General features: G+C 40.7%; 1 protein-coding gene across 1 annotated transcript; it reads left to right on the top strand.

Annotated features, from left to right (window-relative positions):
- Positions 1–24,170: 24,170 nt before the first annotated feature.
- On the top strand, positions 24,171–42,408 carry LOC148014961 (uncharacterized). The gene is made up of 7 exons (XM_087666030.1): positions 24,171–24,600; positions 25,908–26,035; positions 26,132–26,317; positions 26,396–26,476; positions 26,573–26,644; positions 26,770–26,895; positions 40,777–42,408. Exons 1-7 carry the CDS (start codon positions 24,384–24,386, stop codon positions 42,025–42,027), a joined length of 2,061 nt encoding a protein of 686 aa, XP_087522156.1. The 5' UTR covers positions 24,171–24,383; the 3' UTR covers positions 42,028–42,408.
- The last annotated feature ends 29,681 nt before the right edge of the window (positions 42,409–72,089 follow it).

Here is a 72,089-nt window from a genome sequence, read left to right as displayed (position 1 = left end):
TATTTGAGCTATATTTGATGTACTTGGGATTTGGTTTATTTCTTTGAGCTTTTATGCTTACTCACTTACAAGTATTGAAGCTTCATTTGATGCTTATGCTCCCGTAAGTATTTGTGATGCGCTTGGGCTTCTTGGGTACTTTGATGTATATATCTTGAGCTTTGCTTTATCACTTTGCATTTTGGATTTGCTTCCAGTGGGAGAGACACTCGTACATACTTGATAGAGTTTCGTTCTTTTGAGACAGTGAGACTTTTGGTTCATGTGTACGCTCTGTTGTATACTCTTGGATGCTCTTACCTCCACTTCTGAGTTGATTTGATTCTGTATGCTTTGGATATTGGTACTTACCTCTGTCAATACTTTGTTAGTAATGTATATGATTATGGGATGTATGGCTTCCTGACAAATTGAGTTTGTGATATTCTTTAGTATTGATGGTCTATGCTTAGTTACTACTAGTTACATTCTTTATATCCCGATTACTACTCAAATATATCTAGTAGTGGAAGCTTGCTTTCTTGGCTATTTTACCATAGTTTTACTAATAAATATAATTGCCTTTGTTTTAGTGTTACTTTAATTATAATTTTTAGCATTGTCTTAGAGAGCATACATTATACTTTGGCAATCTATTGCTAGTACTTGCTGGACAACTTTATATTGTAGTCTTTTCTCCTATTTTACCTTTGTTTTAGCTGAGTTTTGGGGGCTGATTTACATTTATTTACAATAGTCCATTCTCTTGGATTTTACATTGGTACACTATCATTATGGCACATTCTTTGAATGATAGTACTATTTTTAATATTGAAAAGCTTAATGGCACAAACTTCACCTATTGGAAGATGTAGATATGGCAAGTACTAGCTTAAAAGAAGTAAGTTGGGCCTTTTGAAACCAAGAGTACAAAGCCCAAAGGCATTGATCATGATACTTGGGATGAATTGGATGAGCTATGTAAATCCACTATTATATTGTCATTGTCAAAACATATTTATTTCAATGTTGTAGCACTTGAGGATAATGCTTGAGAATTATGGAAAATGATATGCAATCTTTATGATAAGAAAAGTCCTACATCACATATGTATTTTTTGAAATAGCTCATGGATCTTTGCATGAAGGAATGGACTAGTATGTCTACACATTTGAATGAGTTTCACTCAATTTTCAGCTTGTTAACTTTGTAGGGCATTAAGTTTAAGGATAATCTTCCTCCTTTATTCTTTCTTGTGACACTTCCTGAGTCATAAGACACTTTTTGTGTACTGCCACACATGCTAATATACCTAAGGATCGTTTAAAACTCTAAGATATTGAGGGTGCCTTTCTCATAGAGGAGATAAATAAAAAGAATCTAGATGCAACATGTACTTCTCATGCATTGATTGTTAGGGGCAAACATGATGGTAAGAGTAGTAATGACCACTGTGGTAAAGACTCACAAAGGTCTCAGTCTTGTGAGCGAGGTTTCATAGTAAGTCCCATGGTCGTAAGGCCTCTCTTACATGTCATTATTGGGGAAGCAAGGTCATATTAGGCTATAGTGTCATAAGATGTGCGATGATAAGCATAAGGAGAAAGGCAAGGGCAAAGTGCAAGATAAGTCTAATGATCATGACATTGTTCTTGGTAAATCTAGCATGAAAATTGAGCAGATGAATGCCTTGGATCTTGAGTCTGATAATGATTATATATTGGCAACTTCTTCTCTTAATGCTAGTCAATTGACTAATGCCTCCTCTACTTTTTCTCATACTGGTTGCTTGATTCGAGGGCTTCTTTTCATGTTACCCTGCATAAGGATTGGTTTCATTCTTATCGCAACATGACAAGTTCTGTGACACTAGAAAATGACTTGGCATTGGATATTATTCTGCACATAAGTAATGCTTGCTTTAGGCATTGTCAACTCGTATTGTGTTTCTTTATTTATAAAAAAATAAGTGTGTGTATAATGAAAGGTGTGAAGGATTGAGCAAGAGAGCACAAAGGTGAGAGCTATGGCAGATGGAGCAAGAGCAAGAAAGAGATAGACTCCAAATGTGGGAACTCCAATAGTCACGATGTGTGACTAGCCTTCCCTTTATTCAAATGTCACTATAAGAATAAAGAATGAAGTGACAATGATGGATGCCCACTGGCAGCAGTGTGCAGGTGTGGGTACGGTTAGTGTAGTAATACACGAGTGGCTAGGTGGAGGCGTCTTTACCCCCAACAACCTCCCACTTAAAGGTGAATCTACCTCAGTGAGGAGTGAGAAGAAAAAAGAAAAAAGATAGTACAACATGTACATAGATACAAGATGATGAGAAAAGACGTCATCTCATCCAACTCCCATCAACTTCCTAACGATGGCAAAGCACTCTGTAGAGAGGCTTTTCGTGAGCAAGTCTGCAAGATTTTGGTCAGTTCAGATCTTGACAAGGCCAACGGACTTGTCCTCAATGACCCCATGAATGAAGTGATACCTCACCTCAATGTGTTTTGTCTTTGCATGGAAGACTAGATTCTTGGCTTACTGGATAGTACTCATAGAATCTGAATGCAGTGTAGGGATAACATCTGTAATACCAAGGTTAACAACCAAATAACCCAACCAAATGGCCTCCTTTTGCAAGCCTTAGTGGTTGCAACATACTTGGCCTCTGTAGTGGAAAGGACCGTGCATTTTTGCACCCTGGACATCCATGAAACAACACCTCTAGCAAAAGTGAACACATAGCCAGAGGTGGAGTTCCTGCTATCTGCATGTCCTACATAGTCAGAGTTAGTGTATCCCACAACTCTTGTATCCTAACCGCCATAACATATGCACATAACAGAAATGCCCTTTAGGTATCTCATGATACCCTTCACGGCATCCCAATACCTCTTGCTAGGTGTAGCCATATAATGTGCCACAACACCAACTACAAAAGCAATATCTAGACAATTGGCTATCATGGCACACATAAGACTACCCACTGTGGATGCATAGGGAATCTTGGCTATCTCGGCCCTCCGCTCATCTATCTGCCGACAATCGGCCTGTGATACCTTCACATAAGAAGGCAATGGACAGCTAATAGGATTTACATATTGCATATGGAAGCGCTCAAGGACTTTATTAATGTACTCTCTCTATGATAGATAGAGTAGTCCTTGGTGCCTATCACACGTAATGCACATACCAAGAATATGAGAGGAATATCCCAAATATTTCATCTCAAAGTTCTTCTTGAGCTGAGCCTTAAGAGCATCTAGCTCATCATGAGCTTTCCCTGCCAAACGCATGTCATCCACATAGAGTACCAAAATCAATAAAGATCCATCATGGGCTTTCTTCATGTACAAGCACGGATCCATAGCACTACGGCTATAGCCTTGTGATTGCATAAATGCACCAAACTTATGATACCATTCTCTAAGTGCTTGCTTCAAGCCATATAGATTTTTCCTCAATCTGCACACTAGGTGTTCCTTGCCAGGCTCTACAAAGCCCTTAGGCTACTCCATGTAAATCTCATCATGCAAGTCCCATATAAGAAAGTCATCTTGACATCCAATTGATACAAGTCCAAGTCAAGCTGTGTAGCCAAAGCCAAGACTAAGTGTAGGGTGGTCATCTTAACCATAAGAGAGAAGACCTCATCAAAGTTAACACCATGCTCTTGCTTAAAACCCTTTGCTACCAATTTGGTATTTTATGACGACATGGGGTGTCTTGTACACCCACTTGTAAGGCAAAGCCCTCTTGCCACTAAGCAAGGAAACCAAATCCCAGGTATGATTCTTATGCAGCGAGTCAATCTCAGACTACATAACCCTCTCCCAGGAGTGATTGTCACCCCTACACATAGCCTCATCATAGGTGAGAGGCTCTCCTCCATTTATAACCAAGATATAATTTATGGAGGGCTCATAGCAGTCTCAGAGGTCATCTATCTCTAGTAGAATGCCTCAAAGCAAACTGTGCTGCCTGTCCAATATCCTATCTAACATCCTAGCCATGAGGATTAGCTGGTGTAGGCTGTCTAGCTAGCTGTGTGGGAGCAGGGGGCTCCTCTTGAAAGATAACCATGCGTATCTCAATAACTTTCTCATGTTGCATATGCATTTTTTCCTCATGGAGCACAACATCATGGCTACGGATCACTTTTCACACCTACGAATTCCAAAGACTATCCCATCTCACGTGCATCTCCATAGCCAAGAAAAATGCATTTCACACTTTTAGGATCCAACTTATTGTGTTTATCCTTGGCCACATGGCAAAAGGCCTCACATCCAAAGACACACAAATGAGCATATGAGGGAGGCTTTCATGTCCATACCTCCTCTACATCTTGGAAGTTAATACTATTGCAAGGTGACTTGTTAATGAGATGCATGGTAGTAGAGATTTCCTTAGCCCAAAAATGTTGTGATAAGCATGCTTGGCTAAGCATATTGCAGACCCTCTCCTGGATAGTCCTATTCATACACTCAACCATACCATTCTAGGGAGGGGTGTAAGGGGCAGTCATGACAAAGTACTTCACACCCCCTAATGACTGACAGGGCATGGGTCCACATACATCTGAATGCACAAGAGCCAAAGGCTCACCCATGCATGGAATACAAAACTTTTTATGCAAATTCCTAGTCAGCCTTCCATATAAACAATGATCACATGACTCAAAATGTGAGTAGTCAAAAGGCAAAAGATACTACAAAGCAGTAAGCATTTTCATTCCCTTAAGTGACATATGTCTGAGATGAGCATGCCAGAGAGATACATGTGGGATAAAACCCATTGACAAAACATAGTCAATAGTACCAGATACAACCAAGGGGTAGTGGCTGCCAGACTTGGCACCTCTTGCAAGAACAAGCCTGCCACGAGCTATCTTCCATACAAAATCACCAAAGCATATATGATAGCTTGCATCATCAAGTTGCCCAGAAGACATAAGGCTTTTAGTTAGTGCAAGTACATGACGTACATTATGCAGAATAAAAGTGCTACTAGAGGGAAACGATCAAAAATTCACATTGGACTAAGCCCTACTTGTTTTGACACTGCTTGTCACACAAGCCTTTTTAAATAGAAACATCCACAAGCCCTCTTTCCACAATTAAGGTTTCTAATACATGCTAGCTCTTAGTCATCCCTTCTTTTGTTATCTAACTATGTTGAATTAAAATCAAGAATCCACATCTAGATGTTATGAATTGTTTGAGCACAATCCAACCAATTTGTTTAGACAATCTAAAAGGTGAGAAGGATCGAAGCTTGCTTGGAAGTGAGCTATGGTGGAGAGCAAGAGCAAGAAGAGAGAGAGACACAAATGGGAACTCCAACAGTCACAATGTGTGACCGGGCCTTCCTTTATTCAAACTGTCAGTAAAAGAATAAAGAATAAAGTGACGATGACGGTAGAGTGACATCACCAATTCCAACAATAGCAAGAGACCGATCATCACCTAAGCGCACAGAACTAGATACACTACAACAGATATAAAACCACTCACGATAGAGAGTCACGTGAAAAGATGCACCTGAATCCAAGAGCCAACATTGTGCATGCATGGACTAAGCCTCGGTCAGCTACTAAGAGGCATCACATGAAGAGGCTACTAATATGTAGTCACCATCATACTCCTCAAGCAGCATGACATTTATCTCCTCAATCTTTATGTTGGACTTTGCAAATATAATAATGCGATCATTAGATTTCACCTACACTTTCTCTTTCCCCTATTCTTTGCACTTGTCATCGCACATCTTATGGCACTGCGGCTGTATGTGTCCTGCTTTCTCACAATAATGGCATGTAAGATCAGACTTACGTCCACAGGACTTGCTGCATCCACGTGACTTAGACCAAGACTTTTGAGAGTCCTTCCTATGATGATCATTATCTTTCTTGCCACTTTTTCCACCTCTAACGAATAAAGCATGTGAACTGCGGGAAGCATCATTGTTTTTCCTGTTAAAATTTTCAATCAAAAGAGCACTCCCTATATCTTGCACTTTCAACCCATCAAGTTTGTTGGTATAGATCACAGTGTGAAATACATCCCAATACTCAAGTAAAGTGCCAAGCAGAAACAAAGAATGCATATTATCCTAAAACTCAATACCCTATTGAAGCAGATTCTTCATTGCTAAGGAAAGGTGACAAAGGCAAATGCATAAAACATGGATAGTTTCTTGAATTGTACCTCATGCTTATAGGTGCATAGTTGTTTGAAGATAGGGATCATACAATACTAATGGCACCTCTTGATGGGATGGTTGAATCTTAAATTAAGATGGGACTATGCCATGCTATGATTAGGTAAGAATTGAGACAAGAGATGTATGAAAGATGTAATGATTTTTGGAACCATAAGTTGTGATTGTATGGAAGCATTATTTTTTAAGATAGGGATCATGCAATGGTATCAGCTTGGAGATGCGGACCTTATATATACATGGATGTGATATTATCAAAGATAAGGATCATGCAATGGTATTAACTTGAAATGCTTGTAGATGCAAGTGGATTGCTTTGGAATTATTGTTTGTTAGAAATGCTTGTAGTTGGATGGCTATTTGTGGATGTGATTGAAGAGAACTATCATGGCCATTGTGGATGTAATGAGGGGTTATCATGGAATTTGTGACTAGAATTGCACTCTCCCCCTAAGTCTTTCTAGGGATGACTTCATCACCTAGCCAAATATTACTACTTAGAATATGAGATTGCTATCTAGACAGTGAGGTCAAATGTACAATAAAGGTTCCCTCCTATGGTGGTGTGGGGCCAGATGGGGACTTTGGTCGTGTTAATGTTAATCCCATGCCCACATAAGATGAGAGAAGAAATCCTTGGTAGGCATAGCATATGGACACTAAAGTGACCATGATTCTCAATAAGGGTTAGGGTGAGGAACCTAGGAAGGGGTCAAATATTTGTGCTCGAATTGAGATTAGGACTTGGGAAGGGATCAAAATATCCAATTATGGGATATCAATGCTCAAATTGAGGTTGGCTAAACTTATCATTTTAAAATCACTTCAAATGTTTGTAAAGATGAACGCTATTTGTTTTGTGCCGTAAGGGACATTTAATGAACCTCATGTAATAGAATAATTAATGAATATATATATTTATGTGTCTTCATAGCATGGTAGGATTTTAATTAAATAACTAAAATTGCTAGCTGCATGGGTGGAAAGTGTTGAGAAATTCACAATCACATCCACCATAGCCTCTGTGTAAAGGAACAAACAAGGCAAAGAAACACATTGCAAATAAAGCCTTAGACTAGGTCATGTATGCATGGTTTATTAAAACCACAGTTGGTGAATACCATGGTCACTTTCCACCTTTCTCCACCTACCAATACCACCTACTGTAAGCCTATAAAAGGCACTCATCCCCACACTCATTCCATCAGCCATTCTCATCAGTTGTACTTGCATTATGCTTAAATAATATCAGTTGTTCTTCTTTGTCAATGCTTATGCCTCATTATGATTATTTATTTGCACATCAGTGATCCTCCTTAGCATGCATCCTCAATATTTTAACAGAAAGCAAGTGGATAACCATCATGATGATACTATCCTATAGATGGATGAACCTAAGTAGTTGTGTTTTTTCTTAATGAAAATTATAGGAAGGGTTGACTATTTTTAAGGTTGAGTCATAGATCTTGGCTAGCATCATTTCAAGGGGGGTCAAAGTGAGATTATGTCAAGCCAAAGGGGTCGATTCTCAACTTCCCCTCCTCCCTCACTCTCCTTGAACCAAGTGCAGTGCCAATCCACTCTTGATCTTGATATGTTATGAAGTGACCTTTCTAAATTCATGGCTAGATTTTTGATAGAGACTAGGAAGAAATAGGTCCCTCAAGTTGACCTTAGTGGGTCAAGGTTGTGATATTCCACTATAAGATAAATTCATGAGTCCCCTAACTAGCTAAGTATGTGAATCCTAAGGGGTCTAAAATGTGTTTCGTAGAAAATGTATTGTTACAGACATGGTACGGACCATACAACCCAAAAATAAGCAAAGAGAGACTAAGGAAGCCCAAGTCAAAAAGTCAATAGAGAAGCTCATTCTGCCCAGGTGAGAAAAGTGAAAGAGAAAGCAAGCTTAGAAAAACATAGGAGAGCACCAAAGATTCTTGCAAGGTGCACTGAAGTTTCTAGCAAGGTGCACTGAATATTCTAGCAAGGTGCAAATAATATTCTAGCCAGGAAAGCACAATACGCAATGCAATACATTTTATAAAAGAGCGCCACACTCCCTCCTATGCAAATTGTAAACATAGAAGTGTAAGAGCAAAAAGAACCATGAAAAGAAGGAAGACATGAGAAAAGAAGACTTTGGCTAAGATGGCCGATCATTTAAAAAAAGGGGATGGGTGCCCAAAGGGATGAGGGCATATATAAAAGTCAAAAAGTGAATGGAAAAGCTCGAGCACTCATTGTTTGATGGAGAAAGGAAATTTAAAAGCAAGGATGTAAAAGAAAATAGCTCAAGGGATAACCTCTTATACACCAAGGGTACTTATGCAGCAAAAGGACGTGGTCAAGGATTCACCACCAACAGTAATAAGGACCAAATTTGTCATTACTGTGGCAAGACTGGCCGTCTATGGGCCCATGCCCTATCAGTCTATGGGTGGTGCAAAGTATTTTGTGACGTTCATTAACGATTTTTCGCATAAAGTCTAGGCTTACCCCATTGAGCTTAAGTCAGATGTTTTGTCTGTGTTTCAGAGATGGCTTGCATTGGTTGAGAACTAGACTGGGCATAGGTTGAAATGCCTTAGGATTAATAATGAGGGAGAATATGTGTCACGTGCCTTTGAGTAGCTATGTGACGAGAGGGGTATTAAGCGTCAGTTGGCTGTTGCTCCCTATAACCCACCCCAGAATGGTCCCTCCTGACACAACTCCTTCCAGAGCAAAGGATTCTACACCCAAACCATCTTCAACTATGTCTAATGATGATGACGATGAGATGGCCACACAGATGGTAGATTCCTCTATCTTCATAGATGTCCATGAGCCCACGACTAGGGGCTGGCTTAAGCAGATTGACTTGCTTTCTTTTGTTGAATTGCCATGGGATTCTTGGGGCAATAATGTACATGCCTAATAGCAACTTTTGATTATTAGAGAGAGTGGAAAATTTGGTGGAAAATTGGAACTCATGGGTCCTAATGATAGACCTAAGCATTGGAGATGTACTGATGAAGTAATGCAGCAAGAGTTTGGCAATGTTACTAGTGATAGAAATCAATATGTTTTGAGGCATGTTGACCCTCAAAGGAGATTCTTCATTAGGTGGTTTATGCAAAGGTTCCTTGTCTTCATTAAGACAGATGTTATTACTAAGGATACATTTGGCATTCTTTGGTATGCCAATAATGTTGCAATTCCTAGTTGGCATGGTACTTTGTATGATAAGCTCATGCAAGAGGTGCATGTACCCACAATTTGGAAGCAGCCAACAGAAGAGTAGAATTGGACCAATGTTGGTAGCTTTGTATGCTCAATTGCAGGTGATGTGCCCAACTTTGCATGCATCTCTTTGGGAATCACCAAAAGTGCACAAGGTTAGTGCCTTCAAAAAGTAGAAATTGGTAGACGCCATTCTTGTAGATCTTTATGACAAGGATTTGTCTCATTCTCATGCTTCAATTGATGCTAAAAATGGTCAAGATAAAGTGCTTGTAGATCCATTGTTTATGGGTTTTTCTTCTCGTGATGTGTCAAATGTTAATGCTTTAAGTGGTGCTATGTCTTTGGATATTTTAGAATGGCTGAATGATGATGCAAAAAATGATAATGTTCATGAGGATGTAGTTATTATAGGGGTGAAAAAGAAGGTTAGATTCTCTAAATTCAAAATGGAGAATATGTCTATGTCTAAGCATATGTCTAAGCAATCTGGTTCTATGCAGCAGGGTTGTAGTATGCCTTGTGATGGGAAACTTTTTCCAGTTGGTTATGTGCCTCAAAATCTTGAGGAAGCTTGCTCACTTATGACACGTTTTACATCTGTTCATGGTTGATATGCATGCCAGTGGTGTTGTTAAATTGGATGTAGTTTAGTCCTTGCAGGAACAGTTATCACATATGAAATCTAAGAGGGATGCGAAAGGTGAGAAGGATTGAAGCTTTCTTGGAAGAGCTATGGCGGGAGAGCAAGAGCAAGAAAGAGTGAGAGAGACCAAATGGGAACTCCAACAGTCACAATGTGTGATTGGGCCTTTCTTTATTCAAACTATCACTAAAAGAATAAAGAATTAAGTGACGGTGTGACAGGCGCTCACCACATGCAATGTGCAGTGGCAGGCAGTGGCGAGAACTGTCAGTGTAGTAATACACGGGCGGCTAGACGGAGGCACCTTTACCCCCAACAACCTCCCACTTAAAGGAGTGAGGAGTGAAAAAGAAAAAGAAAATATAGTACAATGTACACATGTACAACAGAATGAGGAAAAACATCATCTCATCCAACCCCCATTAATCTCCCGAGGAAGGCAAAGCGCTCAGTAGTAAGGCTTTTCGTGAGTAGAACGGCAGGATTTTCATTAGTGGAGATCTTGACAAGGTCAAAAACTTGTCCTCCACGACCCCACGTATGAATTGATACCTCACCTCAATGTGTTTTGTCTTTGCATGGAAGACCAGATTCTTGGCTAGCTGAATAGCACTCATAGAATCCAAATGCAACGTAGGTATAGAATCAATCCCAAGGTCATGAACCAAATGGCCCAACCATATGGCCTCCTTGCAAGCCTCAATGGTTGCAACATACTTGGCCTCAATGGTAGAGAGAGCCGTACACTTTTGAACCCTGGACATCCAAGAGATAGAGCACCTCTAGCATAGGTGAATACATAGCCAGAAGTGGACTTCCTACTATCTGCATATCCTACATAATCTGAGTCTATGTACCCCACAACTCCTGTATCATGGCTGCCATAGCAAATATGCATATCTGTTGTGCCTTTTAGGTATATCATGATACACTTCACGGCATCTCAATGTTTCTTGCCAGGTGTAGGCATATAGTGTGCCACAACACAAACTGCAAAGGCAATATCTAGTCGAGTGGCTATCATGGCATACATCAAATTGCCCACAGCTGATGCATAATGGATCTTGGCCATCTCGGTCCTCTGTTCATCTATTTGCGGACAATCGGCATGTGAAACCTTCAAATAAGAAGGTAATGGACAGCCAATAGGCTTCACGTCCTGCATATAAAAATGCTCAAGGACTTCATGAATGCACTCACTCTGTGAGAGGTAAATAATGCCTATCGTGCTTAATGCGCATACCAAGAATGTGACACACCTATCCCAAATCCTTCATCTCAAAGCTCTTCTTCATTTGAGACTTAAGAGCATCCAACTCATCATGAGCTTTCCCTGCTATTAGCATATAATCCACATAAAGTACCAAAGTAAACAATGAGCCATCACAGGCTTTCTTAGTGTAAAGACATGGATCCATAGCACTCCTACTGTAGCCCTGTGACTACATAAAGGCATCAAACTTATGATACCACTCCCTAGGTGCCTGCTTCAAGCCATAAAGACTTTTCTTCAACTTGCACACTAGGTGCTCCCTGCCAGGTCTTGCAAAGCCCTTAGGTTGCTCCATGTAAATCTCATCATGCAAATCCCCATGCAAGAATGAAATCTTGACATCCATCTGATACATGTCCAAGTCAAGCTGCGCGACTAAGGCTAAAACCAAGCATAGGGTAGTCATCTTGACCACATGAGAAAATACTTCATCAAATTCAACTCCATGCTCCTGCTTAAAACCCTTAGCAACAAGTATTGCCTTATAAGCCAGCTTAGGGTGCCTAGGGGTACTTTTCAGCTTGTACACCCATTTGCATGGCAAAGCCTTCTTGCCGTTAGGCAATGCAACCAAATCCCAAGTCATATTCTTATGCAGGGAGTTCATCTCAGACTGCATAGCCCTCTCCCAGGAGTGATTGTCACCCCTCCATGTGTATCTCTATCACCTTCTCAGGCTGCCTATGCATCTTGTCTTCATGGAAGACTACATCATGGCTGCATATGACTTTCCACGCCTATGGATCTCAGAGGTGGTAACCCATCTCACCTGCATCTCCATAGCCAATGAAAATGCATTTGATACTCTTAGGATCCAACTTAGTCCGCTTCTCCTTGGGCACATGGCAGAATGCCTCACATCCAAAGACACGTAAATGTGTGTAAGATGGAGGGTCCATACCTCCTCTCCAACTTGGAAATCCAAACCACTAGAAGATGATCTATTGATGACATCCAAAGATACGTAGATGCGTGTAAGACGGAGGGTCCATACCTCCTCCCCAACTTGGAAACCCAAACCACTAGAATGCCTCACATCCAAAGACACGTAGATGCATGTAAGACGACAGAGGATCCATATCTCCTCTCCAACTTGGAAATCCAAACCACTAGAAGGTGATCTATTGATGACATGCACATCTATACTGGCTGCCTTAGCCCAAATACTTTGTGGTAGGCCTGCATGGCTAAGCATACTACGTACGCGCTCGTGGATGGTCATATTCATCTACTCAACCAAACCATTCTGAGGTGGGGTATAGGGGACGGTCAAGTGACGCCTAATACCCCTCTCGTCACATAGCTGCTCAAAGGCACGTGACATGTATTCTCCCCATTATCAATCCTAAGGCATTTCAACCTATGCCCAGTCTGGTTCTCAACCAATGCATACCATCTTTGAAACACAACCAAGACATCTGACTTGAGCTTAATGGGGTAAGCCCAGACTTTACGCAAAAAATTATCAATGAACATCACAAAATACTTTGCACCACCACAGGGCATGGGCCTACAGACATCCGAATGTACCAATGCCAAGGGTTCACCCATGCGTGTCCTACTAGATTTCTTATGCATATTCCTAATCTATCTGCCATAAAGACAATGCTCACATGAATCAAAACATGAATAATCAAGAGGAGGTAAGCACTGCAAACCAGAAAGCATTTTCATTCCCTTCAAAGTCATATGGCCTAAGTGGGCATGCCAAAGAGATACATGTGGGATGGAACCCACTGACAAAACATGGGCAACACAAGACCCATCAACTACAAGAGGATAGATGCTGCTAGCCTTGGCACCTCAATCAAGCACAAGTCTGCCACGTGTGATCTTCCAGGCAGAATCCCCAAATGAAACATGAAACCCAACATCATCAAGCTGCCATGTAGACATAAGATTGTGTGTGAGCACATGTACATGATGTACATTCTGTAATAGAAAAGTACTACCAGAAGAGAACTGCAGATGTACATCCCCAATGTCAACAATAGCAAGTGATCTGTTATCACCCAAGCGAATTGAACCAGAGGCAATGCAGTAGGAATGGAACTATTCACAACATGGTGTAACATGAAATGAAGCACCATAATCCAAAAGACAGTACTATGCATATGTAGAGTGAACCTTGGTCAACGGCGTAGCATCACAAGAACTAGCTGCAAGTATGTACTCCCCATTGGAGTCATCAGTCTGCATGGCATTTATCTCCTCAATTTTCACACTGGATTTCATAGGCATAATGCTGCGATCAGAGGACTTTTCTTGTACTTTGTCTTTCCCCTTCTCTTTGCACTACTCAATGCGCAACTCATGACAATGTGGGCATGTATGACCCTTCTTGCCGCAATGATGACATGTCACATTAGCATTTTTTCCACGAAACTTGATGTGCAACTTACCATGCGACTTAGACCTAGACTTCTACGGGTCTCTGCCATGGCCATTCCCACAGTCATTCTTTCCATTACCATCTCTGCCTCTAACAGTCAAAGTATGTGACATACGAGAGGCATCCAAGTTCTTACAGTTGATCTCTTCCTGTAGAAGAGCACTCTCTACATCAAGCAAGTTCAAAATAGTAGCAAGAGCACATAAGGTAGTGCGGAATACATCCCATGACTCACTTAGAGTCCCAAGCAAAAACAATGGAGTAACCCCATCATTGAAGGTAATGGCTTGCGAAAAGTTCTTGAGAATAGCATGGAACTGGCTCAAATAAGTAGACATTGTCATATTCTCCTTCATATGCAGGTCCATAAGCTGCTTTAACCAATACATCTAACTTGCTAGACTTTTCTTGTCATAGAGATTCTTAATTTTATCCCAAAGCTGCCAAGCACTCTGTGCTTCCTCAACCACATTGTAATGCACCTATTAAGTGAGAGACAAGATGAGGGTAGACTTGCATAACTCATCAAGCTCATCCCATTCATCATCAGTCATAGTTTCAAGCTGCTCATCATGCACCCTTAGTGGCTTTATCTGCGATTTCTGCACCAATACCTACTAAACTTGGCTCTTCCAGTAGGCATAATTCGTATCATCAAGCTTACCGATGTTGAAGATAGCACTATTAGTAGAAGAAGATGCCATATTGCAGTCCAAAACGGTGCAAACAGTTCAAAATTGCTTGTTGTTTTCTACTATAAATAGCCAAAATACCACCAAAGCCAAGACAAATTCACCACAATTTGATAGCTAATGATGTTGCCCACCAAGTACCATCAAAAGTACATAAAATCTGGATGATTCAACATGAAAATTCCACGTCAGTCTATGCATAACTGCTTGTTGTAATAAATTACAACCAAGTACAATGAGAGTAAACTATAGGAAAAATGAATGCACCAAGTCAACCATTGATTGTCAAAGCATAACCAACATCAAGCGGGCATAAATCAGCATGTGACAATCATACGGACATCGAGCAAACACCCAAGCATGTAAAAAGAATCCATCAGTAAGCTGGCACACCCCTTGTGTGATAAGGAAAAGTGTACACAACATTGGCAAGACCTAACACAAAGAGATGTATGCTCAGGGAGTGCAAAGCCCAAATCAGCCCAAGTACATTAGTGAGGACCACTGCATATCAACCATGCAACATCCAAGTGAAGATCCTAGTCTCAAGTATTTGAATGCTCAAGTAACATAAACCGCCTGCTCAATGTCTGTCAAACGTATCAAGATGCTCCCACTGGCACAAAAGCCATAAATATCAAGCAAAGAAGCTCAACAAGGGCATGTGATAGCACCAGTGCCAAAAGATCCAAGATCAAGCATCGATAAGACCTCATGAGCATATAGGCCGTGTAGCATCCCTGGATAGCATCCATAGACATCAAGTACATCCAAACTATAACTCTAGCAAGTTGAGAAATAGCCAAAGTAAGCTCTTGGCAAGCCAAAGCAAGGCTCAATAGCATCCAACTCCAAACAATATAATGGGCATGTAGTAGTGGCATAGGCCAAGCATGTCAAGACCGGTTAGCAGACATAAGCAAAGTACATGCCATAAGTACATCAGAGATGAAGATCCCAATGATGTCCAAAACTGAGCAAACAGTGGCTCAATTCAAGCTCAAAACCATAGACAAATCATAGGCATACTTTCCCGTATGTATAGGCACCAACCGGACATAATTGGGCATCAAATGACTATGTAGCATGAGCATAAAGTGTAATGATAGAGGGTTGCCATGTTTTGGGCTGCCTGTGGTCTATGTCAAACAGTCAATGACTGAGTAAATTCGGTCCCAAAAGCATCTCACATCATAGGCATACATTCCCCTACCATTCAGGGCGCATTCAACCAAGCAACCAATGTCAATGCCAACCAAGCATAAACATAAAGTGTTGATGTAACATTGTTTGTGGCTGCTTGTGGATTGTGGAGAATAGTCTTGGACTGAGGTAAATTAGTTCATAAATCAATGCTAATGATAACCACCAATGTCGAGCATCAAGGGGGTGTTCCCAAGTACTAAATGAAGTGTTTTCAAGCTACCAATGAGTGCCAAGGAAGGGCTGAAGTTTAAAAAAAAAAACGAATTTTTTGTAGGTCTTCAAGTTAGCCCAAATTGATCTGGGGCTTGTGGAAGGTTGGGCAAGGTCAAGACAAGGTTGGGGAAGTAGTCAAGAACCTCCAGGAGCTCCCTCTTGAAGAGCAAAGTCACCAGTAGAGAGTAGGCATCACAAGAAGCAAGAGGACATGGCTGCCCTGCTTCACAAAACCTATGGGTTGAAGTAAAATAAAAAAAAGAGAGCTCCAATACCTCTGAAGGAATGCCCTTAGGGTGCCCAAATGGACCAGGTAGGTGCTCGGGAAGTTGGGAAGTGATGGGAGCTTGGGAGAGTCGGATATGGCTACAGAGAAGGAGACCCATTGAGTGTAGGTAATCAATAGGAAGCTGAAGACGCTATGAACCAAGCTCGAGTAGGCATGAATCCATGCTCTGATACCAGTTGAAAGGTGAGAAGGATCGAAGCTTGCTTGTAAGAGCTATGGTGGGAGAGCAAGAGCAAGAAAGAGAGAGAGAGAGAGAGAGAGAGAGAGAGAGAGAGAGAGAGAGAGAGAGAGAGAGAGAGAGAGAGAGAGAGAGAGAGAGAGAGAGAGAGAGAGAGAGAGAGAGAGAGAGAGAGAGAGAGAGAGAGAGAGACCAAATGGGAACTCGAACAATCACAATGTGTGACCGGGCCTTCCTTTATTCAAACTGTCTCTAAAAGAATAAAGAATAAAGCGACGGTGATGGGCGCCCGCCACCTGCAGTGCGCAGTGGTAGGCAGTGGTGGGTACTATCAGTGTAGTAATATATGGGTGGCTAGGCAGAGGCACCTTTACCCCCAACAGGATGTTATGCTCATTGAGATGGAAAAGATTAAGGAATTGCATGCTAATGAGGTGGATGCTTTGCGGACACAAATTGATGATTATGGTGATATGTTGGCTAAATGTAAAATATCTTTATCTGCTTTCAAGGAATGGACAACACACATGCAAGAAAAATTTCAGGGTGAACTTGATTTGGTTGCTTAAGAGAATGCCAAACTTAAAGCTGACAAGATTCTTTTGGATGCTTGATGCAACCTTTACTTAAGGTTGAAAAGTAGCTTTTGAGTGACATGGAAGTTGACTTGGATAGTTCTATGTTTACATAGTAGGATTTGGTTGCTATGAGGGCTACTTTGACTAGTGTGATGCATGATCAGTGGGTCGCTATTGATAGTAGGATGTCACAGGTTATTTCTAGACTCTATGCAGTATTACAACAATCATTTGTGTCTGAGAATGTGGAAGCATTGACTTAAGAGAAGGATATGTTGAAAGAAAAGCTTCATGGGATACATGTTGAGTGTCATAGACTTGTGGAAATGGTTGCTAGTTTGCAAAGTGTTAAGTAGATTGATCATGCTGAAAATTGGTCTTTTGATGTTGATATTATCAAGGCTAATATTAACTATGTATTGCATGATAATTATAACTAGGTGCAGATCAGGGAGCTTATAATGGATAAGATTCATGACATGGATGTTTTACCTCTTGTATCACATTAGCAACATGCACAAGAGTAGTCTGTTTCACTAACTCTCATGATGCTCATGAGCTGCATAGTTCATGAGATACTCTCTTGTTCCACTGTCAAATTTTGTTTCTTTTTTCCATCATATTTACTATATATGCCTTCATGTTTTGTGACTGTCTTTTGAGTGGATTATGCAATTATATTAGAGGGCTATAAGTATCCTGCAAGAGAGGCTCTACTTATCGTTTCTCTTTGTGGCTTACTTCATGGTGCAAGATTTTCTCACTAGATATGATAGTTTTTGGATAAGGCATTTGACAGCGTGAATCATGCAGGGGTTCAAGTTATGGCTATGCTAGCCATCCACCGAGCTATGCCAGTGTTAGCCATGATGGTTTCACACTTTATGTATTATGCCCTTAGCATGGTTTTACCCAAGTCCTGTTAGTTCTATATGCAAAGCAACCCTTAGATGCCTCATGAAATGCAATTTACAGGTAATTGTAAAAACGTGACCTAATGAGTCACACTATGTCATTCTCATTTTTGGGCTCATCTTTGATGTTCACAACCTGTGTATAATGGATTCTCATTATTATACAACAGATCTGACAGTTGGCGCCATCATTTATTGTGCTTCTGTCCAATTCTTAGCATGTTCTCTATGTTCTACTTCTCATTCTTTGATTATGAGTGATGAAGTCCGTGTTCTTATATCTCTATGTGATTATCTTTGAGTTTCTATAAGTTTCTAATATAAGATTAGGTATTTTCCTCATGAGGCATAGGTATTTTTCCCATCAGGCATTGTCTATCCTATTATGCGTTCTGCATAGATAGGGTAGCAACAGAGTAGCTCACAACAGGAGAAGCAGAAAGAGCTGAGGTAGGAGAAGAGCATTAGAGAGAGGTGAAAGAAATGAGATATAGACTGCTAATGGGGATCGAGAAGCACAGAAGGCCAAAAAGAGAGATCAAGTACTTAGAGGAGGAGAAGGAAAAAGCAACTCAAAAGTGGAGAGACCAAGAACCAATCATAGCGACAAAGACAAAGTGAGAGCCTAGAGGAGATGAAATAGAAGGCCAAAGCATGGGTGACCCAGAGCGAAGGAAGGGTAAAAGACCTAGCAAGCCATCTAGCCCGTGCAGAAGGTGACAAAGTATTAGCAGAGAGCACGGCAGAGGCTGCAACCACAAGATTGGAAGCCCAACAATGTGCCTTCCTCAATACCATCTTGGACATCTCATAATCAAACAAGGAGAAGGCCATTGAAACTCTAAAGAGGAAGTTGGAGATTGCCCACAGAGCCATAAGGCACGGACTGTGTACCCAATCACAAGGAGCAGAAACCAGCCTGAGCCAGCAAGGGAAACAAGAGCATCTGCTAAGAACAAGGCTGACAGTCCAAGAGGTGGAGCTGCTAGACTTTGAGGAGAAACAAGTTCCACGACCACCATCTCCAAGACCTTAAGCCCAGCAAGAGGTGACTTGAAGATGCAACGGTTGAAGGAAAAAAGGAGGCAAAGGAAAGAAGGAAGAGGCTACTAGGGCAACCATGATGATTCACTAATGTAGTCATCCATTTTTGTCAACAACTCCTCTGAGTATATGAATGGACTTAAAATACTATATGCAAAGTAGAAACCTCCTTAGTAAATGGCTTAAGCCCCCAGCCTCCCCCTCACATGATCCGGAATCCAAAGATTAGCTCTTCGCACACTTTTTTTTAATTAAAAAGTAGAGAGAGAACAAGGAAACATGAAAAAGAAAAAGAGAAGGAAAAGAGAAGAAAGAAAGACAAGTGCAAGAAGGAAAAAGAATATCTCATTGATGAGTGCTACAATCAGTGCACCTAGGGGTCCTCAAGTTAGGCACATCTAGTGGCCTTGGTTGGCCCCTAACCCCCTAACCCATTTTGTTCCTCACTTCACGCTTAGGGCACATTAAGGGCGGGACACACCTAAGGAGGTCACACTCGCCTATGGTTAGACCTGTTTCCCTAAGCTACACTTACCACACTTTCCCCATACACAAACTGGGTCCTCAAGTGTGGGACAATACCCCAGGCTTGCCTACAGTTTATGACCCAACTCCCAATTCCACTAGCACAAAGACAATGCACCATACGACAAGGTAGACACACCCCCTAGGCAGTGCACTTTTCTTTTCCTTTTTAGGTGAATGCATATGCAACCACCAATCAACAATGAAGGCCCATGTTACCCACTCAAAGTACCCTCGGCCTCCACAACCTCAACCATTTCGACATGCTTCTCTCCCATGTCCAAGCCCCACAAAAGCCCCATCACAAACCCACAAGGTCAAACCTTTAGCCAACCGAGTCCTTACCAACAAAGTGCCATGAGACTAGCACTCGGTGACTAGGAGGGGGGTAATGTTAGAGACATGTTACGGACCATATGACCCAAAAAGAAGTAGAGAAAGACCAAGGAAACCCAAGTCAACAAGTGAATAGAGAAGCTCATTATGCCCAAGTAAGAAAAGAGAAAGAGAAGGCAAGCTCAAAAAAATGTAGGAGAGCACCAAAGATTCTAGCAAGGTGCACCAAAGATTCTAGCAAGGTGCACCAAATATTCTAGCAAGGTGCACATAATATTCTAGCCAGGAAAGCGCAGGGCGCAATCTAATTCATTTTACAAAAGAGTGCCAGGCTCCTCCTATGCAAATTGTAAACATAGAAGTGCAAGAGCAAAAGAACCATGAAAAGAAGGAAGACATGAGGAAAGAAGATTTTGGCTAAGATGACCAGTCATGTAAAAAAGGGGATGGGTTCCCAAAGGGATGAGGGCATGTATAAAAGTCAAAAAGTGAATGGAAAAGCTTATTCTTGGTGTGTGGCTAAAGTGGCTCTCTTCTTCTCTTCTCTCTACTTGTGCTTGTGCTTGTGTTTGAGAGAGGGAGTGAGTGAGTGAGGGTGAGGGATCGTGGTGGAGAAGCTCTCCGTCTTCTCCTCTCTTCTTTTCTTCTCTTCTCTTCTCTTGTCTCGCACATGTGACTATGGAGGATGGAGCGTGTTCAATGTTGTGACCAGGCCATCATACTTTGGGAAAAGAATTGGATGCATCTTCTAGCCAGCTCCTCGCTCGTCTTTGCTATCCTAACCATTTTCATTGGTCATGAAAATTCTCATGTAATGAAAACCTCTATAGCTTCTACATTAGAAAGCTCCTTTATTGAAAGTTGATTCTCCAAGATTTGAATCGTGGTTTGGTTTTGTGTCTTGTGTTGACATCTCAATAAATCCCAAGCTTGGGTAGCCTTGGGAATGAGAGCGAAGGATAGAATTAAATGCACTAGTAAACGTGTTTCTTTGTTTGCAAGCACAAAATTCGTAAAGCGAGAGGTGGAAAAAGGGCAGTGGATGGATAAGATTATCGAGGGGTATGATATTAAATATCCTTCTTTAACAGATAGGGTATTAAATATCCTCTTGCATGGTTCTCCCTTAACTCACCACTCACATGATTCACGTTTACTCGCAATCCACATGGTCCATCTGACCCAGTAGCCACTAGCACATGAGGATATTCCCAAAAAATTTCCCAAATCCCCATAACTCATCACTTGCTATCTACCATTAACTCTTTTCCACTTGACCCAATGTTCATATCCACATAGCCCATCTAATAACCATATGGTCTTTAAGATTAGACACCTTCCAATGTCTAACTGCCTCTTTAGGGCCACAAAGATTCCCCATAAGGTGAAAACTTGACCCTTGTAGTAGGATGAAAGAGGTTGCCGACAAATTCTCCCTCCTTTCACTATAAGTACAACAAGATAGCAAATCTTGAGAGATACTTGGCATCCCACTATTGATAAGAGTAAAATTAGTGAGACGTATGCTTTTCATCATCCTCATCAGTACCATCATTGCCATTAACACTATTTTTGTATTGTAACAACATTATTTGTGCCATACAACATAGGCAACAGTGTATCTCTTCACTACCCATCAACCCACCAAATCATTCTATTTTCAATCTCTTTTTACCATCTTGAATAATGCCAATCACTTGATGTGGAGTGCATAGGGCCATATGGCATCAACTCACATAGTGCCTTGATGGAGGCATCTCACTACACCACTAAGAGAGCATGGAGGTGAGAGTAGATGTGCTTAGGGTCCAACTCCTTCCTTCCAACTCCTTCCTTACCTAATCGAGTGGGAATTAAATGATATATACCTTAAAGTTCTCATTTCTTTGTGCATCAAACAATGTGCTAATAATAACAATGGCCTATTTAAGAAAAGCTAATGGTTGGATATCACCTTCTTATGATATATGGGCCAATTAAGTGGTAGTTCTTGAGCTTTCAATTGAGTATTGTTAAGTTTCAAAGTCCATATGTGGGACTAACATTCAAGAATAGTGGGAACATTTGCTATACCTACGAGGCAAGTGCAAGTTACCATTGTCTCTAGAATATGCCACTAAACCAAAGGCATAATACTTTTTAGATGCTAGAACTATATATTAGGAGAAGAGGACTAACGTTCGAGAATAGTGGGAGCATTTGCAATACCTACTTGCCAAGTGCAAGTTACCATTGCCTTTAGAATATGCCGTTGAACCAAAGGCATGAATACATTCTAGATGCTAGAACTCCTAACTTGACCCATCCTTACATTAATTATTCTAATCAAATATAGTCCATTGACTTTTATTCTAAGCAAATTGAGACAAATCTCAAATGGAGTAGATCAAGATTGAGCTTACCTTAGATCCTTTATATGATGAGATCATTACCTTCTTTGAATCTCAACGATATTGTTGACTTGACATTTATGCAAAACAATGCAAAATGAGCTAAATCGTGAAATCTCAAACAACTAAGGTGATCATGGACATGACAATGCCAAGAAAATGCGAAAATCCAAACATCAAGGTTTGGTTAAAATTTCAATTTTTGAAAATATCATGCTCCACCTTGTGAAATAAATATTAATGGCTTTGGTCAATTAAAATGTCCTCTTTTTGCCACCTTTGATTAAAAGCATTCTTAGATATTCAAATAAAATCAAGCAAGCTCATAAATAATCAATACACAATATCAATCAAAAGTTAGGTCACTAAGATATCAAGACAATAATTATTGTAAGTGGAAGAAAGTGGTTATAATATCCACTTTGCTATACTAACATAGATGACTATTTGCTTTAAGAAATCCCAATCACATAATTAAAGCACTCTCAATGGCAAATTTTTCTACTGTCCATGGGCAAAAGTTTGCTAATTTTGGTAGTAGACGCATGAATGAGGACATATATTCTCAAAAAATTTAATTGATAACAAGTCATGAGCTTTGTTGAGACATTTTGATAGGGCGATAAAGCATGGTTAGAGAGAGGCTCAAACATTCAAATGTGCCATAAGAGCTTAAACAAGAAGTTGTTTGTTTTTATAAGTGGGTGGTTATGGAGCTCATTTTTCCTATTCACTTGCCTGTTGAAGTCAATATTATTGGGAAGAATGAGACAACTCACTAAGTTGGCACAACAATGGGGGGTGGGTATGGAGCACTTGCTACACAAAAAGATTGAGCTAGAAACAAATTGGGTTTTGGGGGGGGTGGATGTGGATGTGGAGAGTCTATTAGACAAAGATTGAAGTGAGGGAGTTAATAGTTGAGCATTGGAGATGATGTGATCAAACTCACAAGTGAAGCTCTGTTAATGCAAACACATTTGATGTTAGTTTTGTCCAAGGAGACTTGTTGTTGCACATTGCATTGGAAGAAAAAAAATACAATTGATCTCTCTCACAATCACAATTAAGCTCATAACTCAGAGATCGCAAAATGTGCCTAGGGAACTAGGCTTTCTTGCATATCAGAATTGCATGAAAATTGAACATCTTTGATCTCCTCCAAATGTGGCCATCAAGGCTTGGCCCTATTTTCAAGCTTTATAGATGTCTCAACAAGAGATATTAGAACATACTATTTTTATTAATTCATGGGGACAAATATAATTGTTTGTTGCCTCATGGTCCAAGGCTCATACATGTATATTTAACTTATCAATTGTGACAAGAGTAGGCTTGCTTTCTCTTTTCTTTTAGTGGTTTCTTTAAATAAAAGGGCTACTATAGGGGGGGCTTGTATATTCCCATGAAATGTGACTTCCTTTGATCTCATAAAATCTGCCCCAGATTTGGAACCAAGTCATGATAGGCTTCTTGCTCAACCAAAAGGAGTGGGAGAAAAAAATTCACATGTAGGTATGCATGAAATCAAAAGTTTGTACAGCTAAGTAAGGAAATAGTTTGTAGATAATTGCTAAGTAACCTCGTTTGTTTGATGATCCTGAAGATCAAATCTATATTGTAGATTGTTGACTTGAAGTTATGGGGGTGTCCCCTTATTGGATCCACTATTAGCGGTATGCTATTTCTTTCCCATTATTGGCTTTGGAACAAGAGAGACATAATGCCCCAAGGATGATTAAGGCTAATAGGGTTTAGTGACTAGTCATCAAGGCCAATAGGAAGTCACAGAGACTAGTCATTAAGCCTTTATAGTTAGTTCTAACATTGTATGTCCAAAGGGAGTTTGAGAACCAACAAGGGAATGGGTGGCACATGCTAAGAGAGCTAACCCAAGCAAAGGACATGTTAAGAGAGCTAACACAAGTGAAATACCTTCATGAGGTTCAGCTTTGGTCATTAAGGCTAATAGAGGTTAGTGACTTGTCATCAAGGGCAATAGAGTCATCATTGACTAGTTATTAAATCTTTACCATTAGTTGTGACGTTGTGTTACGAAGGGAGTGTGGGAGCCAGCAGGATGGCAACATGCTAAGAGAGCTAACGCAAGGGACATGCTAAGAGAGCGGTAACACAAGTACAAGAGCTTCTTCATCAGTTTTAGGGTTATGCAGGAAGGAGGGATCATCGTGTCCCATTCGTAGAGCCTGCGCAGGAAGCTTTGCTTGTTGCTCCTGAGGACGGAGGAAGAGGAGGAGGACAAAACGCGCCGTAGCCATGGTCGACTCCCAGAACAAGCGGAAGTTCGATGACAGGGGCTCCGCCGTCTCGTACAACAGGGTGCCCCCCCCTCTCAGCGACTTCGAGCTCGCCAAGCAGCGGGCCGAGCAGATTGCTGCTCGCCTCGTTGCACAGGATGCCAAAAAGTCGCGCTTCGACGATCGCGGCACCTCTGAGCCGAGCAACGTCGATGCAAAAGATTCTTCTCACAATGGTTAGTCATTAATCCCGGCATCAGACTAATTTGCATCTAGGTCAAGTGGATGGCTGTCTTCTTAACGCATGTGCAAGATCAACCTAGCTCGAAAATGCTGCTGTGAAAAACGGAGTTGCAACTTTCTCAGCAGATGCTCTTATCCTTGGACATTGCTTTTCCTCGCTCACATTTTTAGTCTGACCACATGGACATTGCTTTTACTCGAACACATTTTATGGACTCATGCACAGAAGCTTTGCTGTTGGCCTTGAAAGCGGTGTATGAAATGTTAGAACTCTTTGGGAAGAATCATAGAAATTTTGTCCTACAGTTGAGTATAGAAATGTTTGATCTTATGAATTGCCTTCTTTTCTTCAAGCTCATCTATGGTACATGTTTACAATTATATAAATCTGGCAATGGGAGATAGCAGGTCATGATCCTTAAAAGATGTCCATGAGGCTGTCACAACACCACCTTTTTATCAGTGCGGATATGCAGAATTGCCCTTTTGTGTTTCTCAATTTTCAGTCTTACTTGTATATTGCCTATGATAGCTTTCGCATCACTCAGTTCAAATGCTGAATTCATCAGCCTTTGTGGTCTTAGCGTTTGTTGTCATTCTTTTGAACTGTTTTCTCTATCAGATTCTGACATAACTGTGTACTTTAAAATATTTGTGTGAAAGTAAAGTTTGAACTTTTAACTAAGTTTCGACCTTGGTTTCTCCCTCAAAAGAAAAGAAGAGAGCTTCTGATTGGAAATATTTTAAGTGAGCTTCTGATTTCGAATGTTTTTAGTGATCTGCTGGCCTGGTCGAATGCAAAAACTCAGATGTCCTGAGTATGCTAGCAGCTGCTTACAATCAGCACGTTTCTCATGCCATGGGTGAGCTACACATCTATTAAACAATCTGCAAAGCTGGCATATTGTGGACAGCAAGGCCAGAGTTGGACTTGATTTAAAGTTAGCTAGCCACAAAAACCAGCAGAAGGAATTACTAGAAGTTGGTGGCATGTGTAGAAACTTCTTGTGCTTGAGATACACCTTGGCTTTTTGATTGTTTATTACAACAACATTAAAGATTCAGCATCTGTTTATGAAACATATATGCCTTGAGATTTTGTTTTGCTTTCACGTATACAAAACAAACAGAGATTTTGTGTAGTAGGATTTCTAGGTCTGTTGTCCAACTCTCTAGGCTTTGCATGGAAAGATAATTGAATGACCTTCTGACTGCTTTGTTCTTTTGCTTCTGTACAAATTCTTACCTTTGCTACTTTTTGTGCACTGTTTGATTTATACTGTTTAATTGATCTGTGCAGAGCAAAGCCCTCGCCAATTATTCCAAAATATTGTTCAAGCTCAACCTCGCAATGAAGCTTCCAGTGGAAGCTATCACAGTATGTATGGAACTCCTGAGTCTCGAAAAGTGGAAATTCCTAATGCTAAGGTAATTGGCTGCAAGTTGTTTTTACCTTTATCTGTGGATGTTGCAGATCCTCTCTAGGTAAGATGTGATTTTTAAGTCTCAAAAGTTTTAGTGCAGGTTGGCCTTGTTATTGGTAAAGGTGGTGAAACAATCAAGTACATTCAGCAGCAATCTGGTGCAAGGATACAGATCACAAGAGACATGGACCATAACCCTAGTGTTCCTTTTCGAACAGTAGAGTTGATGGGAACTCCGGAGCAGATAAATCGTGCAGACCAATTGATTCAGGATGTTATAACTGAGGTTTGTTTTTCATCGGGGTTGTTTAAGCCCAGAAAATTGTTGAGCCAGTTTGAATGTTAAGCTCATTCATGGATGCAGGCGGATGCAATAGCAGCAAATTCTAGTTACGGTGCTCAAAATTCTGGCGAACAGATTCATATGAATGTTCCAACAAACAAGGTGAGGGCCTCCCTTGTATAGGCTGATGAATCTTGCAGTAAAAGTATGCAGAGGCTGCAACGTCCCTGGGGACTTGTGCTCTTTCCATTTTGACAGGTTGGATTGATTATTGGTCGAGGAGGTGAAACCATAAAAAGCTTGCAGAGTAAAACCGGAGCAAGGATTCAGGTGCTTTTATCATTAAATCCTCCTCTTATTGTGAATCAAACTGAAGGCATGAATCAGGTGTGAACATTTTCATGCTTCTACATCCCTTGCCTATTCTTCTCTCTAATTGGTATTCTCGGCTGCAGCTTGTACAAACCCAAGGCCCTTCTGATTTCAATTCTGGTGGACCTGCTGAAAGAGCCATAACTTTGGCTGGTACCAAACAGCAGATTGATGCTGCGAGTGAGCTCATCAAGGAGCTCATAAGTGAGGTATGACTGGAACAGTTGATATACAAAAGGTTGGTTATAGTTGCATTGTAGGATATTTAGTTAAAAGGTTGTAATATCTTGGACTTCAATTTTAGGCTCTAAGTGGGATGTGAGAGGATGCAAGCAAGTGCATGGAGGCATGTAGGCCTTGCCTAGAAGTTAGTACCCTTGGCATGTGCAAAACAGCTACAACTTGGAACGTAGCATGGAATATATGTAGTAGATGTTGGTCTAAACAATTTTATCATAGGGATCTCTAGCTCTAGGCCTAACACTTCTATTGCTCATACAGTTGCATGGAAATATATTTTTGAAATGGAAAACATAAGAAACAAATTAATAAATGTTTTATCTCACACTCCAAGTGGTTTTTTATTAAAAAAAAATCAACTAGGATTGGCTCTTTAGTCTTGGTTAGGATTCAACAAGCATGCACTTTTTATGTATTGGATGTTTGAACTTTCAAGATGGTCTCCAATTGACAACTCTAAAGTTGCCTTTTGAATGTTGTGTCGTGATCTTATGAATAGTCATGATCTTTAGAATTGGTAGATATAATACTTGCATACTTTAAGCTTTTCTACACATCAATCATACAACATGCGCACATGAGAATGGAAGTATGAAATAAGTATGTTTCAATCTTGTGTAAAATTTTATGTGTGGTATTTTGTACATGACCTTAAAATTCAAGGGGATATCACAAATACGACTCTTCAAATGTAGAAAAACATGAGTTCGTTAAAAAAACATGTAAAACAAATTAAAATGACAATTTGACAATAGCTTAGACTTGTTGGGATTGTGAATCTCATAGATTGCTTATTAATGATAGAGTAGCAATCATGTTGTTAGCCTGCTCTTCTTCAGTCTCAGTCTGTCATCTCCTGGTTGTGAGCTCCTGTCAGAGTCTGACAGGAGACAGAGGAGCTATGTCAGTGCATTTTTGTGGCTGCTCTAGTCAGCATGGAGCCCTGGGTTTGTTCCAGCCCAAACTGGGCTGTTTTTGTCCTGACTGCCCATTTTTCTGGGCAGTCGGCCAGATCTGGCCAAAGTTGGCCAGATCTGGCTGGTCAGCCAAATCTGGCCAGGTCGGCCAGTTTGCTGGCCTGGGGGCTATTTATATCAGCCCCCCCAGTCAGTCCAGTATTGTTCTCTGCAGGTACAACACTGCTCCCTCCGTCTCCGTCTCCGGCATTGGTGCTGCCACTGCTTCGAGTCTGTCCTGGTTCCCTCACTGACGCTCCGGGCTGCGTGCAGGGACTGTTCTGTCCATTCCAGTGTATTCAGCATTCATCTCAGTCAGTGCAGACTTTCTTCCTTCATTCTCTGCTTTCTCTCTCCTCTCCTCTGTGTTCGTGTTCTTCCGTTGCGCACTCACATGGTATCATCGCCTGATTGAGAGCACGGAAGACGACCCTCAGGAGTGAGATACCCTGCTGCTGCTGCCAACAGATCACCCACAGCCAGGCGACTTCATTAGGAGGCTGTTCAGCCTGCGTTTGCTGTCCACGCTGATTGCAGAGGTTGCCACGTCATCCAGCGATGCAACAACCCTGCGTTTGCCACCAGGCGGCCTCTCCTGCTGCTGGGCGACCTCCCTACAGGCTGCGTTTTGCTGCTCTGGATGTCGCTTCCACCCCAGGTGGCACTTTTCCTGCTGGCGACCTCTGTCCGGGCTGTTTCCTGGTGCTGGTGGTCTCTTTTCTGGTGTTCGACATCAGATCTCTTTGCGTTTTGCAGATCCAGGTGTTTGTAGGCACTCTCTGCCTGCGTCTTGGTGGTTGGTGACCACATTGCTGGTCCTATTTCGACAGCGGCACAACTTTCTTTGGTATTTTGCAGATTGGAAGATGTCTTACCAGTTTTCAGGCTTTGAAGACTCAGAGGATGAGCTTCTCTCTCATCATTCCTCTGAGCGGAGGCGGGATTATCGTGAAGTTCGACATCGGGAAGAACCTCCTCGCACTTGTCCTTCTTCAGTCCATGCATCTTAGAGGGTTCCACCTACTGCGAAGGTTTCTTCAGTGAAGACTGCATCAGATGTGTGGATGCCTTTCTTGATTCCCTCTATAAAGGTGCCGATTCTCCCTTCCTTTCCGAAGGAAGATAAGTTGGATGGTTTCAACTCCTCCCTATGGTCATGCAAGGTGGCTTGCATTCTTGATACCTTTGATATTTGGGAGCTTGTTTCTTCGCCCATCGACCAACCCCCCGTGGATTCGTCCGATGGCACCTCTATGGACCGTGCAGCCTTATGGGATAGGCTCAACTCTCGAGCCCGTTCCTTTCTTTTTATGAGTCTACATGATTCTGTTCTTGTACATGTTCACAGGTTAAAGACCGCGGCGGAAGTATGGACAAAGCTTGCGTCTTTGTATCAGCACAAGACATTTGCCCATAAGATTTCCTTGGAGAAGAAGTTGCGGATGCTCAGTCTTGATGGTTCTTCTTCCATGAAGGAGCACATCACGAAGATGGAGGATATGCAAGGCGAGCTAGCCTCTCTTGGTTGTCTGATATCGTCTGAGGATATGGCGATGATTCTGTTGACTCAGCTGCCATCACCCCGTTATGATGTCTTCTACACCAGTCTCATCACTTCGAGGACCCGTGAGACACTCCTATGGGAGGAGCTTTCCCCGCTTGTCTTGGAGCATGACGAGCAACTCAAAGAGGTGGGAGCCAGTGGCTCCACCAAGGCATTTACGTTTGGCACAGGTGGCGGCAAGAAGAAGAAACAAAAGAAGGAGAAGGCCAAGGACAAGAAGGATGCGAAGGAGAAGAAGCCCAAGTGTCCCCATTGTGGGAAGGGCACTCATCCCGAGAAGTGTTGGCAGAAGTATCCCCATTTGAAGCCTAAGGAGAAGGACTCGAAGGCGGCCCCAGCCACAATAGAAACTGCGTTCGTGCATGTCTTTGATGAGGAAGACACTGCCCTAGCTTCTACCACACAGGAGAAGCCTTGGCTCGTCGACAGTGGAGCATCTTCACATATGACCTTCCGTCAGGATTGGCTTCAGGATCTTCGTTCCAGAGGGGGTACAGTCACCATCGGTGACAATTCTATAGCTCCTGTTCGAGGCGTGGGGACTTTACCTATGTTTTCTGACAGGCGGTCTTCCTCCGCCAAAGTTCTCTATGTCCCTGATTTGGGTTTTAACCTACTATCTGTGCATGGTCTTACTCAGTTAGGTACCCGAGTCATTTTTACTCAGGATGCAGTCACAGTGGAGGATGCTTCTACAGGTGATGCTCTTTGGACAGGTACACAGGAGGGTGGGCTTTATACGCTCACAGCCTTGGCTGCGCGGACTTCCCATGAGCTTGGGCTGCTTTGGCATGCTCGGTATGGTCATTTGAACCTCGATTCTCTTCGCCGGGCTTCTAGGAGAAAGATGGTGGAGGGACTTCCTGATTTCCCTCCTCTTCACACTTTGTGCCCTAGCTGCTTGAGGGGCAAGCAGCACCGGCAGCCTCACCCGCAGGTTGCTTCTAGGCGGGCTACTTCTCCGCTTGAGTTGGTTCATACCAACCTTTGCGGACCTATGGGCACGGCCAAGTATTTGATGCTAATTGTGGACGACTTTAGTTGTTATGTGTGGCCTTATTTCTTGGAGTACAAGAGCAAGGCGTACTCCCGTTTCTGTGAGTGGCAGGTGTTTGTGGAGACCCAAACCACTTCCAAGGTTCGTGGTGTTCGAGCTGATCACAGTGGAGAGTTCACTTCTCATCTTTTCTCTCAGTTTTGCAGGGATCATGGTATTTGGGTGGAGTATTTCCATCCGAACACACCATCAGAGAATGGTGTGGTGGAGCGTGCGAATCGGACCATGCTTGAGATGGCCCGATCTATGCTGGAGCATAGAAGTCTTTCTCATTTCCTTTGGGGTGAGGCGGTGGCTACAACGGTGCATATTCGCAACCGCTCTCCGACTTCGGCATTACAGGACATGACTCCGTATGAGGCTTTCTTTGGGAAGAAGCCTTCCGTGTCCCATTTTCGCATCTTTGGGTGCGATGCTTTTGTCCATGTGGACAAGAAGAAGAGAAAGACGAAGTTCGACTCTAAGTCGAGAAAGCTTATCTTCGTTGGTTATAGCACGACCACGAAGGGATATCGGCTCTATGACCCGACGACGCGGACGGTTGCGGTGAGCAGGGATGTGATCTTTGATGAGGCTTCGGCCTTTGAGGATCCGATTGATGGTTCTATTACAGATGCTTCTTCATCCTCGACGGACCCTCCCCCACCTTTTCTCCCTTCACTTCCTTCCAGGATGCCTCTTAGCATCCCCTCTATTCCTCCTCTTTCGGCTTTCCTTTCCCCTTTGGTGGATGTGCCTTCGTCTACTACGAGCTTTTCTACCGCCACTTCGGGGTCTTCACGGGATATACAGCCTTCTTCAGATGCGGAGGATCTACCTTCACTCGGGGAGGGGGAGTCCCTCTCCGATTTAGGTGCTTTACAGGTTTCGGAGACCCCCCGGTCTCCCTCACAGCCGTAGGAGTCTCTCAGGATTCCTTTATGGTATTGCCGGCTCATGCAGGATTCAGGTGTTACTCACTTTCCTGCTTCTTCTACAGGTCCCCGTCGATCAGCACGTTTACAGGCCAAGTGGGACAGTTCACTATGTGTGAACTATGCTCTTATGTCACAGATTCTTCAGGATTCTGAGCCTTCCACTGTGGAGGAGGCTCTTGCATAGGATATTTGGAGACCGGCTATGCAGGCCGAGCTCGATGCCATCGAGCGAAACCATACGTGGGAGCTTGTACCGCGTCCCGCGAAACGGAAGGTGATTGGTGTGAAATGGGTCTTTAAGACCAAATATCTTGCAGATGGCTCCTTGGACAAGCATAAGGCTAGGCTTGTTGCCAAGGGTTTTGCTCAGCGTGCAGAGTTGGACTACTTTGAGACTTTTGCTCCTACAGCTAGGATGTCTACCATCCGAGTTCTTTTGGCTCTTGCTGCTCACCACCGTTGGCCTGTCTATCAGATGGACGTCAAGTTTGCTTTTTTGAATGGTGTTCTTGAGGAGGAGATTTATGTTTCACAGCCTCCTGGTTTTCTTGTGCAGGGGAAGGAGGATCATGTCTACAGGCTGCGGAAGGCTCTTTATGGCCTAAAGCAAGCTCCTCGTGCTTGGTACCAGCGGATTGACCGCTTCTTTCTACAGAGTGGCTTTGCGCGCTCCGCTTATGATCCCAACCTCTACTTACGGGTTGTGGATTCTCTTTCGGTGTTCCTTATCTTGTATGTGGATGATCTTATCATTACAGGGAGCGACACTCAGCAGGTGGAGCATACTCGGTCCATTCTTCAGCAGGAGTTTGACATGACGGATCTAGGGATCCTTCACTTCTTTCTAGGTCTGGAGATCTACCGGATGGCACAGGGCATTTTTATCTCGCAGCACAGGTACATCTCCGAGCTTCTTTCGGAGTTTGATATGGCTGAGTGTCGGCCTATCTCCTGCCCCATGGACCCTGAGTCCAAGCTTTTGACAGCTGGAGTTCCTCTTATCGATCCCACCCATTACAGGTGCCTTGTCGGCTCTCTTATCTGGCTGCTTCACACTCGGCAGGATATCTCTTTTGTGGTGGCTTTATTGTCTTCTTTTATGCAGACTCCTACCCAGGATCGCTAGCAGGTGGCCTTGCGGGTTCTTTGCTATTTGGAGGGGACTCGATCCTTCGGGATCATGTATGGAGATGGGATTACCCTTTCTGGATGGAGTGATTCTGATTGGGCAGGTGATGTGGATTCGAGACGATCCACTGCCGGTTATGCTCACCCTTGGATCTGGTGCTATCTCTTGGAGCAGCAAAAAGCAGCCTACTGTGGCACTTTCTTCTACAGAGGCTGAGTATCGGGCCCTATGTTCGACCGCTATGGAGGCAGTTTGGCTCCGTCGCTTACTCGCGGAGATTGGCTTTTCCCAGATCGGACCTACGGAGCTGCACGTGGATAACCAGAGTGCTCTTGCTTTGGCTAAGAACCCGGTGTTCCATGCTCGTACGAAGCACATTGAGGTTCAATATCACTATGTTCGTGAGTGGATCGTGGATTCGGAGCTGGTGGTGGTCTATTGTCCTACGGCGGCCAATGCAGCTGATCTCTTTACGAAGCCCTTGCCTCAGGCTTCTTTGCTGCATCACATGCGGTTCTTGGGTCTTTAGACTCTCCCAGGAGTTGAGAGGGGGTGTTAGCCTGCTCTTCTTCAGTCTCAGTCTGTCATCTCCTGGTTGTGAGCTCCTGTCAGAGTTTGACAGGAGACAGAGGAGCTCTGTCAGTTCATTTTTGTGGCTGCTCTAGTCAGCATGCAGCCCTGGGTTTGTTCCAGCCCAAACTGGGCTGTTTTTGTCCTGACTGCCCATTTTTCTGGGCAGTCGGCCAGATCTGGCCAAAGTCGGCCAAATCTGGCTGGTCGGCCAAATCTGGCCAGGTCGGCCAGTTTGGCTGGTCGGCCAGTTTGCTGGCCTGGGGGCTATTTATATCAGCCCCCCCAGTCAGTCCAGTATTGTTCTCTGCAGGTACAGCACTGCTCCCTCCGTCTCCGTCTGCAACAGTCAGCTCCAACATGCAGCTCTATACGTTAGTGTGGGTGCCAGACGGTGGTAGGGAGATAAGAAAATGAGAAGGATTGATTGACCATAAAGGATCAATGATGGATAATGGATAATGAAAGTGGAAGGGTAGGTTGCCTATATATAGGCGAAAAATAGGAAAATCCTAAATGTGGTTAAACCCCCAAAAGACAGCCAAAAGTGCACAAAAAGAAATGCACTAATGTGCCCTCCATCTTAAGTGTCTAAATCACATAAAATGATAGACAAAGACAATGTCAAAGCTTCTTATGTCCTTGTCTGACTCAAATTGCAGCTTACAGGTAGGAGATGACTACACAAGACACACATGATTGCACACCCTCTCTTAGATCCTGGATGTGGTGGAAGACCAAAGTAGATATGGATCCAAGGGTGGTAGGAAGAGTGACAATGCCGATGCAGTTCGTTGATGAAGAAAGCTAGCCAAAGAGCAAGACCCTTCTTCATATAAAAAGCCAATCAAATCGAAGGCCACCAAAGGGCAAAGGAAATGGGGAGGCTTAAATAGATTACTCTTGAAAACTCTTGTTGAAGATGGGTGAGCCAAGCCTTGAACCCAACTATGAGACGATAGCAAGGAAGTTGGAACTATCGAAGGCATCATAAGTTGCATAGAAACACCAAGGACCAAGGTCCAAGCGATAGGGAATGGTGGCTCGATGACAAATAAAAGGGGTAGCCATATAAGGAAAAGGACCAAAGCAGATTGGAAACCTTAAAGAAACTCCTCACGATCATGGGAAGCCCCCTTTGAAATACAAAGGGCCATGAAAGCCATATTTGCATCACCAATACACCCCCCTCTCCCTCTCTCTCTGAAAGGTATGGGAGGTATGAGGAAATTATTAGAGATGGTGGGGGATGGGATGGAACATGTGGAAAAGATGGTACACAATCAGGAATAGGTGCGGCTATAGAAAGATGTGTTAGGAGATTAGTCAGTTCATGGTTGAGTTTGGACTTGTGGTTCAGCAGGCTGAGCACATAGATTATTTAGGCATTTTATTTGTTAGTATTTATGGGGATTTGGCATTATTTGCAGCTGGCCAGCATTTAATGCTGGCTGACCAGTCATATTTTTGGCATTTATTTGCTCTATTTATTGTCAGGCTTCCTCCTTATTCATTCATTCATCACTGGACAGTCCTTGAAGAGAGGGAGTAGGTGCCAGTGTCTCCACAGCCGGTGACTCACATTGTGTCTGTATTGTCTCATGTCTTGGTATATGGATTCCATTTTCTAAGTGTACATTTGAGTTCTCATTTGTATTGTGTTATCTCTTTCTTTTCTTTTGTCTTGTGTTCAGCAGTTTATTTCAGCATGTTGTTTATGCTTCCATTGCTGCACCACTTCTGACATGGTATCAATTTTCAGGATTTGTGTTTCTACTATGTTTTATTGCTGATTTCAGGATTGTTTTCCCTCTTGCTGATCAGGCAACTGCTGCTTCCATCAGGCGACCAGTTTTACCTGCGTTTTTTTGCTGATGTCAGCATCCATATAGCCTGTGCATATGTTTCAGCTTGTGTTTTCATCATCAGGCTGTTGGCGAGAGTTCCCTACACTTGTTTATGTAGTGTGCAGCATGCTTTTTATTGTTTTTAGCACTATTTTGGGCCGGGCGACTGGCAAAACAGGCCGTTTTTGCTGTTTTTGGCAGATTTGAACTGATTTTTTGACTTTGTGCAGTAGCTTTTGGCTTCTTTTGTTCAGATTTTGGACTATACTATATGTGAACTCTTGTTTTTTGCAGTCTGTGCTTGTGGTTTGGTTGTGTTCCCTCTCTAAATCCTTTCTTTTCTCTACTTCTTTTCTAAATCCCCTATAGATGGATCCTTTGTGCACCTTCACCGATGATATGCTATATGGAGATTCCAGTGATGCTTTTGCAGCTTCAGAGAGGGTTTTGAAGACAAAGAAGTTGAAGGCCCAATGTTACGACTGTGGCAAGAAAGGTCATTTACAGAAAGATTGCACTGAGTTACCGATCCTCCGGCCAAGGCAAAGTCCAAGGTGCAACAGGGATCCTCTTCTTCGGATCGTGGGAAGGGCTTAGTAGCCCCTTCCTCAGTTGGTTTCTAGTGGTGGTGATGAGGTCATTCCTCACGACTCTCCAGTGTCAGAGAGGGAGTGTGAGAGGGTGGTGAGATGGGGCAGCTGTGCCTTATCTATATGTCTATACAGATGCACAGGATCTAGAGAGGAACATCCTTGACGCATTGACCAAAGTTTGGCAGATACAAATTCTGGAGCTAGGATTGACATCTAGGTTCATGATGGGCTGGTTACTTGGCAGAGAGTGGGTGGCTTTCATCTGGAGCTCACATAAGGGGACAGTTTGGCGGTCTGGCGAAAGAGGGGGAATCCATGGTCATTTATGCACTGTGGCATTGGTGATAGGATGGTCACATGTGTCACTTCAACGGCATTGTTGACAGACATTGAGAGCTGCTATGATCTTCTCTATCTTTAGGAGTTGGTACGATCGACATCGACATCAGGTTCTCTCAGAGACACCTTGGTGGTGGCTTGCGCACCCACTACTTGGGTATCCATGGTTCTACTTTGGTGGACATTGTTGTATGTCCTATGATGCAATATTATCATTGTATATTGTATTGTATCAGATCACCCATGATCTGAGAGAGGGTGTTAGCAGATTAGTCAGTTCATGACTGAGTCTGGACTTGTGGTTCAACAGGTTGGGCACATAGATTATTTAGGTATTTTATTTGTTAGTATTTATGGGGATTTGACATTATTTGCAGCTAGTCGGTCAACATTTAATGTTGGCCGACTAGTCATATTTTTGGCATTTATTTGTCCTATTTATTCATTCATTTATCACTGTCACAACTCTACAGAAACAGAATTTGTATCCTTTTTCATTAATTTGTCTATATAATGATTTATTAAAATTGTTTCCTTTGCACTAATTAGATATAAAGAAAAGTGCATTGGAGCTGGCCACTGATGAGTGGTCACAGGTTATGGTGGACCCACGTGGTGGGTTAGAGAAAAGATAGTTCACACTTCCATCTATATGGCTCGATTGGGCGTATGTGACCAGAACTCACGCATATCAGGGTTAGACTCGTACACAGAAAGGATTGATGCCTTGAAGTGTGAGCTAGACCCGCCAAAACAGACAGTTACAATAAACAAGATGGCATGATCATGAAATGCTTGTACAATGTGCATGTGTGGGCTGAAAGCTTGAAATGCACAATTCTTTGCATAGGAAAGTCACATGAAGATTTTGATACCGTTTTTGTGATGTACACGGAAAAAGCTTTCATATGACACCCATATTGGGGGGTCCCTAAATTTTAGGATGTCCCTAAATTTTAGGAGCCTCGAATTAGCCTAAAAATGCTAGTCCTAAAAAATAGAGATGTCATTCTAAATATAGTAAATTCTGTACTCTGACTGCGCTTACTAAATTTGGTTGTTTCTATTCTTGACAGTATTCAGCCCAAAAAGGAAGGCCATAGAGAAGAGACAAGTGTCAAGACACTTGTTACACAAGTTTCCAAGAGTCCCACGACTTGTCATATCTCATGACATGTGGCTGGACACTTGTCTTGTACTACTCCACTTTCCCCTTTTGTACTAGCTCTTCCCTCTCCTATAAATAAGAGCTCGTTTTTCTTCATTCAGCATCATTTTTCTTTGCTGTAAACTCATGTACAGCACCCACAGATAGCCAGAAACTGGCCCCATCCATCCCCATCATCATCCCCCACTTTTCCATTATCAAATTCCTCCATATTCCCTCTTCCATCACTGCTGTTTTACAGAACAGCAAGCCTGTAAATTCATTACAGCACCTTCTTCTCGAGCTCTTTCTTCCATTTTAGCAACAAGAAGTAAGCCCTATCCATGTACTACTGATCAACTATGGAGAAAGGCTGATTTCCCCTCTTCTCTCATACTGTAAAGAAATCAGTTCTTATCATTGCATAATAGATAATGCATGTGTGTTTGTACATCTTTGCATGATCTTGTGAGAGTGAGAATTACTTCTCCTCACTCTCAGGTTGATTGTAACTGAGCTCATCCCTAAGAGACTTGGTTTGAGCAAAAATACATTCCTTCGGGGGGGGGGGGGAGGGTTTGCCCATCTTCAACCCTCAATCTTGTCTCCATTACTTTTACATTTTCATGGCTGTAATTTTGTGAGTAATTTTCATTTTCAGCTTTAAGTGTTCATTCTCTTTTATGTTAAATCTCGAAAACAAGCGAATATTATAATTGTTAAGTATACTACGTTGTTCGGGGCGTTTACAATCATTGGACAGTCCTTGGAGAGAGAGAGCAGGTGCCAGTGTCTCCACTGTCGGTGACTCGCATTGTATCTGTATTGTCTCATGTCTTGGTATATGGATTCCATTTTTCAAGTGTACATCTGAGTTCTCATTTGTATTGTGTTATCTCTTTCTTTTCTTTTGTCTTGTGTTTAGTAGTTTATTTCAGCATGTTGTTTATGCTTCCATTGCTGCACTACTTCTGACAAGATGTTGCAGAGAGCCTTACAGACTTTACATACTATAGGCCCACCGTCCGTAGGGGGGTATAGACTTTACATACATTAATTTTGTTGAGTTACAAGAGAAGAAATCCCTTCTTAAACAATTTAAGAAAGAAAAAAAGAATGATAACAAAAACAAATTGTTTGTTGTAACGTAGACCAAATGGAAAACGATGAAGACTGTGATGTTCAAGATTGCGAGACATATCTTAATCAGCTTGTTGCATGTCCTTGCTCTCAATGTAAGCTGGCAATTAGATGAAAACGTCGATTGTTTATAGAACACGTACGACACTTTGACAAGTTTCAATCAATGATCATTGATTAGGTGATCTCATATTTTGAGCAAACGATCAGGGGCATGGAGCATAGGTAGTCTCAGCTCCGACCAACTTATCACAAAAGTGGCTCTTGTAGAAGAATCTCCAACAAAGACGGCAGACTCGATGACGACGATGTGAGATCCAAGTGTAAAAAGGCCATGAGTTGAGAGGAGAGGGAAGCCTAAGTTAGGATGTCACGAGGACGTGAAATTTTTTTGTTTCGTTTAGCATTTGATTAAAAGTTAGATCAAATGTGCTAATATGACTTGCACATGTGAGATGCAAGTCACTTATTTCACATTGTGGAACCTAGGACCTTGAGATATTAGTTGGTGCCAAAGGCAAAAAGTTGTAATAAGTTGTGCTTGATAGGTACTAGGTAGTACTCGTCGTTAGATTTTGGCCTAGACCAATTTATTGGTCACTAATGTTAGTGGTTACATTAGAGACTAGGCATTAATTGATTAATTAATGCCAGTCTAAGGGTCAATAATTGCTCAGGATACTTAGAATACAAATTGGCCTAACCAATTCAATTATTGGCTAGTGAAATTAATATTTTGAGCACTAGAATAATTATTAAATTATTTTTTAAAATTAATATTTTAACAATTAATTTAATAATTTGGATAATGCTGCAAAATGGAATTAGAAGGTTGCCACTTGGCGAAGCTTGCCCATGCAAGTGGGTAGTTGGTTGGTGGTGGAAGTCTAGATTTAGAGCATGGCTATGGAGGTTGAAAGAGGAAGAGTGAGCTCATGAGGTAACAAACATCAAGATCAAGTGTCACACAAGTGAATTAGGTTCCAAGATGGAAGCTTGGTCTCATAACCACAATCTTCTATAGTGGAGTGACAATGACACACAAACACTTTGCTAGAAGTACAAAAGTACTATGACATTGCATTCAAAATGATGAGAGCAAGTACAATGCTTTATAGGAATAGACTAGGCTACACTTTCCACTACTTTGTGCATATGGGAAGCGAGTCATGGAGTCATCCAAGCTTTCCAAGTTGAAGATGAGGGTGTGTTCAAAAGAGACAACATTAGAGTTATAGGTAATGGGAAAATCATATTGCCCGTGGAGGGTGGCATCAAAATCCACTCCTACCCTACGAGGGTACGTCATAAACGTGGGGTTGTTCCTCTTGTAGGGTAGGGTGTTGCAAAAAGCCATCCAAGCGAGCATGTTGATGTCGCACACCCGCCTCCTCCATAGGGGCTGGCAGTTATAACCTTGCACAGAATATGGCACTTCAAACACTTTATTTTGCCAGAATTCGGCTTATTCAGTTCCCCAAAGAGTGGGGTTCTGGCCTAGGACTTGAATTCTAGTAACTGAAATCGAGGAATTTCAAGGAGATTCAAGAGGCCAACGAGCCAATATCAGATTTGGGGCTGAATTTGGCTTTCAAGGAGCAAGGTGAAACTCAATCCTGATTCCCCAAGCAAACCAAGGGGCAAACTGGTTTGGAGGCTTGCTGGCTAGTTTTGACACCAAGAGGCACTTGGCCTTGGGTGAAAAATCAAGGGACAAATGGTCCGAATTGCTTGTTGATTGTTATTACAGCAAGGGGCTTTTGGAACAGCAAAGGAGATTTTGGAGACTCAACTTGTACTCATTCCATTAGCAATTGAAGTTAAAGAAATACTCAAAAGGGCGTTATTTTTGGGGTCAATAGGGTGCCCAATGTCCAAGATTATTAAGAAGGAAGCTTTTCATAAGTATATTAGATCAGGAGAATCCACCAAGGGTGTCTGGATATCAGAGCCTTGTGAATATCACCTTTTCCAGCAGTCATTCTGCAGTGCTCAGGACACTATTTGGGATTGATGATACATACCTACAATGTCAGAAACTCAGATGCTTGTTCCCTCTGTGTTTTAGTTCTTGAAGTAAAACCTAGAACAGTTCTAGGATGCACTATTGCAGAGTCAGTAGTGCTTGGGAATGTTATGCAGATATCCTTTGTCCTCTTTTTGAACTTGCAAGTAGCAGCACTGTTGATTGTGTTGGTATGTCCTGTTGTGTTACTTGCTTGTTTTGTACCATGGATGCAAACATTTTGTATTCCTTTCTAACTTTGCAAACATTTGTTACAGTTTGTTCACATACTAGCGCGTATGATGAGTAAAAGTCTTCGGTCTTTCTCGGTTAATTTGGAGTCACCTTAGAATGCTTTGGTAGTCTTATGTTCTTTGCTGGCAGTTTACTACTTTGTGACCATGTTTATTCCTTTCTAACTTTGCAAACATTTGTTACAGTTTGTTCACATACTAGCGCGTATGATGAGTAAAAGTCTTTGGTCTTTCTCGGTTAATTTTGGAGTCACCTTAGAATGCTTTGGTAGTCTTATGTTCTTTGCTGGCAGTTTACTACTTTGTGACCATGTTTCTCTGTAATGTTACAGAATAGAACAAGGACTCCGCCCACGCAAGGTAGCTTCAATCAAGGATATCGCCCTCCTGGACCGCCTCAATGGGGCCCTCCTGGTGGGCCTCCATCACAGCTGCAGGGCTATGGTTATCAGACACAATCTTATGGATATCAGCAGCAAGGACCATATTACTCTGGGCCACCTCAACAGTATGGGACTTATCCTCAGCAACCTGCCAGTGGCTGGCACCCCCCGCCACCTCCTCCACCTCAGCAATATCAGCCATATGGTTACTACACTGAGCACGAACAGACAGGATATAACCAACCTGAACCTGAAAGTTATGAGCAGCAAGCATTATATGCAGAGCAACCTCCTGGAACTTCACAGGAAGGTTATGGGCAGCAAGTACATAGGCACGAAAATTCAGGACATCATGCTGAGGCTTATGGAGAAACAGGCTCTGAGTATGAAAATTATGGGCCTCCTGGCATAGCTCCTCCATATGTGACCTCCGCGTACATGCAACAAGGGCCCTCTTATCAAGGTTATCAGGGATATGGACCACCTGGAGTGACACACCCTGCTTATGGCCAGCAGGGTCCAGGTCAACCGGACTATGGGCAACACGCCATAAATGATCAAACATATGCACAGCCTGGACAGGAAACATCGAATACTGAGCAGCAGGACCCCAAAGTACAAGGGCAAGAGCAGCGTAGCTCAGAGCATAATGTTTACGATCAGGACGAATCTGGTGGACACAAGTATCAGACTCAAGATTCAACTCGTCCAGAGCATGGACAACAGAGAGGTCCAGAGGTTCATGGTCAGCAAGTTATGAGCCACCAAGCATACAATGATCCAGGATTGGATGCACATGCTTATGGAAATGATAGCTCAGTGCAGGAAAACTTCAATGATTACAGTAGTAATCATGCAAGCTATTTGCAGCAGGGTGTGGGGCAGGTTGGGCCTGGACAAAGCAGTGGCCAACAAGAAGGGCAGATCTATGGGATGCAATATACTGGTGAACAAGGAACTGCACAATACCAACAGCAAAGTTATCAGGGAAATTTACATTCAGAAGTCAGTGAGCAGCGGGGAAATCAGAGTACCTCTGGACAGCCTAGCAACCATCATAGCATTGATGAACAGTATGCTGATGGGAATGGCTATTCATATAATGGCTATTATGGCTCAACCCAGCATCAAGTGCAGTCTGCAGATGCAATTGAGAAAGGAAGTGATGGGCAGGAAATAACTCGAAATACAGCTTCTTGAGAGTCTTGATGAATCTGAGGTATTTGCTAAAGACAATTTCCTGAGAGGGAGGTTAGGCGTTGTCACAGCTACAGGGGTGTTATTTTTGGCCATGAACTTATCAAGGAGTGCACTGTAAATATGTGCCTTCAGAGGAAGTGGATCTATTCCTATGAACCGCTGTAACGTAAAGAGGTGCTCCATCAACCTTTCCAACCTTCTTTCTTCTGTTCGAAGGTAGTGGATCTTTAAAATCATGTGGGTCCCATATCTACCCTGTAAGTTCTCTTGTGGGACTGATATATGCCCATTTGGTTTGTTTCTTTTGAGACTTTTACGTGCATTTTACATATCTATTGTGTGGTATCCTAGTAAAGCTGTGCTCCAAGCATTTATGGCTTCTTTGCTATAGCATTACTGTTTTAGTACTTGCTAGATTTGATTTAAAACAACCCAAAGTTCTGATTAACTTATTCCGCTAGTGTTTTGGTAAAGGGGAACTCAGCTGTTACTTCAAGCTTGTTATCTCATGGTTTAGAAAGCATTCAAGGGTTTTGGGGTTTGTGCATGATTGCTTCCTAAATATGTTTTCCTTGCCATTTTTAAATATTTTACAGTACTATGCCTGTTCGTTGGCTTGAATACTCATCAAAGCTTGACTAGACGAGTTTTTGCAATTGTTGATTTTCTTCCTTTCTATGCATTGGAATGTTGTAAGCCTCTTTAACACTTGACAGTTATCATCTAAGTTCTTCTGCACATAGTCGTATCCCCATATTCTGCAAAGTACAGTTGTCACTTTTTAGTCGTTGTGGAGGGTTTTAATCTTTGAGATGCTTGAAAGGTTGATAGACAAATTGGACTTTGAGCTGACTGTGGGCAGCAACAATAAAGAACCCTAGCTAGGCGAGATATGACTGCTCAGAAGTTGATGAAAGACCATTAGTCTGATGGTACATGATGTACTATTAGTGAAGTATACATCAATATTTGATGGAGAAAACCTTGAATGCCAGTCTTTACAACATGGTGGTAGATCTTAAAAGGTTGGGATTGTGTTGCTACCAGAATTCATTGACTTGGAATTACAGCTAGTCAGGGAAAAGTTCGGAAGAAGAAATTCAAGATACCCACTTCGCTGCCATAGTATCATCTTGCAGCAGGCAGTCCCACATTAACAGGGCCTGATATCATACCCTTAAGATCTGCTTCTCTGGGGACTCGGAGTGCAGTGTTAGATAACACGGAATAATAGAGGCTTCTTTGTGGGTTTCAGCTGGAGTGGTCAAGTTTGGACACATCATATAATGCCAGACATTGGGTGAGCAATGAATGGTGATCACAGCTATTAGAGCGCTTGAATATGAAATGCTCCACACTTTGGGTTTTCTTCCAAGAGTAGGAGCTATGTTTGTGTGCAAGTGCTTTGACAGCTTTTCAAGTTCTCATATGATCAAGTTCAATGTAGGTACTATACTATATAATACACTCACAAAACTGATCAAAACACTACTATTGTATATGCTTGCATATTGGTAAGTCTGTACAAAAGCACTAGTGCAGAACAGCTATGCTAACCAACAAAATGATCTATGTCAAAATATATCTAAAATGAAATATCTATGAACAATAATCCAACCACCACCACTCTAACATGAAATGATGGAAGTAATCCTATCCTCTAGTGAAATAATCATACTTTGACTTGTTGGATGTTTACCCTAACTAAGATGGGACTTCCTATGGACTCAACAGTAACGCATGTAATCTAAGTAAATCATGTGTGCTAAAAGTAGCTTCTTATTTGTATAGCTCTTGAGGCCATGTATTTATGTGCAGCTTAGTGTCATTCATTGATACTTACCTAATCTTTAAAAGTAACCCTTATGGGGGTATCAACTCACTGAACATGTCCAATATTATCTCCCTTTATAATTAATTGACTCGATGAGAGAAGAATCCTAGTTACTTTGCCTTGGTTAAGCTTTTGTTGTGTCATTCTTCAAATGTATATAGCATATATTTTAGTGCATAATATTGCTCACCTAGTTTAGGCTTGCTCCTTTTCTCTTGTGGCTTTTAGAAGTGATTATGATGGTTAAATCTTAAATAATCTATGTTGATGGTATTTTTGTCGATGCTAGATGACTACTTGTCTACTTGGTGTCAATATAATCATGTATAAAAAGCTTATTCAAGGGTGTTTGTAAATAATGCTTGCCAAGTATATTGTTTACTTGTTTTTGGAGTTGAGCAATTTAAGACAAAAGTATTGTAGTGCTTGTCGAGTATATTACTCACTTGTTTTTTGGAGTTGAGCAATTTAAGATGATAAAAAGTAACAATATTGGAGGTTGAATATGATAATTGTTTAAAACTTTGTAGCCACTAGCACTTACTAGTGGCTCTCCATATATCCTTGCTCCACGTATCTTTACTATTTTTCTCCCTCTTCTCCCTTATTTTGTTGTATTTGAAGGAATGGTTTTGCTCAAATTGAGTCTCTTGGAAAAGAGCTTAGTTATAATCAACTTGAGAGTGAAAAGTACTTACTCTTAAGAGCATGTAAAAGATATATACGTACATAGCATCAAATAATTGGTTTTTTTACAAGATGAGAGTAGAAAGAGAAAAAATGAGTCTTTTTTTGTCATTGAACACCACTATGTTGATATGATTTTTGTTTTAGGAAATGAAAGAAGAGCTTGTAATGAATTTACAAGTTTACTATAATATAAAAAATAGTGGAAGAAAAAGAAATATAGAGGTATTTTCAATGATGGAAGATTGGAGGAGAAAGATGAAGATGAATAGGGCTAATATGCTATTTGTAGTTGATGCACATGAGTTTATAGTTGAGAAAATTGATATAAAATTAGAAAAATGAGCTTTTTTCAAATGGAAAAAAAGAGTGAAAAAAAAAGGTTATATCATAAGACATGTTTTGTTATATATCATAAGGTGTGAAGCTTATGTGACAATTGTTTTGAGACTTTATTTTTTATGATCTTTCTTTTTGGATAAAAAATTATAAAGAATAGAAATTGTTAGTAGTTATGATGATCATGCTTTGTCATATCTTACTTGTGAGTCTCATTTTGAGTTTAACAAGAACTTTAGAAGCTCTAATCTATTTGTCACTTGTTTTGACAAAGGAGAGCTCATTTTAGAATAGTAAATTTATTGCCTTTTAGTGCATTTTTTCCTTCATTTCGAATTTTTTCTTGTGTATTTCTTGGTAATTTTTGCATATTTCAATTGGTCTCACATATTGGAGATCATCCACTATTTATGGGATCTTTTTGAGCACTTTCGATATTTTATCAGCATTAGATATTTGATCAAATCAATATTAAATGCTAATTAGTCATATTTTTGGCACTAGATTGTAGTCGGTAAGTTTTTTATGGTTGTGTCTATATATTTCGCACTCGTTTCACTTGAAAGATGCATTCTTCCATATCTTTCTTCCTCCTTTGCAAATGCACACTTTGACTTTGTTATCTTTCTTTGGATTTTGTAATGTTAACATCAGTATGATCTAGTGCTCTTACTGATGCTGTGGGCTACGTGTAAGAATTGATCAATCTTCCTTTTGTATAGTTTGTTATCTCTTGCATGTGAGTCTTGCTTTGAGTTAGATGAGAACTTTATAAGTTTTGATCTATTTGTCACTTGTTTTGACGAAGAAGGTAGCTCATTTTAGAGCAGTTAATTTATCGCCTTTCATTGCATTTTCTTCTCAAGTTGGGATTTTTTTGGTGTATTTCTCAGGGAGTTTTTGCATGTATCAATCTATCTCATGTGTTGGACATTGTCTACTATTTTTTTGATTTTTTTGGAGCACTTTGGGCGTTTTATGACCATTAAATATTGATTGAATCATCGTTAAATGTTGAGCCATATTTTTGGCACCAAATTGCAATTGATGAGTTTTTAAAGGTTGTCTATATATTTGGCACTCCTCCACAACTTGGCTCTATATATTTGGCACTCTGACTTGGCAAATTCATTATCCCACATCTTCCTTTTTCCTTGGTAGGTGTACGCTCCAACTTTGTTATCTTCCTCTGTATTTAATATTGCTACCATCATCATCATGATCTAGTGCTCTCACTAACGTTGTGGGCTGCATGCAAGAACTGATTAGTTCTCCTTCTGTATTCACCATTTGTTCTTTGTGCAGTGTAGATTTCTTTATTATTTTCTTATAGTCTCTTTGTTTCTTTGTCTCTATGTTTGTGTTTTCTTCTTTTGCACACTTTTACATGGTATCACTACCAAACGAGAGGACACAGAGTTGTGTGGAGTTGCAACACTTACTCTATTGTTGAGGTGACCACTCTAGAGTGTAGGCAACCATCCCAGATTGCTCTAGAAGCCTCCCAAATCTATGTTTTGTTGCCATGCAACTATTTCTACAGGCAGCTTATTTCATGTCTTCCTTTTTTTTGTGTTTTGCTATCAGCTCTTTTCTGCCTCAGCAAATGCAAACTTTGGTGGAGTAATCAATTGACCAGATTAGCAGGTGTCAGGTTTCTATATCATCGTTTTCAGCAAACACAACCTTTTATGTGTAGGGGATAGTTATTTTCCTCCAGGACGGACCCTCTACATCGAATCCTTCATGATCTTGCAGGTGCTTTCCATTGTTCGAGGGCTTGTCTAGTCCAATTGCAGTTTCTATGGGTGATTCTTTTGTAGGATATCAAACATGTCTTATAACTAGTTTTGTGGCTTTAATGATACAGATGAGGAGCCTTCTCAATTCTACTTCGATTGGTGATGAGATTATCGCACAGACTATCATGTGGATCATGAAGAACACAGTTCACCTAGCCTATTTGTTCGGGAACTCTCTCCTCCCCATTCTCTCCATGTTTTCCAGGATGGCTATACTATTGACCTCCATATGCTATCCATGGCACCCATTATATAGGCGCTCGTACTTTCTTCTTTACCCAAATAAGACTGGCTTGATGGTTCAAACTACTCGCTTTGGTCGTGTAAGATGGAGTATATCCTTTATACATTCGATCTTTGGGAGTGTGGATTTATTCTCTGTCTAGTGGAGGATCCCATCGTTGGATCATCGATGGATTGTGTGGCCTTATGGGATCGGCTCAACTCTACAACTCGATCTTTCAACTTTATGAGCTTATAGGATTTTGTTCTAGTGCATGTGCATAGGTTGTGAAAGTAGCAGAAGTGTGGACAAATCTAGCTTCTTTGTACCATTAGACAATATTTGCCCACAGAATAACTATTGAGAAGAAATTACAGATGCTCATTGTTGATGATTCTCCTTCCATGAAGGATTATATCAACAGTTTGGAAGATATGAGGGATGAGCTTGCATCCCTTGGTGGGATGATATTTTTAGAGCATATGGCTATAATTCTTTTGGTTGATTTGTCATCTCCTCGGTTTGATGTCTTGTATAATAGCCTTTTTATATTGAGGAACTGTGAGAAGCTTCTATGGGAGGAGCTTCCAATGCTTGTTTTGGAGCACGAGCATGCCAAAGAGGTTGCTAGTGGATTCACCTCCACCAAAGATTTTGTTGCAGGTTTGAGAGAGGGGGAAAGAAGATGAAAGGGAAGTGAAAGGCTATAATGATAGGAGAGTTATTCAGGCTTTGACTTTGACTCAGAGAAGCCTAAATGCCCATATTGTGGGAAGGGGACACATCCAGAGGGGAAATGTTGAATAAAATACCCTCACTTTTGTTCGGGAGTGAAGGATGGAGCTAAAATCTCTAAGCCCTCTACCTCTACTCCAATGATTATCCATAAGCTAGTGTTCATATTGTTGAGTTGGAGGAGCCTTCTTTAGTGGTCACCTCGTCTTCTAAGAGGCCTTGGTTGGTTGATAGTGGAGCTTCTAGTCACATGACTCCATGAGGTGATTTGGACTATTGGTGACATTGTATTAGTGCCTATTTGTGGTGTTGGCACTTTGCCTTTGTTTCTCGACTACGTGTCGAGCTCCCTTTCCCAGGCCCTTCATGTTCCAAACTTGGGCTTTGCATTCCTCTCAATTTATGGCCTTACTAGGCTTGGTACCTGGGCTGTCTTCATTGAGCAAGCTTTTTGTATTGAGGATTCTTCTACATGGGGCTCTTATCATGAAAGGTTGGTAGGAGAGCGGGCTTTATAAGCTTCAATCCCCTTCTCTTATGCAAGGTCCTTTGAGGTACTTGTTTATTGCTACCCCTGTTCTCGCTTGTGCACCATCTATTCCACATGTTCCTTCCTACCCTTCACCCCCTCATGTGGCGGTTTTCTTGTATTCCCCCATTCCTTTTAGAGGGGGATGATCTTGGTGATACAACTATGGATTTATTAGTCCCTAATGTTTTAGAGGGGGTTTCCTGGGATTGTTAGGACCTTCTTTATCGGTAGTCTTCATCAAAGGATTTCATTGCCATTGATATTCCTCTTGCCACCCCAGAATCCTTGGCCTTCCTCCACATCCAACATTTGAGAGGGGGTGTTAACAGTCATGATTGTCATACCTTGCCATCTCATGTATGTGAGTCTCAGTCTGAGTTAGATGAGGACCTAAAATATAGAGATGATATTCTAAAAATAGTAAGTTTCGTATTTTGGTGTTGCTTACTAAATTAGTTGTTTCTATGAGAGCGCAATGGAAGGAAACACAAACACAGACAAAGAAACAAAGAGAGACTACAAGAAAAGAAGAAATAAATATGTATTAAACAAAGAACAAATGCTAAATACAGAGGGTTGCAAGAGAAAATGCATTGAAAGAAAGAAAGAAATCTACATTGAACAAAGAACAAGTGCTGAATACAGAAGGAGATCTAATCAGGGCTGCAGGAGAAAATCTCACCCACCCGCTTCCCACAAATGGTTTTCTTTAGTTTTCTAATTACCTATCACATTAAGTTATGGCATATAAAAGCAGCTTTGTTAAATAACTCGTAATCATAGGTTTCTTTGCGTAATTTTACGACACAACACAAAGACAAAGAAAACAATTAGGCCAATTTAAGGCTCTTAAAATTTAGGGATTTACCCGTGGGTATCATGTGAAAGCTCTTTTTTTGAGTAGATCCACAAAAAACTATTGAAATCTTAATATGACTTTTTTGTAGGCATTTAAAGTTTTTAAACTACATATACACATTATATAATTGTTTCATGACCATGCAATTATGCTGATTGTAACTGCTTATTTTGGCAGATCTAGCCCACACTTTGAGGTATTAATCCTTTCTATGTGCAAATTTGATCTTATATGCTTGAGTTTTGGTTGTATGCATCCAATCAGATAGGTGGAAGTGTGTACAATCTTTTCTCAAATCCACTACGTGGGTCCACCATGACCTATGACCTCTTATCAGTGGTGGTGGCCAGCTCTAAAGCACTATTCTAGATATCTAGTAATTATAAAGGAAATACGTTTAATAAATAATTAAACATATAAATTAATCAAAAGAATACAAATTCGTTTTTTCTTGTGTTGTGATAGCCTTTTGGTTTTTATTCAATTGTTCTCAAACTAAAAATCTTTTTATACAATTAAGAAATACTTAAATATTCTTCATTAAATTTTCATCTATCCATTATGTATCTATTGTGGACAAATCTTTAAATTTTAGCAATAAATTGTGTTTCTTTACTTCTACATGTGTAAGGCTTTAGGAAAATCACATGAAAAAGATTATGTATTATTCAATGAGCATGAAGCTCGAGTTGATAAGAAACTTGATATTTTTTGTCTATTACTTTGAAGGGTCCAAAGTATCTACTAGAGAGCTTTGGAAAAGATGAATTTTAATGAGAACCTTGTTTTAGTTTGCTTTCATCAAATTTTAGCAAGATATATTTGTCATTTCTAAAAGCCAAATATTTTCTTGATTTATTTACTCGCTTCTTTTATCCCTCTTGGATAACTTTGATAGTGACTAAAACTAGATCCATTATTCTTATTTTTAGTTTGAATGCTTAGAGAAGGAATCACTTTACTACTCATTATCTCATTTGTGTTATTTTTATCATTGTGATTTATGTTCTCTAACTTAAGCTTTCAACATATTCAAAAGAGCGAGATTTATCATCTCCATTTGGCCTTTAGTTTCAAAATGAAAAGATGATGAGAATTTTAAAGTGGCTTCCATGTCCTCAAATACAAAAAATAACTTGTGAATTTGAAAACTTTGCCTGAGACGATTTCAAAAAGCATATGATGTAATTTGAAGATATATTGAGCGAAAAGTTTTGTAGCTTGTGAGGATTTCAATGTTTTATGACATGGAATAAAATATGATTGCTTGATGAATCTATTAGTTATGATCCAAATCATATAATGACCTTGAGGTATTCTTGGAATACCAAAGATGCAATTCATTGTGATATATTTCCATGGAACATTATGTACTGAAAGTGGATGTAGAAATCCTAAAGATCTTTTATTGTCATACTTTGATTATTGACATGCTAGACAAACTTCAATAAAGTTATGTGTATCTCTTTGTAGTGTTGGCTAGTAAGAGAAACATTCAATTTGTACGTAAAATGGCTACCCTTTCTTTATGCATCTTCAAGAATGCAATTGCCTTTGATAGACTAATCTAGACTAGAACCTTCTTATTGTAAATTTGACCAAACTATTATAAAATCATCATATGGATCTAAGTCTTTCTCATTGCTTAAAAATTTTAGGATGAGTTACTTTAATAGTTGTAATACGAGGCACTTTAGAAAGTGCATTAGCAACTACATTATGTTTCTCAGGGGTCTAGATAGCTTAACATATACAAAAAATCTTTTCATCTTGCATGTTTCTCCTATAAATGTTTTGAGTCTTAAAGTACTTCAAGCTTTTATGTGATTAGTTTTTATAAGGAATTCATTGCCTAAAAATAATGGTTCGGATATCTTTAAATGAATTACAACTACGAGCTCCTTTTCATAAATGTCATATCTTTTCTCTACATCATTAGATGATAGATTTCAATGGCTATGGCAGGGATTTCTTGATGCAGCACTGCAACAATACAATCATCGCAAAGCATCCACTTCCACCAGAGATAGTTTTGCCAAATTTGGAATGATCGGAATGGGTCCAAAAAGTGAACCATTACACATATTAAATTTGGTCTTCTTTTCAAGTTGAGATATTGACTTGGTCTTCTTCTTTTGCCTTCATCCATGTAGGAAACTTGAGTTTGAAGATATCAGATGATGAAGTGGTTGATAGAGATGACTATGGAGATAAGGATAAAGAATGCTGATGCCTTTGTTGATGACGATGTTTTCCATGCGAAGAGTATGACTCTTTGTCACTTGATGAGGGTCCATTAAAAATGGCATCAGATGACAGAGAAGAGAGTGAGCTTTGACACGATTTATTTCTCTTAGTGGCAACTTTCATTTGTTCCATTATACTTTCCGGGATCCTTCCCTTATAGCAATCTGGCACAAGAATGATGACACAGCTCAAGCCATCATAAAGCTACAGTTAGATGACAGTTATATCCACCATGTGGATGCCTGTGACATGCCCCATGAAACTTGGGATAGATTGGACACATTGTTTAATGTCTAGTCAAAGTCCTTAAAGTATCGTCTATTAATTGAATTTTTCAGACTGGACATGAAATCTAATACATCCCTGGCATCTCATCTAAACTACATGGAAAGTCATCTAACCCAGCTTGTAGGAATAAATCTAAAAATGGATGAAGATACATGTATTGGTGTCTTGTTAAAAAGTTTTCATCTAGTTATAATAATGTTTTAACCATTTTAATCAATATGCCAAACTCTAAATTGGTTGACATTAAGGCCTCCTTGTTATTAGAAGAGAAAGAGAAGATTAAAGGAATAGAAAAAACTGCAAAAGATGGACAACTATTATATGACAGGAGAAAAGGCAAATAGGACCAACGAAATTGTGACTTCTACAAAAGGATTAGACATACTAGGAAGTTCTGTCATGCCAGAAAGAGGTTTGAGAAGGCCTATCTTGCAATTGTGAAAGAAGAAGAAGATCATTAAGAGTAGAAAGACAAGCCTCACCAGTCCTATTCCCAATTTTCTTAAAATTTTTTTTGAAGCCTTATATAACCTTGCTCTAATTCTACTTTTCATAAGCCATGAAAAGCTCCTCATGTAACCTATGCATAATAACCTCTACACACTTAGTGAGGCCTTGTAACAGCCCCTGGATGTTAGCCATGTTTTTGGGTACCCACGCTTAGCCTTTTCTGCGACAACCTATAGGTGATTACCATGTTTATGGCATACCCACACTTAACAGCAAGGTTGTACCCATGATAACCTCTGTACACTTAGTGCCTTTTCATGGTTGTGATTGAGGAGGGGTATCGACAGTTTGGCAATCACATCCATTTTTATGCCTCTTTGTATGGAGCTATAAGGCAAGAGACATATAAAAAATCTTGAATCCCATAAGCACAATTGGTGCACAATCGGATGCTGTATGTGCGCGTAGTGAGCGCCGGAATGTCCCCAAGAACAACTCTACTTTTGCACAAAAAACAAGAGAGAAAGCTTGCACGACATGAAGCAAGAGACTAATTGGGTACAATCTCCCCCCATGCCTTGTGTGAGCGCTCCACAAAGCATATATTTGATATATTATTCATCTCCAAGCTCAAAAAATAGCCCAATTTACAATTAGCACGCTTTAGCTTTTGTGTTTGCTTTTGTCCCACTAAAGAATTAAAGCTATTGGGTGCCCAAGGAGTCGGGTGGTACCCAAATACAATGTCTAATACAAATATTTAAATCGTGCACCCATGCACATACAAAAATAATAAATAAATATCAAGTGCTTCAATAAATAAGCACGTCAAAATAAATATTGGCACAACGCCTAAGATGCACGCCCATCAAAAATGATAATAATTTGAATACACGCTATCGTCCAGTGCTTCCCAACGCCACTGCTGCCTGCTCTATACATCAACTGAAGCATTCACAATTGTTAGAAAGTAATGAAATTAAACTGACAAAAGTGAATACCTAGCAGTCTTCGGCTACAAAATAAATAAATTGGTTAGAACTCAATCTTAACCTTAATTTATTACAAGTGCGCACTCTAAACTCATAAACGTCTATTAATTTAAATATGTATTTTGCAGAATTACCCGCTATGGAATCACCCACTTGCACATTAAATTAACAAGACACCCGAAAAGGATATGCGTTCCCATTGACTTTTCACACAAGGAATCCACCTTGTGTATGAGCCTCGGCAATAAATAAAATTTTATGAAATCCACCGCAAAACCTCACGGAATCCACTGTGGAATATGTCTCCTTGCATCATATAACCCCGGGGTGGGATAGCAATTGTCCTCAATTGCTATTAGCTCAATGTGGAGCCAGCAGTGAAGGGTAAGCACTTAGGTCTCGAGTGTGCATCCATTGGGCCTCTTCAACAGGATGACTTTTAAACTTAACCAAATATCTAGAATATCTACGGCCAGTTCTAGTGGTCATAAAGTTAGTATCTAGAATAGTTTCAGGCTCAAGGATTTAAGTTTCTTCTTCTAGCAAAGGAGGGTTTTCATAGATAGGGTGTACATGTAATTGTCCTCTAAAGGTTGTGGATTTTCCAGTGTTGTGGTAATTCTAGTTTAAATGCCTGATCTTGAAAGGTCCATAAAATCTAGGGGCTAATTTTACAACAGGGTGTTTGTCAACACTTTGTAATCTTTACTTTTCAATTCGTAACCAAACATAATCATCAACTTTGAAACTCATAGCTTTTCTTTTCTTGTTGGCTTGTTTTGTATATGATTGCCGGGCTTTGGCAATCATATCTTTAACTTCATAAAAAATAGTAGCATGCATACTAGCAATATCATCAGCAGCTTGAACTTTGTTTGACAATGTTGTAACAGGTGTAGGTAATCTATATCCATAGATAATTTCAAATGGTGCTTTCTGTGTAGTTGTATGTGGTGTATTATTGTATGCAAACTGAAGTAAATGTAAATGTATATCCCATGTTTGTGGTTTTGAAATTGTGTATGCACGCAAAAGATCTAAAATGGTATTGTTAGTAGCTTCTGTTTGGCCATTTGTTTCAGGATGAAATGCAGATGAAAAATCAATCTTTGTTCTTAAGTTAGTAAACAAAGTAATCCAAAAATTATTGCAAAATCTAGAATCACGATAAGAAATAATAACTTTTGGCAAACCATGACTAGTAAAAACAGTTTTAAAAAACAATTGAGCAGCTTGAGATGCGGTTAATGTTTTCTTGCATGGAATGAAATATGCTTGTTTGCTAAACTTATCAATAATAGTCCAAATCATGTCATGATTAGCTTTAGTGTTAGGCAAACTAGTGATAAAATCCATTGAAATCTGTTCCCATGGTCGTTCTGGAATTGGTAAAGGCATTAATAAACTATATTGTTTACCATGGTGTCTTTTAACTCTTTGACAAATTAAGCATTCAAATACAAAGTTAGATACATCAGATTCCATGTGTGGCCAATAAAAATCTTCAATCAGTGTATGCAAAGTAAAAATAATTCCTCTATGGCCTTGGTATGGGGGACAATGAATTTCATGCAAAACAAATGATCGAAATGGAACAGTTACATATAATCTTTTTTCATAAAACATAAATCCATCAGTGTAAGACAATGAATCAATGGGAATTCAATTATTTGCAACTAGTTTATTCCAATCAGCTTGAAAAGTAGGATCTTGGTCATAAGTATCTTTCATAGGGAGAAGAGAGTCAAAAGATATCACATAAATATTATGAATAGTCGGTCTTCTACTTAAAGCATTGGCAACAACATTCTCTTTTTCGGGTTGATATTGTATAAGTGGATGAAAACTTTGAATAAAAGCAGCCCATTTAATGTGTCAGTTAGATATTTGTGGTTGACTAAGGAGATGTTTAATGCTTTATTGGTTAGTTTTGATCATGAATTCAGATCCCATTAAATAGTGTTTCCATTGACGTAAAGCTTGTACTACAGCTAGCAATTCTTTATCATAGGTAGAATACTTAAGTTCAGAGGGTTTAAGTTTGTAGCTAGAGTAGGCTATGGGATGAGAATCTTGCATAAGGACTGCTCCTATTTCAGATCCACAAGGATCAGTGACTACTAGGAAAAATGGTCTATTGAAGTCAGGTAATTGCAATACAGGAGCACGAGTTAAAGCATGTTTCAATAAATCAAAGGACTTTTGTTGATTATCAGACCAATGATACACAATGTCTTTCTTTAATAATTTTGTCAAAGGTAATGCAAGCAATGAAAAATTTCTCACAAATTTTCTGTAAAAGCTAGCAAGTCCTAAGAAAGAACGTAATTCATGCATATTTTTGGGTATCGGCCAATTCAAAATTACTTCTATATTTTTAGGGTCAACTTTAATACCTTCAAATGAAACAATATGTCCTAGATATTCAATTTGTGTTTGGAAAAATTCACTCTTTTCTGGATTGGAATATAATTGATTCTCTTTTAATAATTTAAAAACCAAAGATAAATGTTCATAATTCTCGTTCTCATTCTTACTGAAAACCAATATGTCATCAAAGAAAACAATGACACAATGCTGATGCTTCAAAAATATGCGATTCATCATACGACTGAATGTGGCTGGTGCATTAGTTAAACCAAAAGGCATAACTAAGAATTCATAGTGTCTAAATTGTGTTCTAAATGCAATTTTGAATATATCAGATGTGTCCAATCTTACTTGATGGTATCCAAATTTAAGATCTATCTTGCTAAATATTGCAGATCCTTGTAGCTTGTCCATAAGATCATCTACCCTAGGAATCAGATATCTATTCTTAACAGTGATTTTATTTAGGGCACGATAATCAATGCACATACGATATGTATAATTTTTCTTCTTCACTAATAGGACATGTGCACCAAATGGAGAACTACTAGGTCTAATGAGTCCTCGGGTTAACAATTCTTCAATTTGGGCTTGAATTTCTTTCTGTTCAATTTGGTTATGTCTATATGGTGCTTTACATGGTGGTTGTGATCCATGAATTAGGTCTATCTTGTGGTCTTCGGGATGTACAGGTGGTAAGCCAGGTGGTAAGTTAGCAGCAAAACAATCTTGAAATTGTGAAAGAAATTGTGCGTGCCTAGGATGCATATGATTTTCTTTAGCCTTGATTTCATTCACCCATATTAAATAGGATTTGCTACCTTTCCGTAATGCACATTTAGCCTGAGTATGACTAAGCAATGGAAAATTATTGAAAGTGTGCATACCATGCAATGTGATTTGTTTCCATTAGAATGAATTTTCATTGAATGTGTGGAATAATCTATATCAGGATTGTACTGATGACACCAAGGCATTCCTAAGATAATGTCACTAGCTGCAAAGGCACAACCAAGAAATTTCTACGTTCAATACAATCACCAATTTTAATTTCTAAGTCATGCACTTCTTGTGTTCCATTGCATCTAGTGCCTAAGAATGCAGCCTTAATGCGATAATGTGTAGAAATAGTATGTAAATTCAATTCTTTGACCAATTTTGCAAAAATAAAGTCGTGTGTGCTCCCATCATCATGTAAAACAATCTTTTGTTTACCATGCACAAGACATTTCATCGTTAATAAAGAATGGAAATTTGGCATACAAGTACCGATGTTATCATCGTCTTCCGTGAAATCTGGCATTTCTTCATGTTTTTCATCTTCTGTTGCTCCCAAATAATTGATTTGAACAGTTGGCTTTTTGGATTGACAATTCGCCGCTAGATGTCCAGGTTGATGACATTTGTAACAGACTATGGGTTTGGCTTTAGATACATTATTGGTAATAGCAGAAAGTTTAGGAATGTTGGGATTTGGTTGGAGAGATGGCTTAGAGTTTGGATTTGTATTTGATGGTAAAGTAGGTGGTTGTGTCCAAGATTTATGGAATGAAGATGGAAGGAAACGAGTTTGATTGAATCTTCAAAAATTTGAATTGAATTGTTTTGAACCAAAGTTACCATTAGTTTGAAATTGTTGTGGTCGCTTCTCTCGTCCTCGAATTTTGTCTTCAATGTCATGGGCCAAGGAAATTGCATCTTCGAGAGTCGTTGGCTTGAACATGTTGACCTCCGCATAAAAATGTCTAAGTAAGCTAGACATAAACTTGCATTTATGGGTTGCCTCAAGTACATCTTCAAGCATTTGTAGTTGCAATAAAGCATTCCAAAAATGCTCGGTATATTGTGAAATAGGCTCACGATCCCTTTGTTGCAGAAGATTCCATTCTTTGATTGCTTTTTCGTGGAATTGGGGTGGAAGGAAATTCTGCAAGAATTTCTTTTGGAAAGTCTTCCAAGTAGTAGGTCAATCAATGCTTTTGCAGACAACAGTCTACCATAGGGATGCTCGGTCAACTAGATGATTAGTAACACACTTAATTTTGTCTTTCTCAGCATACTCTTCTTCATGGAAATAATAATCAAATTGACTAATAAAAGCAAGTATAGTCTTTCCATCACGTGACCCATTGAAAGTATGAAATTTAAAATTTCTTTTACTTATCTTTGTTTCTTTCGAATAGATTGCGCTTCAAGTGTTGCATCGATCATACATCGTATAAGATCTTCAGATTGCGGTCCATCTTGGTCATTGGTAGATCGTTGTAGATTGGCCAATTGAGCTTGCAAGGTTTGACGTGCTGTTCGTTCCTCTTGGAGCTGCATCATAATCAAATCCAGTTTTTGCTCCATCGTTGGTTCGGGTAGGTCACCTTCAGCATAAAATCTTCCATAGTTTGATCGAATATCCTGCAAAATTCCAAAAGACCTCACACACTTGAAATCTCGTTAGCGGGATGAGCGTAGCTCAAAGTCGGGTTTACAAGGCTTATTTGTCTTTAAAAAAAATTACATTTTTGTAGTATCTCTCCTTTGCAGATGCGAAATTTGATATCATGGTCGTCTTCCAAGAAGATAATCTTGCGTAAACACTGCGTGTTGTAAACTGTTTGTTGGAATCTGGCTCTATCAGAATACAGGCACGAACAAGGGCTTGCAGGGAGTTATAGAACCAGTTCGGGTGTACTTTCGTATGAATGCAGGCTATGGAAAAGATTAAGAATTGGATTTTAAGCCTTAGTAAGACTTAAAAGAGACTTAAGCTTTAATTAAAAAGCTTGACTAAACGTTTTGATGATGACATCTTTTCGTTGACGGTGTCATCATCGAGTACATCCTCACGCAGCAAATCGTCAAATTCTGAAGAGCTTAAGCAAAGCTTAAGATATAAAGCTTAAAGCTATTATTAATGAAGATTTTGCTTACTGTATCTCTAAGAAGAAAACGTCTTCCAAAAGAACTTCCCGGGTGGTCTTTCGTCAGCAGAGACTGGTCCTTCGCGATCCAATAGCGCAGCAGGGGGTTCTTCACCGCCAGGAACATGCTGGTATTGATAGATTGTCGCGCGATGCTGACTGTAGAGCCTGTTTGTTCCAGGAGCTTCGACTTCGCGCGAGATGGTAAGCGATTGGAAGCTCTTGATATCAGCTTGGCTCTGATACCACTAGTGCACAGATCGGATGATGTATGCGTGCGTAGTGAGCACCGGAAGGCCTCCAAGAACAAAAAAACTCTACTTTCGCACAAAAAACAAGAGAGAAAGCTTGCACGACATGAAGCAAGAGACTAATTGGGTACAATCTCCCCCCCATACCTTGTGTGAGCGCTACACAAAGCATGTATTTGATATATTATTCATCTCCAAGCTCAAAAAATAGCCCAATTTACAATTAGCATGCTTTAGCTTTTGTGTTTGCTTTTGTCCCACTAAGCCCATGCGCATACAAAAATAATAAATAAATGTCAAGCGCTTCAATAAATAAGCGCGTCAAAATAAATATTGCACCATGCCTAAGATGCGCGCCTATAAAAAATGATAATAATTTGAATATACGCTATCGTCCAGTGCTTCCCAACGCCACCACTACCTACTCTACACATCAACTGAAGCATTCACAATTGTTAGAAAATAATAAAATTAAACTAACAAAAGTGAATACCTAGCAATCTTCAGCTACAAAATAAATAAATTGGTTAGAACTCAATCCTAACCTTAATTTATTACGAGTGTGCACTCTAAACTCATAAATGTCTATTAATTTAAATATGTATTTTGCGGAATCACCTGCTATGGAATCACCCACTTGCACATTAAATTAACAAGATGCTCGAAAAGGACAGGCGTCTCCATCGACTTTTCGCACAAGGAATCCACCTTGTGTATGAGCCCTGGCAATAAATAAAATTTTAAGGAATCCACCGCAAAACCTCACGGAATCCACTGTGGAATATGCCTCCTGGCATCATAACAATGAGGGAGAATGCTACTATCCAACTACTATAAAGTATTGTACTTGACTATCACTTTCAAGAAGTTGAATGCAATATATCATGATACTTTTGACTTTCAGTTAGTGTCATTGTCATTGTCAGTCTCTTACACAAGACCGTGTTTATGAGTCCAAGCTTCTATCTTGGAACCTAATTCACTTGTGTAATAGTCAGTCTCTTCATTGTCTACATCATCATCAATCTTGTCTTCATCCTCCACCCACCATAGCTACCATCATGCTCTAGATCCATGTTTTTGACATGGGGCTTGTCTATAGTGTCTAGGGATTTATAGACTTACATGTGGGCCACATACATAAAATTTGTGAATTACACAATGGAAAATATATTTCACATGTGGATTAATACAAATCGCATTATGAGAGTGAGCAAAGCCAAGCACTTTGATTTTACATTGAGCATTCTTTGTGTGCTACACGATTCTTATAAATTTCCATGCTCCTTAGTGACAATTAATTGTGGAACTATATTTTGAGTTGTGCCAGAGTATAAAATAACTCCAAAAATTATTACGATATGTTTGTGGATCTTGCCCTAGTCTTCTCTATTTGTTCTTAATATTTTGGGCTTTAGCTCCTATCTTTGTTAGTTATTGTTCTTAGCAAAATTATATTATTGGTAGCTTTTAGTTTTGTAGTTATTTTTGGTAGCATTTATTTGTATGTTTCTACAATGACAATGGGAGACAATACCCCCAACATTTATGAAAAGAAGAAGAGATGTGGTTCGTGAATGGAGAGAAGCATAAGAAGGGTAGGTAGTAGGGTTGGAGAGATAGATAGAAGGCATGCCTAGACTTATGTTCATCATTTGCGAGAGCATGTAACGAAAGGAAGAAGCAGAGGAAACTTGAAGGAAGGTTGATGAACAAGCATACCAAGAATGGATGAAGCAATAAACAAGAGGAAGAGATTGAAGAAGTAGATAGGTGGAACCATGAGGAATTAGCTAGAAGGGCGAGAGAGAAGAAGGAGAAAGAGGAGCCGCTTGAATCATCCCACAAGAAGAAGAAGCATGAGAAAAGTGACGGGGAGGACAATGAGAGTTCTAAAAATATGGAAGACTCAAGATGCCTTAGCGGACATCAAGTACAAGGGAGAGGTACATGGATTGATCTTGACGAAGTGGATAGTAGATCTAGATAAGTACTTGAAGTATGCCAAAGTTCCCAACGAGAGAAAGGAAGAAGCAGGATCCATCTACCTACTAGCCTTGAACCACATGATCAAAGTTGGCATTTTGAGACTACACATAGAGAGGACTTGGTTAGATCCCCTTTCCCACATGGCACAAGGATGGCACACTATTATAGTCATTTCCTTCAGCACTATGAGGATGAGATATATGGATACTCATCTACAACCACATGGACTATATATAACTATTGGGTAGATATATACCTCAACACATAATCTAATGATTGAGACAAGGAGATGGGAGGGTGTGTAGATAGAAGACCACATGTGCCAATGTTGTGATAGAGAGCCAGAGATAGAGGAGCATTACATCTCTTAGTGTGTAGTATATTATGAAATTTGAGGTAGATACCACTATCTATTTTGAGAGGGTTTTGGCCCTTTGCAAGATGGGTGATGCATTTTGACAATTAGGGGTGTTTGGTATTCTTCCTCTTAGAGCTATAGAGACGTAGAATTATTATTTTATGAGATAGGAGCCTTCCACATTCAAGTCCACTCAAATAGAGGGTTTGGTATAGTTTTTTTTGCAACTACATGGTCAAGTATGACCATCACCATTGCTAAGAGATAGCAAATAGGGCTACATCATAGAGGAGCTTCATCTACGAGGTATCTCCTTGGATAGAGCTCTAGTACTTGGTTGAGCAAGATGCCCACATCTACTTGAGAGGAGACCTAGATATCCTTATCATGGACAAATCAGAGCTATCATTGAGTACCATAGGAGGAAAATGCTAAGGCACCTTAACCACTTAGAGCTACATTTTCACCTTAGGGGGTATCTCATTGAGGAAAAGAGCATTTCTATAAATTTCCTTTTCCTTTTTCTTTCTCTTTTTTCGTAGTTCCATATATATTTGTACCATATATATTCTCTCCACATAGAATATGGTTAGGGAGATATCTCATTCAAGAAAAGAGCATTTTGATCTTTTTTATTTTCCCTTTTCCTTATCTTTTTTGGTAGTTCCATTTATATTTGCACCAATATATATTCTCACATAGAATATTGTCTATCATCTAGTTCCCTAGGTATGTATTTTACATTTTTTAAGATTGCAATGCATAAATGGTGAATATTAGAAAGAAATCGTAATATCTACTAATCAAAATTGGTATATAAGTTGCATTCATTATGGGGAAGCCTGGATTGAGAGAATTCTTAATTCTATTATCTATAGTAATTATTATGAATGTTTTGATTTTTTGGACAAAATTAGGAGAAAGTTAATAAGTTAAGATAGAGTGGGATTTTATTGATAACATAAAAAGAAACTCTAGTTCACTTTTTGGTCAAGATACATTAATGAAATTCATAGTTAATAGAGTTTTTTCAATGGTACTTTGTTTGTAAAATATAGTTCAGGGCCAAAATAATGATTAGCAAATATGAAGAATTCTATGAGAGTATTAATGAAGGTTAAGGGTGCTTTAGAGATTTTGTGTGAGACACCTTCTTTGACTTAAATATTGGAAGAACTAAGCTTAAAATGTTGTTGGTTTTAGTTCAAAATCGGAGAGTTAATATGTGAAACTGGAGGGCTTTAAGTGATTCGAGTGAATATATTGAGTTAAGTTAGGGTAGATTATATATGTGTAATTAGGATGTCATTTGCATGACCAATTGGAGACCAATAAGACTCATTCAGTACACATTTAGTCCTTAATTGGCACAATGGCTTTACACATAGCCACTCTACCCGTTTATTTGGGGGTTTCTTAGGGGCCATTATCACACCATTTCCATCTCCCCCACTTTCTTCTCATGCGACCTCTGTTGCTTCCACTTTCTATGTCATCACCTTTTCCCACCTTCTCTACCTCCTCTCACCCTCTCCACCTCCACCATCATGAGCCAACACCATTAAGGGGATGCTACAACATCATACTACTACGGGTCACTCATTGTAGTACCACATTGTGGAGTTGATCAACAAGCAACCTATCATTGCTACAATTATGGCCATGAAGCCACCATGATCCCTGTAGTGTGGCTAGTGCATGGATAGAGCCAACCATATTACTCACCATAAGCCACCACACTAAAGTTCAAGTTGTTGACAACAACCATATAGGCTCACCTAATCCTCTTCTCCTCCTACTTTGCCTTCATCATCACCGTGTCTCTTTCTTCTCTACACCACCCTATTGTGCAACCACAATTGAAGCATTGCCACTATTGTCACAACATGAGAGAGCTGCCATTGAATGAGGAATCATTTCCACTTCATCATCTTCAAGAGGGAGAGTTGTCGCATTGCCAAGAGAAGGAGGAAGGTAGATTCACACCATTCATGATCTACAGATTGTTAAATTAAGTGGATTGTAGTTTGTGGGACAATGATTAAAGTTGGTTGTAACAAAAATAGCTTGTGACAAGAGTTTGTTGTGTTCAGTTGTCCTTTTGGGATTGCTTGTTTGCATTTAAATATTGAAAATTTTCCCTCGTAACCACTTTACTAGTTGTCAATCCACTTACCCCACTCAAATCTTGTCAATGGGTGAAATTTCATTGACAAGGTTAGAAACTTGTTAACAAGGAGAAAACTTTTCGATGTGGGGAAGCTTTTCAACACCAAACCCATTGACATAAAACTCATCAACCCCAACCCAAACTCATCCATACAAAACTTGCAACACCAACCTCGACTCATCAATGTGTAAAACTTATCAATGGGTGGAAACTCATAAACTATTAGAAACTCGTCAACATACCAACACCAAAACCCTCAATCTCAAAACAAAACTTATCAATGCAAAGCTCATCAACATCAAACTTGTCAATACCAAACTAGACTAGCAATGCAAAGCTTTTCAACACCAACCCAAACTCATCAATGCAAAACTTGTCAACACCAACCCAAACTCATCAATGCAAAACTTGTCAACACCAACCCAAACTCATCAATGTGCAAAACTTGTTAATGAATGTGCACAAAAAACAAAACTTATAAATGCAAACTTGTCAATGCCAAACTTGTCAACTCCAAATTAGACTTATCAATGCAAAACTTGACAATACCAACCCAAACTCATGAATGCACAAAACTCATCAACAATTAGAAACTTGTCAGTGTGTCTCAACACTAAACCCATCAATGTCAAAACAAAACTTATCAATGCAAAACTTGTTAACAAGGGGGAAACATGTCAACACAATCTCACAAACTAGAAACTCGTCAATGTCAACGTCAAATTGTTAATACCAAACTCATCAATGTCGAACCAAATCTATCAATGTCAAACCCATCGATGTTAGCCTTAACTAGTCATGGTTCTTCTCGGATGTGACTGGTATATGTTTGTCACCCTGTTGTGACAATGTTGTATCCACTCTTGATTGGTTGATGTGAGTTCTATTGTCGGTGGATTGAGTGTTGAAAGAAGCCGTTGATGGCAACGACTGCTTTGATTTTTCAGAGCACACGAATGTGTCTGAGGTTTCACTGCTATTAGGAGAGGCATCAGTGGGATCATTGGTGGATAGACTCGATGCTTTATTTATCAGCTCTCCTGCGCCCTCGTCTCAATGTTCTTGGGGTCCACAACCACCTGCAATTGTTATTGTTTTCTCTGCTTTCTCCTTTTTTTCTTGGTCAGTGAAGGTGCCTCTCTCAATGACTCAGGACCCTGGACTAGGTCAACCATTGACGTGCTTGGTTGGGCCTTAGCATTCTCTCTCTCTAGTGTGTCCTTATGGGACATAGTTGTGGCCTACTGAATAGCCTTACCAGGTTGTGAGGGCACAACTGCCTTCCTTTTCGGGGAGTCTAGCTCAACTAGCTCCCTTGTGTTTAACTCCTCCAGCCTAGGCTTTAGGCACTTTGAAAGTGCTGGAGTTTTTGAGGAAGTTGGTTGCGATACCTCCTCCAGAGGTAAACCACTAAGGACACGTTCCACACGGGGCATTGCTAGGGCCAAGGATTGTGACTGTTGTGGTCCCTGATTGGAAGTAGTGGTGGCTAGTTCAATGGACTAGCTACCATTGGTAGACTGCGGTGTCAAGTCCTTAGGCAGATCAAAAGTGGTCGTGCCTTTTGTTGCCCTTTGCACATTCACTTGTGTAGGTTGAGCAGCGGCATGAGGCTGCTGCTGCCGTGCTTCCTGTGTCCATTTAGGTGAAGAGGATGTAGGAGATTTGGGACTCCTACGTGGGCTTGGCAGTGACTGGAGAATTTGCTCGTGATTGTTAGATGATTTTGTCATTAGCTTTGTTGAGCAATCAGCCTCATCCTGAGCATTGTTGTGCCTGTGGTGCTCATTATCCTCTTGGGACATCAAAGGCTCCCTGGGCACTAGTGGACCTTGTGCACGCTTGACAGTTACCTCTGCTATCTTCTTGCTAAGTACGCCAGGCTAGAGATCTACTTTTTGATAGGCCATGCTTGGTTTCTTGATTTCAATAGCGAGGGGCTCAATCACTCCAATATTTTTGGTTCGAGACTTGGATTTTTGTTTAGGTTTCCTCCTATGCCTCTTTGCTTTGGACATAATTTGGGCTTTTAATAGAGGTGGCTTAGCAGGGAGTTTTGGTACCCAAATCCATTGAGTGCCTGCATAATACCCTTGAGCACGAAGCAACACCTTGGATATCCATCGTGGCGTTGTGTTAGCTCTCTGCCTCGATGCCTTCGTCTATAAGGCTTGGGCTTCTTTCGTGGTCTTCTACGATATTTGTAAGTCCAAACCCCATCCTTGGCCTTGTTTCCTAACCTTTTTGTTTCAAGCATGGCCTCACTCACTTGTTCTCGTTGCTCGACCTGTGCTTGTATCAACTCTTCCAACAAGTCCTTGCCCTCGTTAATAGGCTTGACTGTTACGTCAGCACCTTCCTTGCCTTTCCCTTGAGGTTTGATGAGGTCACCCTTGCTAAAGGTTGTGACTATCGTCAAACCCAGTAGTGTTAGGTGTATCCTCTGTGCTACATAGTCGGCCTCACACTTGGTTGCCCTTTTGAAGGGTCTTCCTAGGAGGGTTTCTTTCCCGCAGCTAGCACTATTTGGAGGAACATGAAATAGGATAGGCAAGCTTTCCGTTTCAATTGTTGCAAGGATTTTTCACTTCTCTATGAGTGCTTGTGGGTGTTCCCCATAAGCGCTAAGAGTTGCACTAGTCGGTGTGAGCTCTAGTTGGCCTAGTAGGGTCCATATCATAGGTCAAGATGTTAAAATCTGCTCCTTCATCAATCAGAGCATCAATAGTATGCTCTCTTTTCGCGGTGAGTTTGACCCTAAGATAACCAGGTGGTACTATGTCTTCATCTTTCGGGTCTTGGCTTGTAAATTTAAGCCTTCTGACAGATGCCCTTGAGTCTCCACTTGCATGACTAGACGTGGATTCTCCACCAATGTCTTGGGTTGTCTGTGCAGTGTTGCTCAAGGTACATCTCTCGTCAGGACTGTCATATCTAGTCATTCTCATTGTTGTAGCTTGATGTTGTTGCTTTCCGCTTTGACTAGATACAGTCCGAATGCAACACGTGTGTTTTTGTAGTATGGCCTTTTTGCCCTTGTTGGCTAGATGGGCCCATTGAGGCTCTAGGGTCTTTGTTTCTCTCTGTTCGGGTATGAGCTTTTGGTTGCTCTTTTGCAAGTGAGAATCCATGCTCGTGTAGAGCCATTACTACACTAGGGTCCAATTTGGAGGACCTGTCACGGCGCGCGTTTTCTCTCCAACCTACTTGGGGAGGTGCGGGGGGAGGGCCATTACGGTAAACACCATTCGCAATTTGGAGGACCGTTTATAGCCAAATTTTGAACTACTTGCTCTAAGTTTCAGCCTAGTGATGGATCTGTGATGTGCCTTTAGCTCTATGTGGTCTTTGGGGTCAATTTCGGGGTTTAGATAAGTCAGAATTTGTGTTCTAGATACCTGTCCGATTTTGACAGTTTTCTGTCCGATTCTTAGATGTCCGATTTTCAGGAGTTCGATTATTAAAATCGGACGTCCGATTTTGGGTTGGTCCGATCGGCTCAGTGGTCCGATTTTGGTCACGTCTGATTCTGGGAGTCGGATCGAAAAAGTGGTCCGATTTTCAAAGTGGTCCGATTCTGGGAATCGGATCGGACAGGGTGGTCCTGGTCTGATTGTGACTGGTCCGAGTGGTCCGATTTCCAAAATCGGACGGGTTGGTCTGATTCTGGACGGCCTGGTCCGATTCTGGGATTCGGATGACCTGGTCCGATTCTGGGTGGTTCGATTATGGACTGGTCCGATTCTGGGAATCGGGTCAGACAGGGTGGTCCGATTCTGGACTGGTCCGATTCTGGACTGGTCCGATTCTAGACTGGTCCGATTCTGACTGGTCTGAGTGGTCCAATCAAACAGGATGGTCCGAGTGGTTCAAGTGGTCCGAGTGGTTTGAGTCTCAAAATCAGACGGTTGTCCGAACGTCCGATTCTCAAAATCAAACTCCGATTCTGAGAATCGGACACTGAATTGGGTGTCGGATTCCACCAACCCGAATGCACTTTCGAGCATGAAATCGTCCAAAATCTTAAGGTATTGCTTATTGTAAGCTACAAGATTCCACATGAAGGATGCTGAAGTGATGGGGAAGAGATCTATATACCTGGGATAGCCAATAAACTCCAAAATGCAAATCAGAAAACGAATCAAACCCTCATGCCCTGTTATGACAGCAGAAACCCTGATGTTTGTTTTTCTTCTTTTTCTTTGTTTTTTCCTATCCTAATGCACCCAAATCACAAAGTAAATATCTATACTACTTCATTCCACAACATAAATCTCAAGAAAGCAAAAAACCTACTTGCCAAGGAGATCGAATACAATCTTCAACCCCCTCCCTTCCTACCTATCTCAAGCACCGGTTCAAGGAAAGCCCTTACTTCGATGCTCAATTCGAAGCGTGCAAACGGTCAAGGCTTGAATCTGTTGGTCCCGGCAACGGAACCAAAATGTGGGAGCTTTCGCTCAACCGCCAAGACCCACGGACTGCTTATTGTTTCAAGCGTTCCAAGCCGAGCACTAATGGCTACCTCTCACATAACCGACGCGCCATCCATACCTACGGGTGTAGTGAGCTTACTTCTGTGCCGTTCGAGTTACCTCCTCTCCCGCGCACTCCGATAGCTCCACGATCCAAGTGCAAGCTTCAAGCAAGCTCGATCCTCCCGCTCCAAGCTCCAAGCTCCATTGCCGCGAGCAAGAGAAGAGAAGAGAAGAGAAGAGAAGAGAAGAGAAGAGAAGAGAAGAGAAGAGAAGAGAAGAAGAGAGGAGAAGATGGAGAGCTTCTCCTCCTCGGTCCCTCACCCTCACACACTCACTCCCTCACACTCTCACACTCCCTCTCTCAAGCACAAGCTCAAACAAGCAAGAAGAAGAAGAAGAAGAAGAAGAAGAAGAGAGCTACTTTTGGCCACACACAAGAATGAGCTTCTCATTCACTTTTTCAACTTTATATACAAAACCCTAAATCTCTTTTGGGTGGTCATCCCCTTTTCCTCTTTTTTACATGGCCGGCCGTAGCCTAGGCCCTTTTTCCCATTGTCCTTCTATCTTCCTAGATTCCTTTCCACCGCCCGTCTACATTTACAAATTGCACGGGTGAGAGCCCGGCGCTCTTTTACAAGATTTCAGGGTGCGCATTTTTATTTTAAAATGCGCCTTTCCCCTTTTGCATTTGCCTTGGACTTTTAAGGTTGCCCTTGCACTTTTGGCATTTTCTCCTATTCTTTCTTCAATCGGGCTACCTTTTTTCCACCTTCGCCCTGCGTCTTTTTTATTTCCTTTTGCTTTGCTTTCTTCGTGTTGGGATTAATAGTATGCATCTAGTGGTGATGCATTGGATGATGATGATGATCATGACACTCATGTGCAGACTGAAAAGCAAGAATCACGGACTCTTAGTGGACCAGAGACATCATCTGGTAGTCCATGGTCTGGGAGACTAAGGAGTAGCTCTACATCTTCAGGTGCATCTAGTAGCACTACAGGTAAAGACAAAGGAAAGAATAAAGTGTTAGATGGCATTGATGCAATTCTTGATGGAGACTCCAGTGGCTCAGAGAGCTTAGATGATGAGCTTGGTATTCCTTCTGTTAGGATACCAGGTGTACAGAGAGGTCATAATAATGTAAAGGCTCCATTGAGTGATCCGGTGGTACGCAGATCTAGCAGGGTCAGATACCCTGTTAAAAGATTTGGTTTTGAAGGTTATGTAGCTCACCATTATGCTTATATGGTGAAACTAGTTGAGGATGTTGGGCCCACTTGTTTTGAGGATGTTGTTGGTCATACTCTTTGGGATGTAGCAATGGATGAGGAGATGGTTGCATTAGAGGCCAATAAGACTTGGGATCTAGTATCATTGCCGAAGGGCAAGAAAGCTATTCGATGTAAGTGGGTTTATAAGATTAAGCACAATGCAGATGGTTCTATTAGTAGGTACAAAGCTAGGCTGGTTGCAAAAGGCTATGCCCAGACATATGGCATAGATTATGAAGAAACCTTCAGTCCAGTTACTAGGATGGCAACTGTCATATGTGTGATTTCTTTGGTAGCAGCCAAAGGTTGGAGGTTGTAGCAAATGGATGTGAAGAATGCCTTCTTGCATGGTGATTTGCAAGAAGAAGTGTATATGGATCAAACAGCAGGTTATGAAGATTTAGAGCATTCCACGTATGTGTGCAGGTTAAAGAAGGCGCTCTATGGGCTCAAGCAAGCACCTAGAGCATGGTTTGACAAGATCAGAGAGTATCTTGTCAATATTGGCTTATATGTTTCTGATGCTGATCACTCACTTTATGTGAGAAAGGGAGATGCAGGTTTGGTCATCATAGTCATCTATGTGGATGACTTGATTATTACAGGTGATAGTGATAGTGGGATTACTGAAGTCAAGGACTTTTTGAAAAAGAAGCTTGAGATGAAGGATTTAGGTGAGCTAAGGTACTTCCTTGGCATTGAGGTGATCAGATATGATGATGATATATGGCTGTCCCAAAGACAGTATGGCTTGGATATGTTGTCTAAGTATGGTATGACAGCATGCAAACTAGTTTCAGTCCCATTGGAGCAGAATGTAAAGTTGAGTGCTGATGTTGGGGATGAGATAGAAGACCCTACTATGTTCAGGAGGATAGTGGGGAGTTTGATCTACATGACCATTACAAGGCCAGACTTGAGCTATGCTGTTGGTCTTGTCAGCCAGTTTATGCAAGTACCTAGAAAGTCACATTTGGATGCAGTCAGACGCATATTGAGATATGTGAAGTCCACATTACATTATGGACTTTTCTATGAGGCCGGTACAGATGTACATGTATTTGGATACACAGATGCAGATTGGGCTGGTAGTATGTCTAATAGAAGATCTACCAGCAGATACATGTTCTCTCTTGGTAGTGAAACAGTTACTTGGAGCAGCAAAAAGCAACCTACAGTTGCTTTTTCGAGTTACAGAGGGTGAGTATAGAGGTGCTGCTCTAGTAGCATGTGAGATAGTATGGCTACAAAAGTTATTGGCTGATTTAGATGTGTAGGAGGAAGGTCCAATTGTCATTTATTGTGACAACATGAGCAGTATACAGTTGGCTAGAAACCCTGTTTTCCATGCCAGGACAAAACATATTGAGGTACACTACCACTTTGTGAGAGAGAAGGTACTTGCAGGTGAGATTGACTTGCTGTATGTCAGCACACAGGATCAAATAGCTGACATCTTCACGAAGGCATTGGATACAGAGAAGCTTCAAAAGTTTCGAGGCTTACTTGGAGTTGCAGAGATGCAGTTGAGCTTGAGAGGGAGTGTTGAGATGACAAGCTCAACACATGCGGACATTGATGATGGACCGCCTGGTTAGATGGGTCCACATGTCTACACTTAGCATGTCGGTGGTCATTATGACTCTCACATGGCCACTGACTCATTACTTATTATATTCAGGTTGTTACACCTATTTACAATTGGCATAGTTATAGCACCAGTCGACTAGTGTAGTCGGTTATGCATTGTTTGACTTAGTAGGCCACTTTCCTTTATGTTGTATCTTATCTATACTTTGTGTACATTGTAAATTGTATGGAAGAAGAAGAAAAAACTAGCAAGAAAACGTTTTGGCCTCCATCTCTCTTCTTGTCTCTTGAGTGAGCTTCTCCTTGTGCATTCTGTGTGTGTTCGGCGTAGCATCTTGAGCAAGTCCCCCCACCACGCGATTCTTGACAGATAAGGCCATGCATTTTTGCACCTTGGCCATCTAAGAAACAACACCTCTAGCAAAAGTGAAGACATATCTAGAGGTGGATTTCTACTATCTATGTGTCTTACATAGTTGGATTCAGTGTAACCCACGACTCTAGTATCATGTGACCACCTTAGGGAATTCTCATATTTGCAGTGCCTTTTGGGTACCTAATTATACCCTTCATGATATCCCAATGTTGTTGGCTAGGTGAAGCCATATAGCATGCCATAGCTCCCACTACAAATGTTATGTTTGGACAAGTGACTATCATGGTATACATCAAACTACCCATTGCGGATGCATAAGGGATCTTGGCCATCTCAACCTTTTACTCATTTGACTAGGGACAATCTACTTGACTGATATTCACATAGGAAGGTAAAGGATAGCCAATAGGCTTAACAACCTATATATGAAACCACTCAAGGACCTTCAGGATGTACTCCTTCTATGACAAATAAAGAAGCCCCTTAGAGCGATTGCACATGATGCGCATACCTAGAATATGTGAGGCTTGTCCCATGTCCTTCATGTCAAAGCTCTTCTTGAGCTAACTTTTCAAGGCATCTAACTCATCATGAGCTCTCCAAGCAATCAATATATCATCCAACTAAAGTACCAAGATCATAAGGTTGCCATCATGAGCCTTTTCCATATAGAGACATGGATCCATATTACTACATGTGTATTCCTATGAATGCATGAAAGCATCAAACTTGTGATCCATTCCCTAGGTTCCTGCTTAAGGCCATAAAGGCTCTTTTTTCTAAACTTTCACACTAGGTGTTCCTTGTCTTTTTTCTTAAAGCCCTTAGGTTGGTGCATATAAATCTCATTATGCAAGTCCCCATGTAAGAAAGTTAACTTTATATCCATTTGATAAAGGTTCAAATCCAATTGTGCAACATGAAGAAATTTGCAATGCTTGAACCACTCTCTTATGAACAATTAATGCCTTTAGTGAATAATTTATTTTTGTATTGATATTTCCACTCCTCTCTTTGCCCTCCCCTTCCCAAAATTTTTGCAAAGCTTCCTAACTTGTGGGGGCTAGTTGTGTGTTGAAGAGGCTTTCATGGTGCAAGTTTCTCTATTATATGTTGGGGGTAAAGTCGCCTCCACCTAGCCGCTCATGTATTACTACATTGATAGTACCCACACTTGCACACTTGTGGGAGCTTTCACTCAACCGCCAAGACCCATGGACAGCTTATTGTTTCAAGCGTTCCAAGCCGAGCACTAATGGCTACCTCTCACATAGCCGACGCACCATCCACATCTACGGGTGT

The sequence above is a fragment of the Lygodium microphyllum genome, chromosome 24, assembly GCF_053477565.2.
Source record: "Lygodium microphyllum isolate KBCC chromosome 24, Lygodium_microphyllum_v1.1.10, whole genome shotgun sequence".
In the NCBI taxonomy this organism is placed as follows: domain Eukaryota; kingdom Viridiplantae; phylum Streptophyta; class Polypodiopsida; order Schizaeales; family Lygodiaceae; genus Lygodium; species Lygodium microphyllum.
This window is presented reverse-complemented; position numbering and strand designations above follow the sequence as displayed.

Coding starts and splice junctions, on each gene's coding strand:
- LOC148014961 (XM_087666030.1), top strand. CDS start 24,384: ATGGTCGACTCCCAGAACAAGCGGAAGTTCGATGACAGGGGCTCCGCC. Junction 24,601..25,907: donor AAAAGATTCTTCTCACAATG/GTTAGTCATTAA, acceptor TGATCTGTGCAG/AGCAAAGCCCTCGCCAATTA. Junction 26,318..26,395: donor TTCAGGATGTTATAACTGAG/GTTTGTTTTTCA, acceptor TCATGGATGCAG/GCGGATGCAATAGCAGCAAA.